The sequence below is a fragment of the Pantherophis guttatus genome, chromosome 5, assembly GCF_059756535.1.
Source record: "Pantherophis guttatus breed Tessera chromosome 5, ASM5975653v1, whole genome shotgun sequence".
Classification (NCBI taxonomy): Eukaryota; Metazoa; Chordata; class Lepidosauria; order Squamata; family Colubridae; genus Pantherophis; species Pantherophis guttatus.
The window spans coordinates 4442178-4512463 of record NC_142067.1 but is presented as its reverse complement, the minus strand read 5'-3'; the positions used below and the strand labels follow the sequence as shown (position 1 = coordinate 4512463).

The 70286-nt window shown below is 45.5% G+C and overlaps 1 protein-coding gene across 5 annotated transcripts; it reads right to left on the bottom strand.

The window, feature by feature from the left end:
- Positions 1-14849: 14849 nt before the first annotated feature.
- On the bottom strand, positions 14850-68195 carry WNT11 (Wnt family member 11). 5 transcript variants are annotated; one of them, XM_087895754.1, is made up of 7 exons: positions 67020-68055; positions 55431-55634; positions 40876-41111; positions 39523-39636; positions 39359-39438; positions 35822-36114; positions 14850-17100 (listed from the first exon to the last, which is right to left on the bottom strand). In XM_087895754.1, the coding sequence occupies exons 2-7, from the start codon at positions 55508-55510 to the stop codon at positions 16926-16928; spliced, it is 978 nt and encodes a 325-aa protein (XP_087751880.1). In that variant the 5' UTR covers positions 55511-55634; positions 67020-68055; the 3' UTR covers positions 14850-16925. The 5 variants fall into 5 exon arrangements, with proteins under 5 accessions (XP_087751880.1, XP_087751881.1, XP_087751877.1 ...); XM_087895755.1 differs by lacking the exon at positions 67020-68055 and adding an exon at positions 65502-65637; XM_087895751.1 differs by having other exon boundaries at positions 39359-39636; positions 67020-68195.
- Between the last annotated feature and the right edge of the window lie 2091 nt (positions 68196-70286).

Sequence of the window (70286 nt, the reverse complement as noted above, 5' to 3'; positions counted from 1 at the left end):
TTCCTTCCTTCCTTCCTAGAATAGAATAGAATAGAATAGAATAGAATAGAATAGAATAGAATAGAATAGAATAGAATAACAGGAGTTGGAAGGGACCTTGGAGGTCTTCTAGTCCAACCCCCTGCTTAGGCAGGAAGCCCTACATCACTTCAGACAAATGGGTGTCCAACATCATCTTAAAAACTTCCAGTGTTGGAGCATTCACAACTTCTGGAGGCAAGTCGTTCCACTGATTAATTGTTCTCACTGTCAGGAAATTTCTCCTTAGTTCCAGGTTGCTTCTCTCCTTGATTAGTTTCCATCCATTGCTTCTTGTCCTGCCCTCAGGTGCTTTGGAGAATAGCTTGACTCCCTCCTTCTTTGGAGCAGCCCCCAAGATATTGGAACAGTGCTATCCTGTCACCTCTAGTCCTTAATCTCCTCTTACAAACCTCCAATGTTGGAGTACCTACAACTTCTGGAGGCAAGTCGTTCCACTGATGAATTGGTTTAACTGTCGGGAAATTTCTCCTTAGTTAAGTTTCATGTTTCTATTTACATTCATTGGAGAGAAAGGGATTACAAGAGAATAAGTGGGAAAACCACCATCAGAAACACTCAAAAGAAAAAGTGCAAAATTGGAAGGTGTAGAGAGACCTGACCCATAGACTCTCCAAGAATTTGACTCAACTGAATGGGTAACATCATCTTCATCAGGCAGAACACAATGGGGAATATACATCAAAAGGAATGTACTTCCTTTCCTTTGGCAAACAAAAGCCAAAGATGTGAAACTGATTAAACTCTTGTCAGTTACAGGCAGCAGCAGCAGCAACAGGGACTTGGCTAATTATAGATAGACCTTGGCTTGCCACCAGTTGTTTAGCAATAGGTTGTTGTTACAATGAAGGCCTTGGGGCTGCTTACTGTTGTTGCAATTAGCTTTGGGGGCTACTTACAAATTGGTTCCAAGGGTCTGATGGTCAGCTGCCCTGTAATCATGGGACTGAATTTTGGGTGCTCAGTGACATGACACATTTACAGCCATTTGCAATGGCCCATGGCCATGTTAACAATTCCTTCCTTCCTCCCTCCCCCATTTCCTTCCTTCCTTCCTTCCCTTCCTCCCCATTTTCTTCCTTCCCCCTCCCTCTCCTTCTATCCACCTTCCCTCCTCTCCCCTTCCTTCTCTCTCCCCATTTCCTTCCTTCCTTCTCCTTCTATCCCCCTTCCCTTCCCTTTTTCTCCTTCCTCCTTCCTTCCTCCCCATTTCCTTCCTTCCCCTTCCTTCTCCTTCTATCCTCCTCCTTCCCTTCCCTTTTTCTCCTTCCTCCTTCCTTCCTCCCCACTTTCTTCCTTCCCCTTCCTTCCTCCTTCTATTCACCTTCCCTCCTCTCCCCTTCCTTCCTTCTCTCTCCTCATTTCCTTCCTCCCTTCTCCTTCTATCCTCCTTCCCTTCCCTTTTTCTCCTTCCTCCTTCCTTCCTCCCCACTTTCTTCCTTCCCCTTCCTTCCTCCTTCTATTCACCTTCCCTCCTCTCCCCTTCCTTCCTTCTCTCTCCCCATTTCCTTCCTTCCTTCCTTCTCCTTCTATTCCCCTTCCCTTCTCTTTTTCTCCTTCCTCCTTCCTTCCTCCCCATTTCCTTCCTTCCCCTTCCTTCCTCCTTCTATCCACCTTCCCTCCTCTCCCCTTCCTTCCTTCTCTCTCCCCATTTCCTTCCTTCCTTCCTTCTCCTTCTATCCTCCTCCTTCCCTTCCCTTTTTCTCCTTCCTCCTTCCTTCCTCCCCACTTTCTTCCTTCCCCCTCCCTCTCCTTCTATCCACCTTCCCTCCTCTCCCCTTCCTTCCTTCTCTCTCCCCATTTCCTTCCTTCCTTCCTTCTCCTTCTATCCCCCTTCTCTTCCCTTTTTCTCCTTCCTCCTTCCTTCCTCCACATTTCCTTCCTTCCTCTTCCTTCCTCCTTCGTTCCCTCTCCCCATTTCCTTCTTTCCTTTGTTCCCTCCCTCCTTTTCCTTCTATTCCCTTCCCTTTCTCTCCTTCCTTCCTTCCCTCCCTCCCTCCCATTTTGTGCCAGGCATCCTAAAACCATTTGCAAAGTTACTTCCTGTCCTGAAGCCTCTTTCTAAACGTTCCCACATGGTTTATATCATCGGAGGCTGCCGGAGTAATAGCACATCATTAGGGACCTCAGAGGGAAGGCATAGATGCGAAATGGAATTACAGCCCTCCTAAAGCTATTCTTTGCCTGGATTGCAGCTGGGCTGGGAATGGTGGACTCATTGCTACAAGAGATCTTGTAGCAAAGGAGGAGAAGCCGAAGAAGGAGAAGTCAGTTGCGATTAGTAATGTTCCTTGGCTGCCTAAGGAAAGTCCTCCCTTTTGTACGCCAAAGCCTCAGTTTGCATTTCGATTCCGGTAACCCTGAAACTTGCCTGACCAGTTTTAGGTTACTGCGGGGTCCATGGGAAAAGTCAGAATAATGGAGAGCAACAGCAAATATCAAACAAATGGTGAGGAGAAACAAAACAGGTCAAGGGCTTGGACTTTTAAAAAAGTATTTGTTTGCTGCCTTTATTTAACAAAAAAAATAATAAAAAAGAAAGAAAAGGGAAGAAAGAAAGAAAGAAAGAAAGAAAGAAAGAAAGAAAGAAAGAAAGAAAGAGAAAGAAAAGGGAAGAAAGAAAGAAAGAAAGGGAAGGAAAGAAAGAAAGAAAGAAAGAAGGAAAGGAAGGAAGGAAGGAAGGAAGGAAGGAAGGAAGGAAGGAAGGAAGGAAGGAAGGAAACGAAATGGGGTTGGACTAGAAGACCTCCAAACTACCTTCCAACTCTGTTATTCTATTCTATTCTAAAGAAAGAAGGAAGGGAAAGAGAAAAAGGAAAAGGAAAAAAAGGAGAAAAAGAAAAAAGAACAGAAGGACGTAAAGGAGAGAAGGAAAGGAAAGGAGAAAGGAAGGAAGGAAGGAAAGAAAGAAACAAAGAAAGAAAGAAAGAAAGAGTGAGAGGAAGGAAGGAAGGAAGGGGTAGAGAGTAAAAAAAGAAAGAAAAGGGGAAAGAAAAGGAAAGCAGGAAAGCGCAAAAAAGGAAGGAAGGAAGGAAGAAAAAAGAAAGGACGGAAGGGTGGGAGGAAGGAAGGAAGGAAAGGGCAGAGAGTTAAAAAAAGAAAGAAAAGGGGAAAGAAAAGGAAAGCAGGAAAGCGTAAGGAAGGAAGGAAGAAAAAAGGAAGGAAGGAAGAAAAAAGAAAGGACGGAAGGGTGGGAGGAAGGAAGGAAGGAAAGGGCAGAGAGTAAAAAAAGAAAGAAAAGAGGAAAAAAAAGGAAAGCAGGAAAGAGAAAGGAAGGAAGAGAAAGAAAGAAAGAAAGAGAGAGAGAGAGAAAGAAAGAAAGAAAGAAAGAAAGAAAGAAAGAAAGAAAGAAAGAAAGAAAGAAAGAAAGACAATAATTTAAAAATTAGATGGGCTTCTATGAGAACCTTGTGGGCCTGGATCAGGAAAAGTCCCAGGTTCTCGTCCTGCTTCAGCCATCGAGGCTCTACCTGTAGGTCGAGGACTACCTGTAACCTGTTAGAAAAGAATTTCTCTGCAGAGCCAGAAAATTGTCAGTGTATATAAACTGGCAATTTTAAGCGGATGAAAAACAGCTAAGCACGGGAACCCACCCTTTCGGGGGTGTGGGGGGGGGGACACAGGAATCTCGACTTAAATGGCCTCCATTCCCACCGTCGTCAGCCAAAACCTGAAACACTTTTCGTGCCTTTCCGTGGCCTCGTGACACCACCTTGACGGATATTAATTATTTTAATAACCGGTGACCCCGGATGGGGTAGTTTAAGCGCTTTCCAAACTTTTAACATGTCTCAGAACGCGGGGGGGGGGGGACCTTTTGATCTCAGATCCGCGCGCTGGCAGTCTTCCTGACAAGCTAAATATTAACAGATTTTCTTCGATGGGCGAGGAGGAGCCGCACCGAAGGATCCGTCATAAGTCCGTTGCCTTTGCACCCTTTGTCTGGGAAAGGGAAATGGTTTTAGAGATGATTTACAGCCCGTTTTAGTGGGACATCGGTTCCCACTGTGGTCCTATTCTGTCTCAGCTTTGGGGGTTTCCACACACCCCCTCTCTCTCTCTCGCTAAAATATAAGAAAAGAGTGGGGACATTTTGATATATAGAAGAAAAAACAACCCTTAAAGGTTTCAGGAAGAGAACAGAAGACCACTAATGCTGCCGATAAAAGAGAATATTTGTGAGGTCCTTGGTGCTCTCTGAACTTGGGTTTTTTTTTCTTGAAGACGTTTCATGATCCAACTAGGGAATATAATCAGTGCTGGAAGGGAGTGGGGAGTTGTGGAAAGAAGGAGGAGGAGGGAGACAGACAGACTGTGGGGGTCCTTAGTGCTCTCTGAGCTTGGTTGGTGTCTTACAGACCTTTCATTACCCAACTAGGTAACATTATCAGTGCTAGAAGGAGTGGGGAGTTGTGGAAAGGAGGAGGAGGAGGAGGAGGAGGAGGAGGAGGAGGAAGAGGGAGACTGTGGGGGTCTTTAGTGCTCTCTGAGCTTGGTTGTTGTCTTACAGACCTTTCATTACCCAACTAGGTAACATTATCAGTGCTAGAAGGAGTGGGGAGTTGTGGAAAGGAGGAGGAGGAGGAGGAGGAGGAGGAGGAGGAGGAGTGGGGGGGGAGAGACTTAGGAGGTCCTTAGTGCTCTCTGAGCTTGGCTGTTTTCTTACAGACCTTTCATTACCCAACTAGGTAACATCATCAGTGCTAGAAGAGAGTGAGGTTTGCTCTCTGTTTAGGTACACGTTGCTTTGCCCTGTCAGTGTTGGTGGTTGTGGACTTTGTGGTTCCTTGATTGTGTTGCTTTACTGTTTGCTTGCTTGTCTGGGCTGATAGTTTCTTCACTGGACAGTTGTTTAACTCTTGATTGTTGGTCTGGTGTTAATTTTTGACAGAGGCTTTTTTTTTTTTTACTTTTAAAAGCTGGGATCGTCAGAGGCTTTTAAAAACATTTTTTCAGCCGAAGAGGTTGTAGAAAAAATACTTTTAAAAGTAAAAAAAAAAGTCTCTGATGATTGCGCGGCTCAGCTGGGCATGGGGGGAGGGCGCAGGGATTTTTGCTACCGGTACTCCGAACCAACCGCTGCCATCGCTACCGGATCGGGCGATCTGGTCTGAACCGGGAGCATTTCACCCCTGCGATGGCCCCTTTATAACTTCTGGACTTCAACTCCCAGAATTCCGGCTCGAGGAATTCTGGGAGTTGAAGTCCACAAGTCATAAAGGGGCCATCGTGTTCCCCATCACTGACCTAGACCAAGCCGTGATCTCGGAGGCTGCAAGCATCCTACATGGTTACAATCCCACTCCCATTAAAAAGGAGAAAATTGGGACCCCCTTCTGAAGAGAAAGGATTCTGAAGGAATAACCTGCACCCCAAATGTTTTATTCCTCCTCAGAGTAAATATTATATATCCCTAATGGCTGTTTAAAAAAGAGAATTATACATATATAACCATATGTATAATTGTATAACCGTAGACTAGCTCAGAAACACGAGTTTGTAATTTATCCAATCGGAGAAATTAGACTGTTGGGTTTAATATGAATGCAGGAGGGAAAGAAATGTCAAGTCCTATTTCCTTAATTGTTGGTTGCTATTATCCTTTGGACTGATCAGATGCAAAAACCACGATTTGTAAATAGAAAAAAATATCCACACGGAAATTTAGAACTGGACTGTTTTTTTTTCCCCTCAGAAAGGTAATCCTCGACTTACAACCGTTCATTGAAGGGCCGACGTTATAACAGGACTGGAAAGAAATAGCTTACAACTGGTAGTTGTGGTCCAGGAGTTGCTACTCACTGTAGTATTTCATGGCAAGGTTGCAACGCCAGAGGAAAATAGATTTTTTTTTTCCACAAGAGAGAAAAAGCAAGAACAAATTTATTTGTTTTTATTTAGATTTCTTTTTGACCAGGAATTGATTATATCATCATTCAAACCATGATTTGAAACTTTGAAATATTTAATAAAAAGATGCTAGGCAACAAACAGATATGATGAGAGCCAATTCGGTCTAGTGGTTAAGGCAACTGATTAGAAAGCGGGAGATCGGGAATTCTAGTCCTGTTTTAGGCATGAAAACCAGCTGGGTGACTTTCTACTAATCTCTTTCTACTAAGGCGTGAAAGCCAGTTGGGTGACTCTGGGCCAATCACCAGGAGACAGGGAGTTCTAGTCCCGCCTTAGGTTTGAAAAGTCGGCTGGGTAACATTGGGCCAATCACCAGGAGACGGTGAGTTCTAGTTCCGCTTTAGGCATGAAAGCCAGTTGGGTGACTTTGGGTCAATCACCAGGAGACAGGGAGTTCTAGTCCCGCCTTAGGTTTGAAAAGTCGGCTGGGTAACGTTGGGCCAATCACCAGGAGACGGTGAGTTCTAGTTCCACCTTAGGCATGAAAGCCAGTTGGGTGACTTTGGGCCAATCACCAGGAGTCAGGGAGTTCTAGTCCCGCCTTAGGTTTGAAAAGTCGGCCAGGTGACTTTGGGCCAATCACTAGGAGACTGGGAGTTCTAGTCCCGCCTTAGTGTTCTGCCCCAACACAAAGTCCGTTCAAACCATAGTTTACTAAATAAACCAGTTTTTTACAACAACAGCTATTAATTAACTTTCTTAACAGCCTACAAGAATTCAAAGAATAATACTGAAAGCTTACTGTGGTTGGCAGAATGCCCAGAAGCAATTTGCAGGAAGCTGATAAGATAAGCAAGACAAGACACGAAGGTATGTGAACTAAGTTGTTCTCTGCAAATTGCTTCAGTCGGCGTTCCTCCTTAAATAGGCTAAGGGAGTGGACAATTAGCCCCAAGCCTTACTCTTGAGGAGACCTCCTCCTGAGGAGCCACTCCTGCCTTTTGGAACTCTGCGCGCCCGTGCATCGAGAAGAGGCTCCTCCTCTTCTTCCTCTTCACTTAAGGGAGCTTCTGGAGGTTCTGAAGGCCCTGGCTGAATCCCCGCCTCTGGCACCACATCTTCTCCAGCCTCCTCACTGTCCAACTCGAGTGCGAGCTGCACAGGCTGATGGCGCAGCACCACACCAGCCTCCTCGCTGTCTGAATCAGCCACCAGCCACACAGGCTGTGTACAGGCCACAACACTTAGCAATGAAAGCTAGCTGGATGATTCTGGGCTAATCATCAGGAGACGGTGAATTCTAGTCCCACTTTAGACATGAAACCGGCTCAATGGGCTCATCTCTCTCAGTCCCCATCTTACAAGGTTGTTGTTGTGGAGAAAACAGAAGGAAGGAAGGAGGATTAAATCCGTTCAACAACTCCCCCCCCCTTAAATTATTTATACAAATAATAAAGGTAAAGAGCTTGGTGGCGCAGCAGACTAATAGCCTATTATTATCATTCAGCTGCCTGCAATTACTGCGAGTTCGAATCCCGCCAGGCTCAAGGTTGACTCAGCCTTCCATCCTTTCTAAGGTAGGTAAATTGAGGACCCAGTTTGTAGGGGCAATAAGCTGACTTTGTATAAATATACAAAAGGATGAAGGCTATTGCTTAACGCATTGTAAGCCGCCCTGAGTCTCCGGAAAAGGGTGGCATATAAATCAAAATTTAAAAATAAATAAATAAAGGGATAAAAATAATCTAAATACAACGAAACTGACTTCCAAAGTTGAGTTGGAGCTGAGCGCAGAGCGAACAAAAGCATCGGTGAGAGCAATATTCCTTTTTCGCCCACGAAGAGGTCGAAAATTTCTCAGCGATCTTGACATGCCAGAACGTAAAGTTACGTTAAGCAGAAACAGCCCATTAAGCCGAAAGGACTTCAGTATGTACTTATGCCTGTCAGGGCAAATCCTAGCTGAAAACCACAGAAATAGGTTTGAGGAGAGGTGGGCTCTCTTTAGCTGGTCTTACTCTAATCTCTTGTGCTGTCAATCACGGTGATGCCAGGGTGACAGATGTCTCTAGAGATTCTCAGTCATCCAAGTCATGGTTGTCCCAAAGGTGCCTTTTTTCAAGAGACTTTCTGGTTTTTCTCTGAAGACGTTTCGCTTCTCATCCCAGAAGCTTCTTCAGCTCTGGCTGGATGGTGAAGGATGGAAGGATTGATACTCCTTGCAGACAGCTGGTCGTTTGCATCCTTTTTTAGAGGGTGGTTGAGGCCACTTGGAGGTTTGTCTGTGTCCTCAGGGTCACCTGAGTTTAGAATTTATAATTTAGAAGAACAGAGTTGGAAGGGGCCTTGGAGGTCTTCTAGTCCAACCCCCTGCTTAGGCAGGAAACCCTACACCACTTCAGACAAAGGGTTATCCAGCCTCTTCTTCAAAACTTCCAGTGTTGGAGCATTCACAACTTCTGGTGGCAAGTCGTTCCACTGATGAATTGTTCTGTTGTCAGGAAATTTCTCCTTAGTTCTAGGTTGCTTCTCTCCTTGATGAGTTTCCATCCATTGCTTCAGAGACTAGGGTTACAATATAGAATAGAATAGCCTTCCGAAGGGACCTAAGAGGCCTTCTAGTCCAACCTCCTGCTTAGGCAGGAAACCCTACACCGTTTCAGACAAGTGGTTGTCCAGTCTCTTCTTAAAAGCCTCCAGTGATGGAGCATCCACAACTTCTGGTGGCAAGGAGTTCCGCTGGTTAATTGTCCTCACTGTCAGGAAGTTTCTCCTGGGTTGCTTCTCTCCTGGATTAGTTTCCATCCATTGTTTCTTATCTTGCTTTCTGGTTCTTTGGAAAATAAGTTGATCCCTGCATTACCATTCTGTCTTTTACTGCGGTGGTCTTTGGAGCTGGCAGCAGAGTCAGATAATGAGGAGGTTGGGGAGGAACGTGGGCCAGTCCTGGAGTCTGGGGAAGGCTCGGATGAGGGCTCTGCGTCGGAGGCAGAGAGGGGGCCAGGGCCATCTGGGAGTTATGTGCGGACTCCGGAGCCTCCAGAGGCTGACATCAGCGAGGCAGAGGAACAGGAGGAGCCTGTTCCCAGTGCCCGCATGCAGAGAGCTGCCATAAGGCAAGAACAGTTAAGACAAAAGGGGCCACTCAGGAGTAAGGCTAATTGTCAAAAGGAGGAGACAAAAAGGAGGAGCAAAGGGATGTGAGCCTTTGCAGGAAGCAACTTTGTTCGTTCTGGCCGGTTTAAATTCTGTAGCTCCGTTTTTGACTCTGCGCTCCGCGTGGCCTTGCAAAGCCAATTGCCAATTAGGTCTTTGGCAGCGTGTCAAGGGAGATAAAGGTGGGTGCTTATCCGCCTTATCCCGAAGGGTAAGAAGACTTCTGTCGGACTCTTTACAACCTATTTGTGACTCATTAACGGGCTGGAAATGAACAGAATTCACAGCCATCGAAATAAAAAGAGGGTTTTTGAGACTAATCATATGCTTTTTATTGTCTCAGGAAGACTTGGTCAGAACATTACTGCAATGCTCTCTACATGGGGCTCCCCTTGGGGTGCACCCAGAGGCGGCAGTTGGTCCAGAATGCGGCCGCGCGGGAGATTATGGGAGCGACGGGGCGCTCCCATGTGTCACCTCTCCTGCGCGAGCTGCACTGGCTTCCTGTGGTCTTCCGGGTGCGCTTCAAGGTGTTGGTGATCACCTTTAAAGCGCTCCATGGCTTAGGGCCGGGGTATTTGCGAGACCGCCTTCTGCCGCCAATAGCCTCCCACCGGCCGGTTCGCTCGCACAGAGAGGGCCTCCTCAGGGTGCCGTCCGCCAGACAGTGCCGGCTGGCGATCCCCAGGGGGAGAGCCTTCTCTGTGGCGGCACCTGCCCTCTGGAACGACCTACCCCCTGAGTTACGCACGATATCAGACCCCTGGACTTTTCGTCAGGCCCTAAAAACACACTTATTCCATCTAGCTGGGCTGGCTTGATCCCGTCCTCTCAGTTTTAATTGATTCGGTTTTAATTTGGGTTGTTTTAAATTATTTGGGCCAAAATTATTTAACTGTTTTTAAATTGTTTTTAAATTGTGTATACAATGTTTTATTTTGGCTGTGCACCGCCCTGAGTCCTGCAGGAGAAGGGCGGTATAGAAATAAAATAAATAAATAAATAAATAAATAAATAAATTAATAATAATAATAATAATAATAATAACAACAACAACAACAACAACAACAACAACAACAACAACAACATTTACATCCTGCATGCAGGAAAAGGGTGGGATATGAAGAAACATATTGAGATGGCAAAAGAGAGAGAAGGGGAAAAAACTCATTTTCCCAAAGATACGTGAGTGTTTTTTTTCTCCCGCAGCTCTGTTTTCTAACAGGAAACAGGGCTGTTTCCTCTGGGAACCCTTGATCACTTCGGCTAATGAAACCACAGTTAATTGCAGTCAGGCTGCCAAGTCCTCCTCCCACCCGCCACTGACCCCCCCTCCTCACCTGAGTACCCCCCAACTCCCCCTCCCCAACTTCATCTACAATAGCTTCAGGTTAAAAAACAAAACAAAACACGAGTTCTGCTTTGGCCCAAACCAGCACAAAGTCAAGGCAGTTTTGGATGTACAGATACAGATTAATAGAGTTGGAAGGGACCTTGGAGGTCATCTAGTCCAACCCCCCCGCCCAAGCAGGAGACCCTACACCCGTGGTGGCACTCGGAGCCATGTCACCTGGCACACCAGCTCAGCTCTCAGCCTCTCCAGGAGTCTCTGGAGGCTGGGGACAGCAAAAAAGTCACTTCCTGTCGAACCAAAACTTGGAAAATGGGCCATTTTGGGCCTCCAGAAGGCCTCCGAGGGGTGGGGAAGGCTGTTTTGGCCCTTCCCAGATGCATAGAGAGGATCTGGAGCCAGGTGAGAAAGAAAAACGGGCCTACTGGGCCATCGTGTGCCAGGAGTGGGGGGAGGGAGGGTCGCATGTGCAGGAGCGGGGCGGGGCGCATAGAATTATGGGTACGTGCATGCGAACCTCCCCCGCCACCCCTTCCTGGCATGCAATGGCAAAAAGGTTAGCCATCACTGCCCTACACCATTTCTGACCATCTCTCCTCGAAAGCCTCCAGGGATGAAGCTCCCACAACCTCCGAAGGCAACTTCTGTTCCTTGGGTTGATTGTTCTCCCTGTCAGAAAATGTCTCCTTATTTCCAGGTTGAATCTCTCCTTGGTCAGTTTCCATCTGTTGTTTCTTTTGTTGACATTGTGAAGGGGTTGAGTTTCTCCAACAGATAGGAGACCTCATGCCTGCAGAGCAGATGTGGGAAAATGTCAGAAGAGGACCTGCAGGATTTATCGGCCAGGGGACCAGAAATGGAAAGTCTGTGAAGCGATTCTCAGTCTCCCAATTTCGTTCCAATTTGACGGGAGCAGCTGGACTTCCTGGTTTTTCTCGGAAGACGTTTCGCTTCTCATCCAAGAAGCTTCTTCAGCGGTGGACTTCCCCACCATCCAGTCGGAGCTGAAGAAGCTTTACAGTTCAACAGAGTTGGAAGGAACCTTGTCGGTCATCCAGTCCAACCCCCCTCCCAAGCAGGAGACCGCTACACCCGTGATGGTGAACCTATGGCACGTGTGACACAGGTGGCATGCGTAGCCATATTGGTGGGCATGCGAGCTCAGCTCCGGTGTGCATGCGTGCACCGATCAGCTGATTTTCGGGCCTTCTGGACCAACGAGAAGTAGGGAAACTACTTCCCCACCACCCTGGAGGCCCTCCGGAGGCCGAAAATGACCCGTTTGCCAACTTCCGATGGGACGTTTCCTGCCTCCGCAGGGCCTCTGGAGGGGGGTGGGGAAGGCCTGTTTTTCTCTCTCCTCAAGCTCCAGAGTCTTTCTAGGAACCTGGGGAGGGAGAAAACGGCCTTCCCCACCCCACTGGGAAACGTCCCATCGGTAGTTGACGAACTGGTCGTTTTCGTCCTCTGGAGGGCCTCTGGGGTGGTGGGGAAGGCTGTTTTTGCCCTCCCCAGGTTCCTAGAAAGGCTCTGGAGCCTGGAAAGAGCAAAAAACAGGTCAGAAGTTCGCAAAAGATGATCACGTGACCCCAGGACACTGCGACCATCATAAATACGAGTCAGCTGCCAAGGGTCTGAATTTTGATCATGTGACCATACATAGGATGCTGCAACGGTCGTAAATGTCTGCAATTACTGCAGGTTCGAATCTCGCCAAGGCTCAAGGTTGACTCAGCCTTCCATCCTTTCTAAGGTATTAAATTGAGGTATTAAATTGAGGACCCAGTTTGTGGGGGCAATAAGCTGACTTTGTATAAATATACAAAAGGATGAAGGCTATTGCTGAGCACATTGTAAGCCGCCCTGAGTCTCCGGAGAAGGGCGGCATTTAAATCAAATTTTTTAAAAAAATGTGAAAAATGGTCATAAGTCACCTTTTTTTTTAGCGCCAGTGTAACTTTGAATGGTCACTAAATGAACTGTTGTAACTCGAGGACCCCCTGTCATATAGGTAGGCCCAGATTGTCGTTATAAACTAGGTTTAATTAGCAGGAAGTAAAGTTGTGGGAGTCAGGTCTTCCTGACAAGGTTTAAGTGTAAGTTTCCTGATACGTAAACCTACAGTAGTGGCCCAAATTGTGGAAACCTTTTGGGAAAAGTGAATTTTCTAAAACTAGCTAATAACACCCCTTTTTTTTTTTATTGGGAGTAGTACCATAAAATTATATATCAATGAAAAGATAATTGAATCAAGAATGTCATGCAATAACTTTGATGAAGGATTTGCTATTAGAATAGCAGTTACAATATAAAGAAGAAAAGGGAAACACGTAGAATAAATGAGATATACAAAAATTATCACCATGGAAAAAAATGAGATATGCAAAAACGATCCCCATGTCAGTTAATACTTCATTGGGTAACCTTTAGCATGAATGATGGCCTTACAACGTCTTCCCATGGAGTGAACCAAGTCTTTGAGTTCTGCAGCTGTGATAATGTGAAACCAAGATTGAATGATGGCTTCTATTAACTGGGTTTTATTGCTGGATTGCTTCTGACTAACCAGTTTCTTTAGTCGGCTCCATAGATTTTCCATTGGGTGAAAGTCTGGGCTATTCCCAGGCCATTCCAGCAGTGGAATAGGATTATCTTGAAATTCTCCCAAAAAAGTGGTGTTATTAGCCATCAAACCTCAAAAATACACTTTTCCCAAAAAGGTTTCCACAATTTTAGCCACTTATCTCTCCCTCTCCCTCTCCCTCTGTGCCAACCCCCTGGTAATCGTGTTCAAACTTTAGATGTCTCCAGATTCTGGTTACTGCATTGCACATCAAAGCCTGAGATTTGATCCTGGATGAGCGAGCCGACCCGATGGATGATCCTGAGATATGAAAGTGGAAGAAGCATCTTCCCTCTCTGAAATGTATTATTGATTTGGCTCTATGGCTTTGAAGCTCGCAATCATCACCTGGAATTGGCCCCAGAAGCAAATCAGGAGGGAGGGAGGGAGGGAGGGAAAGAAAGAAATAGTAGAGGGAAAAAGGAAGGGGAGAAATAGAGGGAGGGAGGAACGAGATATAAAGGGAGGGAGGGAGGGAGGGAGGGAAGGAAGGAAATAGAGGGAGGGGAGAAATGGAGGGAGGAAAGAGATATAAAGGAAGGAAGGAAGAAAGAAGGAAGGAAGGAAGGAAGAAAGAAATAGAGGGAAGGAGGAAGGGGAGAAATAGAGGGAGGGAGGAAAGAGATATAAAGAAGGAAGGAAGGGAGGGAGGGAGGGAGGGAGGGAGGAAGGAAAGAAAGAAAGAAAGAAAGAAAGAAAGAGAAATAGAGGGAGGAAGGAAGGAAGGGGAGAAATAGAGGGAGGGAGGAAAGAGCTATAAAGAAGGGAGGGAGGGAGGGAGGGAGGGAGGAAAGAAAGAAAGAAAGAAAGAAAGAAAGAAAGAAAGAAAGAAAGAAAGAAAAATAGAGGGAGGGAGGAAGGAAGGGGAGAAATAGAGGGAGGGAGGAAAGAGATATAAAGAAGGAAGGGAAGGAAGGAAGGAAAGAAATAGAGGGAAGGAGGAAGGGGAGAAATAGAGGGAGGGAGGAAAGAGATATAAAGAAGGGAGGGAGGGAGGGAGGGAGGGAGGGAGGAAAGAAAGAAAGAAAGAAAGAAAGAGAAATAGAGGGAGGGAGGAAGGAAGGGGAGAAATAGAGGGAGGGAGGAAAGAGATATAAAGAAGGAAGGGAAGGAAGGAAGGAAAGAAATAGAGGGAAGGAGGAAGGGGAGAAATAGAGGGAGGGAGGAAAGAGATATAAAGAAGGGAGGGAGGAAGGAAGGAAAATAGTAGAGGGAAGGAGGGGAGAAATAGAGGGAGGGAGGAAAGAGATATAAAGCAGGAAGGAAAGGAAGGAAGAAAGGAAAAGAAGGGAGAGATATATGGACGGAAGGAAGGAAGGAGAGAAATAAAGGGAGAGAGAGATAAAAGGAAGGAAGGAAGAAGGAAAGAGTGATATACAGTATGGACAGGAAGGGAGGGAGGGATATATGGAAGGAAAGAAGGAAGGAAGGAATATGTGGACAGAAGGAGAGGAAGGAAGGTATAGCTTTTCCGCTACCTGTATCCATGGCTAGATGTAACAAGAGACCAATAAAGGAGAATATTTGAAAGGAGGGGTGCTTAGTGTTCTCTGAGCTTGGCTGTTTTCTTGCAGACATTTCAGTACCGAAGTAGGTAACATCATCAGTGTTAGCATCATCACAACATCACTAGAAACGATGATGTTACCTGCTTTGGGTCACGAAACATTCTGCAAGAAAACCACCTAAGCTCAGAGAGCACCAAGGAGCTTTCCTCGTTCACAGGAAGCATTACCAATGTGATTATCCGTGGATTGTTTTGTTCTGTCCAATTTTTTTTTTATAAAAAAAAGGGATTATTTTTTAATAAATGAAAGGAGCCAAACAGCTGGTCAGCTGCCAAATCAGCAGCCTTTAGCATCATATTTATTTGCTATAAAGCTTTGAAGCCCCTGGAAAAAAGATTTCACCAAAACAGAAAAGAATGTCCTTGATCAGACGGGAAACCGGGCTCGGTCCGTAATATATCAGCCATATTGTGAGTGCGCCCACCACATGCTCTCCAAAATCCAGAGGTTTCTCTGATCCCTTCCGCACCTCCCACAAAAGTAGCCGTACCATCCGTCTCCGCGGCCTCTTTCATGGGCCAAATCACCGGATATAAGGACGCCAAAGGAGGGGAAAAGTTTTCCAGGAAAAAAAAATCAAGAATAAAAATAACAAACAAACAGAACATTTTAAGGGTTTGGGCATTTCCATTGGGTCTTTCCAAGCAAGGCTGTCCGTTTAAGGAAAACAAAAACAAAAAAACAGAAGGAGTAAAATGGAGACGTCGTTTAAGGATGAAGAGAAGCAAAGCTAGAAGATAAGCCATTCCGGGGGTGGGGGGGGGGAAAGTTCGACAAAGCCCCCTTTTTTGGGGGGAACTGTACATCATTCTATAGGTGTTGTGGCCCGCCGGCAGCCAGCAGAGCTGGCAGCTGAGTCGGACAGTGAGGAGGTTGGGGAGGGACAGTCCTGGGGGCTGGGGAAAACTCAGACGACGGCTCTGCGTCGGAGGCAGGGAGGGAGATAAGACAGCAGTGAGGCAGAGGAATAGCTGGAGCCTGTTCCCAGTGTGCACATGCGCAGAGCTGCCAGAACAACTCAGAAAGCAGAGTCGACTCAGGAGTAAAGCCACACCTTGGAGGTGATTGGCCCCTCCCATAGGAAACAAAAGAGGAGCGAACGGGGAAGGGGCTTTTGCAGGAAACAATTCCTTCGTTCCGTGACTCTGAGAGACTCTGTGCCTAGTTTGGCCTTGTACTGCGGTTGGAAACAGGTTACGTGGCAGCTTGCCAAACGAGATAAGGTCTGTGTTGAGAAATATTCTGTTAGGAAATGATAATTACCTAACTTGTTGGGTTGGCAATATATAATATAGCTTTAAGACTGTATTGCTGTATTGCATCATACTGTGTCCTGATTGGTTAGCTCTGTAGCCAATGTCCTTAAGAGGGAGCTAGAAACATGGTTTATTCCTCTTTGCTGACCATTATGTCTCTTTGCTGATCATTATTGCTTTTTGGCTGATCGTTACTGCTCTTTGCTGTGTTTGCTACTGTTTGCAACTGTTTATTGTGTATGACTACGACGACTGGTAAGAAGACCTTGTTACTGTAATATCCCTGGACTATTGTTTAACTATCTACTGCTTTATCTGGACTGTTTATTGGACTGTGCCTTATTACTATTTCCTAAAAGTAAACACAACTCAGTGTACCTGTGTGTTGGCTGTGGTTATTCGCAACTGCTCTCAATCGCTTTCATGTGCACACCCTTGCTACTCAAGGGTTGCTCTGCGAATTCCTTACATATTCCTTTGAAAAACTGTTTGGACAAACGTTGGCTGACTGTGAATGAACGTAATTCACAGTCGTGTAAATAAAAGAGGTTTTGCCGGGGCCAATTCCTGCCTCCTGCTTGTTAGGGGAGCCTAGGTTAAAACAATAGGGTGTCCACTTCATTACGGCAGAAAAGTGAATTGTTCTCCTGCATCGGGTCCATGCATTTTAGGAAAAGATGTTTTCTATTCCCCCAACACCCACGAGACCACTGACAGTCTGAGATCCCAGATGGCGAAGGTGGGTGGCCTTGACCAAACCCAAAATTCTTCGTCTCCGTGAATGAGATTTCTCACAAACGATAGTGCCTTCTTGATTCAGTTCAAAGTCTTTGCTTTCAAAGCGTTGAAGTCGTCGACGACGAGCAATTGTTCGAAAAGATCATCGAAGGATACAATCTCTGTTGGCCAAAGATCAAGGGCTGGTTTCTTTGGATTAAACCCAGATTTCCTTTGCAAGGAAGTTTGTGTCCCCCACCCCCAGCCCCCCATCTTCTTTGAGGGTCCCGTGGGGAAAAGGTGGCACCGCCGATGTCTCCCTTTGGCACACCGGGAAGCAGCGGAGAGGCGTGGACGACGCCTCATTTGCACACGTACTTCTCGACAGTCCGCTCGCACTTCTTGCAGGTAACGTAGCAACACCAGTGATACTTGCAGTGGCATCTCTCCACCACCGTGTCCATGTAGGGGTTGTAACCCCGGCCGCAGCACATCAAGTCACAACTGTCGCTGCCGTTGGAAGTTTTGTTACATTGCCTGGAAAAAAAGAAGAAACGACAGCGAGTGAGGGTAGGCCAAGGCTTTGATAGCAGCCTTCCAGTCTTGGTGGCAGCAGTGAGGGGCTGCCCCAAAGAAAAGGGGGTCAACCAATCCTCCAAAGCAGGGGCTCCCAAGTGAAGCCATCTCTAACCCTACGTAATTTACGCTCCAATTATGACCCTATTTCCCCCTCCCCCCAGGGTGTGTCATTGATCACATTCCCAACGGAGCAATTTCATGGGGTTTTTTTATTTATTTATTTATTTTACTTCAAATTTATATACCGCCCTTCTTCCTGGGAACTCAGGGCGGTGTACAGCCAGATAAAAACACATAATATAAACATTAAGAACAGATTAAAAGGAAATATCTCAATTTGGCCAAGAATTTAAAAAAACATACAAATTTAAAATCATTTAAAAGGCATTGTTAGGCCAGCCCGGCTTGCTGGAAAAAGAAAGTTTTAAGGGCACGGCGGAAGGCACTGAGGTCTTGGATTCTCCTTATCTCTGGGGGCAGCTGATTCCAGAGGGTGGGTGCCCCCACAGAGAAGGCCCTCCCCCCGGGGGTCACCAGCCTGCATTGCTTGGCTGATGGCACCCCGAGGAGGCCCTCTCTGTGGGAGCGCACAGGTCGATGGGAGGTCGTCGGTGGCAGAAGGCGGTCTCAAAGATAGCTAGGCCTGATGCCATGGAGCGCTTTAAAGGTGGTAACCAACACCTTGAAGTGCACCCGGAAGACCACTGGGAGCCAGTGCAGCTCGCGCAGGAGCGGTGTTATGCGGGAGCGCCATGCAGCTCGTAATTACCCGCGTGGCTGCATTCTGGACCAGTTGGAGCCTCCGGGTTGTAGAGGTCACTCCCCTCTCTTGCTGTAGGTAACCCTGGGATACAGCCTTGAGAGGGATAAGTGTGGAATGTGCCTTTGGCTGCTGTGCCACCACCGGTTTCCCATCCCTCCTGGCCTATGGCAACTCGAGAGCAGGCCAGGGATGCTTTGCGAGTTGACAAATATTGCAGTTACTGGGCAAGCCCATGGTACACTACGGGGCTGCTGAAAAACCAGACGTAACTGCGAGTAGTCCTCGACTTACGATCACAATTGAGCCCCACATTTCTGTTGCTGAGACAGTTGCTAAGTGAGTTTTGCACCTTTCTCGCCGCAGTTGTTAAGTGAATCACTGCAGTTAGTCAGTGAGTGACATGGTTGCTAAGTGAATCGGGCTTCCCCATTGACTTGGTTTGTCAGAAGGTCGTTCTTGGTGCTGCCTGAACTGAGTTGTGTTACAGGTGTTATGTCTACTTTATATGCAGCTTTATCATTCCTCTCTAATAAGATTGGCTTCAGTACAGTGATGGCGTATAGTGTGCTTACTTACTCTCACCAACCTTTCGGACCTCAGGGACCACTAAGTTCCTAATTTTAAATCCCCCGGATCACTAATATGATTTGCCTAATGACCGGCTGGGTGGGTGTGGCTGGGTGGTCATGTGACTGGGTGGGCGTGGCCAACTCCTCACCTGCCCGCCTGGGCTCCTTAGGGCTCCAACAAGAAGCAGTTGCTGGATCTAAGCAGCCACCACGAAAAAGAGTCGGCAAAACAGCTCAGTTCACATTGGATCTGGCCGAGAAGGAGGCTCAGCAGAAGCACCTCACTGAGGACTAGGAGCATAGGCTTTCCAAGCAGAGGGAAGACCTGCAGGAATGCAAGGCCAGGTACCGGCGCCTGGAGGCTCAGCGGGGTGAGATGGTCAGCCAGTTCCAGGCCACGATGCAGTCCCACTGAAACGAGGCCCTCCGGCTCTTAGCCACCAGTGGCACTTCCCTCCAGCCTTCGCCCAAAGCCCCACACCGGGAGGCCGAAGCAGACCCCAAGTTGGAATTTCTGCCCCCCTCCGACCCGCACAAAAAGACCCCGAAGGGGGAGACTCTCTGCAGCAACACAAACGTTCATTGCACGTATCCGGCCAAGGGGCCGTAGTTTGAGGACCCCTGATTTAGTGCAATATACAAAATATGCAAATAATTTTTTCTGTGGACCGCCAACATTTTCTCACGGACCACCAGTGGTCCACGGACACCCAGTTGGCGACCGCAGCTCCAAAGCACCAGAAGGCAGGAGAAGAAGCAACGGATGGAAACGAATCAAGGAGAGAAGCAACCTGGAACTAAGGAGAAAGTTCTTAACTTCCTTGTTTTTTTCTTTGAAGACGTTTCGATTCTCATCCAAGAAGCTTCTTCAGCTCTGAGTGGATGGGGGGGAATGGAAGGATTTATATTCCTTGTAGACAGCTGGTCGTTTGCATCCTTTTAGAGCAAGGGTCAGCAACCTGGGGCTCTGGAGCCGCATGTGGCTCTTTCATCCCTCTGCTGCGGCTCCCTGTCACTCAAAATATGCGTCACAACTGCCAATGTGCGACACCCACTGGCACGCAATTTATTGAGCTTTTCAACCCCCTGGTAGGCCAGCCGTGGATAAATCCAAGAAAAGAAAAGTTTCAGAAGAAAACAGAACGTTTAATTCGACTACATAGGCTAGTTTTGTGGCCGCTTAAGAAATAGTCAGGCACAGGAAGGGTTTTGTGGCTCCCGGTGTTTTCTTTTCTGTGGGGAAATGGGTCCAAATTGCTCTTTGAGTGTTTAAGGTTGCAGAGCCCTGTTTTAGAGGGTCGTTGAGGCCACTTGGAGGTTTGTTTGTGTTCTCAGGGTCACCTGAGTGGTGCAAATTTAATTTAACACCAGCTGTCTGCAATTAAAGTAAGATCGAATCTCACCAGGCTCAAGCTTGACTCAGCCTTCCATCTAAATTGAGGACCCAGTTTGTGGGGGCAATAAGCCGACTTTGTATAAAAATACAAAAGTATGAAGGCTATTGCTTAACGCATTGTAAGCCGCCCTGAGTCTCTGGAGAAGGGCGGCATATAAATCAAATAATAATAAAAAAAAATTAAAAAAAAAATGGTTCCTGTAGTTTGCATTTTTTTTTCCAGGAGCACCACTCAGGTGATGTGGGGGACACAGATAAATCTCCAAGTGGCCTCAACGACCCTCTAAAAGGATGCAAATGACCAGCTGTCTGCAAGGAGCATCAATCCTTCCATTCTCCACCATCCAGTCAGAGCTGAAGAAGCTTCTTGGATGAAAAGCAAAACATCTTCAAAGAAAATCTACAGACAGTGAGAACAATTAACTGGTGGAACAACTTGCCAGTTGCCAAGTGGGAAGTTTGCAGCGGTCCTAAAATGTGAAAACCAGTGATGGGTTGCTCCTGGTTCGCACCGGTTCACAAGAACCGGTAGTAAAAATTTGTAGTAGTTCGGAGAACCGGTAATAACATTGGCTGGCCACGCCCCCCCGAACCGGTCCACGGCTCGGTCGTCGCTCGCCCACCTCATCAGAGGCTTTTTTTTTTTTACTTTTAAAAGCATTTTTTTCTACAACCTCTTCGGCCGAAAAAATGCTTTTAAAATAATTTTAAAAAAGCCTCTGATGATCACACGGCTCAGCTGGGATCGTCAGAGGCTTTTAAAAGCATTTTTTCTACAACCTCTTCGGCCAAAGAGGTTGTAGGAAAAAAAATGCCTTTAAAATGCCTGATCGTCAGAGGCTCCTGAAAGCATTTTTTTCTGCAACCTCTTAAGGTTGTAGAAAAAAGGCTTTTAAAAGTAAAAAAAAAAGCCTCTGATGATCACGCAGCTCAGCTGGGATCGTCAGAAGCTTTTAAAAGCAGTTTTTTTCTGCAACCTCTTCAGCCGAAGAGGTTGTAGGAAAAAAAATGCCTTTAAAAGCCTCTGGCGATCCCAGCTGAGTTGCCTGATCGTCAGAGGCTTTTCAAAGCATTTTTTTTCTGCAACCTCTTAAGGTTGTAGAAAAAATGCTTTTAAAAGTTAAAAAAAAAAAGTTGGCCACGCTCACCCAGTCACATTACCCCCACCACCACCAAGCCACGCCCACAAAATAAGCCACGCCCACAGAACTGGCAGTAAAAAAAATTAGAACCCACCCCTGGTGAAAACCGAAGTCATTTGTTTTCAGTGCCGTTGTAACTTCAAATGGTCACTAAACGGAGGGTCGTAACTTGAGGATTAGATGTGATAAGCAGTCACATCAAAGACTGTTAATTTAATTTCTCCTTAAGTCAAGTCACCTTTGGGATAAGCTTGATTCCTGTTGAATTCAGGGCTACGACGTATACTTGAAGCTGCTAAAAATTGCTTTTCCCAATCTAGCCTACAGACAGTGAGGACAATTAACTGGTGGAACAACTTGCCACCAGAAGTTGTGGATGCTCCATCACTGGAGCGTGGATGGGAACCATGGGTTTCTCCAGGGTTCCCATCCAAGCAATATTTTAATCTCACCCTGTTCATTTTCCCAAGTTTAGCCAAGATTAGATAAAGAAGATACAGATTCTTCCCTTCCCTTCCGCCTGCCCTTCCTCCTTTCCTTTCCTTTCCTTTCCTTCCTCCTTTCCTTCCCTTTCCCCTTTTCTTTTCCTTTCCTTCCCTTCCATCTCCTCTCCTCTCCTCTCCTCTCCTTTCCTTTCCTCTCCTTTTTTCTTTTCCTTTTCTTTCCTTCCCTTCCTCCTTCCCCTCCCTCTCCTCTCCTCTCTTTTTTCCTTTCTTTTCCTTCTCTTCCTCTTTCTCCTTCCCTTCCCTTCCCTCTCCTCTCCTCTCTTTTTTCCTTTCCTTTCCTTCTCTTCCTCTTTCTCCTTCCCTTCCCTTCCCTCTCCTCTCCTCTCTTTTTTCCTTTCCTTTCCTTCTCTTCCTCTTTCTCCTTCCCTTCCCTTCCCTCTCCTCCCCTCTCTTTTTTCCTTTCCTTTCCTTTCCTTCTCTTCCTCTTTCTCCTTCCCTTCCCTTTCCTCTCCTCTCCTTTTTTCTCTTCCTTTCCTTTCCTTCTCTTCCTCTTTCTCCTTCCCTTCCCTCTCCTCTCCTCTCCTTTTTTCTCTTCCTTTCCTTTCCTACCCTTCCTCTTTCTCCTTCCCTTTCCTCTTCCCCTCCTCCTTCCTTTCCCTTTCTCCTTCCCCTCCTTTCCCCTTCTCCCCCCAAACCCTCACATCTCTTTTCCCAAATTGTACAGCCAAGGGGGCTGCTTTGCACAAAGCCATCCTTTACGGCCCAATCAAGGCTGGTGAGGAAAACGGGGGGGGGGGGCTGCCTGCTCTCACCGCAGACCCCTCCTCGCGAAGGGGAGGAAAGGAATCCAGCAAGATTTATGGGAACAGACCCCCCCCCCATTCCCGGGGCCATCGCTCTGGGATTGATGAAGTGCTGAGACCTTGTTCCAGGTCTGCCCCGTGTATTATTCCTGATGCCGCTGGGCCCCCATTTGTTATTCCAGATCTCAGCTCTCCAGGTTCAAGTCCCGGCTCTCCCCCACCCCCAGGCCCGTCCCCTCCCTCTCTTAAGCCTTTTTTTGCCCCCCAGAGCAAGTCTGGGAAGATGGGTAAATATTTAGAAGTCCTTGAGAAGCCTGGAGGAGGCCTCCTGAGTCAGTGCCAACGACTTGTGGTCGCAGGTTGTGCGTTTGTGCAGTGATGGACCCAGAGAGTTGTTGTCTGCACATTGTGAGTGTCAAGATGGCACAGCTACCCCCACACTCCCAGATGGGGGAAAAAAGACCCCCTCCTCCGTCACAACCTCTCTTACTGACGATTGGCAAAGACGAGAAGCAAGGACGAAGTCAACGAAAATCTCTATCTCTATCTATCTATCTATCTATCTATCTATCTATCTATCTATCATCTATCTATCTATCTATCTTTTAGAAGCTGCTCATCTCTCTCAAACAGGAACTCTGGGTGGTGTACAAATAAAATATTTGGTTACTTGAGATCATCCATTTCACCCCACGGCATAGTGTAGGCATCCCAAAGGTTGAGAGAAAGAGACAGCGACAGAGGGATGGGGGGAAGGGGAGAGACAGAGAAAATACACACAGAGAGAGATTATAGACGATAGCTACCTAACTAGACATAGATAGATAGATAGATAGATAGATAGATAGATAGATAGATAGATAGATAATAGATAGATGATAGATAGATAGATAATAGATAGATGATAGAGATAGAGATAGAGATAGATATAGTTAGATAGATAGATAGAGAGAGAGAGAGAGAGAGAGAGAGATTATAGATAGATAGATAGATAGATGATAGATAGATAATAGATAGATGATAGATATAGATATAGATAGATGATAGATAGATAGAGATAGATAATAGATAGAAGATAGATAATAGATAGATGATAGAGATATAGATATAGATAGATATAGTTAGATAGATAGAGATAGATAGAGATAGAGATAGATAGAGATAGATAGATAGATAATAGATAGATGATAGATAGATAATAGATAGATGATAGATAATAGATAGATGATAGATAGAGATATAGATATAGATAGATATAGTTAGATAGAAGAGATATAGATAGATGATAGATAGAGATATAGATAGATGATAGATAGATAGAGATAGATAGATAATAGATGATAGATAATAGATGATAGATGATAGAGATAGAGATAGATAGATAGATAGATAGATAGATAGATAGATAGATAATAGATAGATGATAGACAGATAATAGATAGAGATAGAGATAGAGAGATATAGTTAGATAGATAGATAGATAGATAGAGATAGATAGAGATAGATAGATAGATGGAGATAGATAGAGAGAGAGAGATGATAGAGAGAGAGAGAGAGAGAAAGAACAGAGACAGTGAGAGAAATAACACAGAGAGAGAAAGAAGAGAGAGAGGGGGCGAGGGAGACACAGAGATCAAGACAGAGAGACAGAGCTTATTGTCAGTCCTTTGCTGGAAGAAACCCAATGAAGAAAAATTCACCTCCTCATTGGATAATTGGCTCGAATCACTTGTTTATATCTCATTTAAAGATTAAAAACCCTAAGAAACCTCAGTGGGATTTGATAGAATCCATCAACCGAACCTGTCTCTCCCTTGGCCTCCTGGGCAATCTCAATCCAGCCATGGGACCAGAAAGATAAGATAAGAAAGATAAGATTCCTTATCTCACTAAATAAGCAGAAATTTTGGGGCCTCCTTTTCCAAAAATTGTATTGTTTTGAAGCTTTCATATTTCATATTTTATTTTATTATTTTTTATTGTTTTATTTTGTTTTGTTTTATCTTTATTTATCTTTATTATTTTATTTATTTTACATTTTTATTTTATTTTATTATTTACTATTTGAAGCTTTTATCATTTAATTTATTTTATGCAATGGTACATAGCTATAGAAGGAAGGTACAATTGGCAGAGCCAGGAAAATAAATGATTTTGGGCGTCCCTTAAGATGGAAATCAAACCAACTTTCTCCTGGAGTGAACCCACTCTGATTATTGACAACCATACATCTAAACTTTCACCACCCAATTTAATTTAATTTAATTTAATTTAATTCAATTTATATGCCGCCCCTCTCCGAAGACTCAGGGCGGCTCACAATACATTTTAAAAAATCATTATAAAAACATTTAAAAATTAAAAACATTCAAAACATTCAAAACTCATTCACGCCATTCATGGCCGGATCTCGCCATTTTCATTTTTTTTTCATTTCATTTTTCATTTTATTTGATTTGTATACCGCCCTACTCCCGAAGGACTCAGGGCGGTGAACAGGCAGAAGATAAAACACATAGAATGCAAAAATTTAAAAGCAGAAGTAAAATCGAATTTAAATCAATTTAGCCCAAGACAAATTTAAAACCCCAGGTTAAGAACAAATTAAAATTTACATTAAAAAAAGAATGGGAGAGGTTAGGCCAGACCAGCCTGGTGAAATAAAAAGGTCTAGAGCGGAAGGTGTGTAGATCCGGGATCCTCCGTATCTCCGGGGGGAGCTCGTTCCAGATAGTAGGTGTCAGACTTCGATGCTATCTCAAAATAAATGAATTTCCAAACTGCCAATCTTTAAGGAAATCTTTTCTTTAATTGAGCACAGCCACCGGATCATGACTCGATGCGGACAAGACTGACCTTTTGCCCCCCCAATCCCTCCCTTTCCTTTCCCCAAATCTCTGCTTCTCATTGGCTATCTTCCAAGTCATTCTTCAGACTTCTTTTCTCGTCATTTCCCAGGAATGTCTCCCCCCTTCATTTCCACGACAACTCGACTTCAAAGGGATTTAGCAGGCAAAAGTTCAGAGCTTATCTCTCTGTCTCCTCTACTCTCTATGCCAAACATTGTTTGGCCGACGGCACCCGGAGGAATCCCTCTCTGTGAGAGCGTACCGGCCGGTGGGAGGCCGTTTACGGCAGCAGGTGGTCTCGTAAATCGCCAGATCACAAGAGCGAGATCAACGGCCCCAGGCCTGCCGGAAAAGCGAGGTCTTCACCGCTTTTCGGAAGGCCAATTGTTGCCAAGTTTTATTATTCTTCCCCATGTAGTTTGTCTTTAGGCTTTCTATATATCCAGATGCATAAAACCAGGATGCAGGTCAAAAAAAATCAGCTACTGGTAATCCTTAACTCACAACTATAATAATAATCCCAGAATCCTCTCAATCATCCTTCTAAGAACATAGAATAAAAGAATTGGAAGGGACCTTGGAGGTCATCTAGCCCAACCCCCTGCTCAAGTAAGAGACCTTATACCATTTCAGACAAGTGGCTGTCCAGGCTCTTCTTAAAAACCTCCAGTGATGGAGCACCACGATTTCTGGTGGCAAGCTGTTCCACTGGTTTTTTTAATTTTATTTATTATTTTTTATTATTCATATTTCTATGCCGCCCACTCTCCGAGGACTCTGGGGCGGCTTACACCAAAGACAGTATACTAAATAGCATATTGCCCCCCAACAATCTGGGTCCTCATTTTACCCACCTCGGAAGGATGGAAGGCTGAGTCAACCTTGAGCCGGTGAGATTTGATCCGCTGCAGTAGCTGCAGTAGCTGCAGTACTGCACCCTAACCACTGCGCCACCTCGGCTCATTGGTGAATTGTCCTCACTCTTAGGAAGTTTCTCCTTAATTCCAGGTTGCTTCTCTCTTTGATCAGTAGCAGTTACAGAGTTGGAAGGGACCTTGGAGGTCATCTAGCCCAATCCCCTGCTCACGCAAGAGACCTGTACTAGGTATTCGAACCGCCGAACTGCCAACCTTTCTGATCAACAAGCTCAGCCACTGAGCCACCTAGTTGTTCTGTCCCTGTCCCACACGCACACACACCAACAGACGTTCAAGAGTTAAAGACCAAACCAGCCGGCAAAATCCTTTTCCTTATGATAACGGAACTTGGCAACAACCTAGTGGCTGCCTGCCAAGAGTTTATTACTTACGAAGAGGAGAGATAACTTCTCCCCACTTCTGGTACATCAAAAGAAACAGCTCAATAATTACAGAGTCAATCAAGTCCAGAGATAATCCAACAAAGTCTATAGCAAAAGTCCGGCAATGCGGAATGGCATGGAAGCTTTCAGCTTTGTTCGTCACAAGGTTTGACTGGCCACCACGCTCCCTTTTATATCCTGTGGGGTGTGGTCCAGTGACTCAGCCTAATCTTGGGCACGCCTTTTCTTCTGTTGCACGCGCTTATCTCTGCGACGCTGGCGTGGATCCAGCCAAGACTCATTACCCTCATCACTGTCCACCTGTGGCTGCGTGGACGTGCTTGGCCCCGGCCCTATCTCTTGCCCTTCGGTGGACACCGAAGGCATTGCCAGAGAGGAGGGTCCTGGAGAGGGAGGCCTTGCCAACTCCTCTCCTTCACTCTCGGAGTCCTCTCCTGCCAATGACACAGGCTCAGGTAACGGAGCCACAACACTAGTCCAACCTGTTGCTCAGGCATGAAACCCTATACCAGTGATAGTTAACCTTTTTGGAGCCGTGTGCCAAAAGTGCCACCCCCAAATGCAACGCTAACGCCCCACCCCTTGTGTATGTCCATGAGTCTCCCCGCACTGAAAAAAGTGACTTATGACCGTTTTTCACACTTACGACCGTTGCAGTATCCCTGTGGTCATGTCATCAAAATCCAGTCACTTGGTAACTGACTCATATTTATGACAGTTGCAGTGTCCCGGGCAGTACTGGGTTTCAAATCCCGTCGCTACCAGTTCGTGTCTCCGGCCGCCGCTACGGGTTCGCCAGCAACCCACCACTGATCCCGGGGTCATGTGATCTGTTTTTGCAACCTTCCCGGCAAGCCAAGTTGATTGGGAAGCCGGATTCACTTAACCACTGGGTTCCTAACTTAACAACCGCAATGATTCACTTAACAACTGCGGCAGGAAAGGTCGTAAAATGGGGCAAAGCTTACTTAACAGCTATCTCGCTTAGCAGCAGAAATTTTGGGCTCAATTATGGTCGTAAATCGAGGGCTACCTGTATTTAAGAGTAATGTTCATATAACAAAAAGGGGAATCGAAAGAAAAAAGAAAAAAAGAACAGTGCGAGAAAAGGAAAAGAAAACTGAAGTTAAGAAATGTATAAGTGACTTTGGATTTTCTTTTCAACAGATTTGTATTGCAACTCCTTCCTAAACGTTTTGCAAATCCCTTCAGCCCCTCGCTTAATCTCCATCTTTCTTCATCTTCAAGCCATAAATCTCCAATTTATTTTTTTACTTCTTTCAGCAAAAGTCCATATATGGTTTTCAGTCTTTCAACAACAACAAAAAAAAAAGAATCCTCATAAATATGGTTTTTTTTTCTCTGACAGGTCAGTTTTGCCATTTCTGCAAATTTTGATGTTTTCACAAAAGTCAATTTGGAAACTGGATTCACCGAAACAACCATGTTACTCATTTAACAACTTTAACAAATCTAATAATTTAATCAATTGAACAGCTTTAGCAACAGAAATTTTGGATGCAGTGGCGGTCGTATGTCGAGGACTACCTGCATAACATAAGGAAAAAGGAAAGGAAAACAGAGCCAAATCTTTCCTTCCCTTATCACTGATTTATCACGATTCCTATCTGCTTTTTTTGACCTTTAAATTTCTCAGCAATCTTTTTAAATGCCCTTAAACTTACTTTGAAGGTTCTCCTGATCTGTGTTTTTGTCACTGGTGGGAAATAAAACACAACTGTTTTTGCTTCTTTTGACTAACTGTTCATTTCCCCGCAATCGATCATATTCTAGCTCCGTGATGGGGAACCTATGGCACGCGTGCCACAGATGGCACGTGTAGCCACATCGGTGGGCAGGCGAGCTCAGCTCTGGCACGCATGCGTGCGCCGGCCAGCTGATTTTCGGGCCTTCTGGGCCCACCGGAAGTAGGGAAACAGGCTGTTTCCTGCCTCTGGAGGGCTTGGGGGAGGTGGGGAAGGCCCATTTTTTGTTCTCCCCAGGCTCCAAAGCCTCTCTAGGAGGCTGGGAAGGGTGAAAACACCCCCCCAGAGGTCCTCCAGAGGCCAGAAATGGCCTGTTTGCCAACTTCAGGGCCCAGCGGAAGTTGGCAATCGGGCCATTTCTGGCCTTCGAAGGGCCTCCGGGGGTGGGGTAGGGTGGGGAAGGCCGTTTTTTCCCTCCCCAGCCTCCTAGAGAGGCTCTGGAGCCTGGGGAGAGCAAAAAACTGGGTCTGCCAGGCCCACTATGCCATCATGTGCCAAAAGCGGTGGGAATGCGGGCGGGTTATGTGCACATGGGTGGGGGCAGGGTGCATAGAATTATGGGTGTGGGCACACACTCACATGACACCCCCTCCCGTACTCCTCCCCCCCCCCGCCTTTGGCACGCGATGGCAAAAAGGTTAGCCATCACTGTTCTAGCTATTCGGACACCGCTGTGATTAAATGTAGTTTATTTTTTTTAAATTAGTTTATAACGTAAGCATGCAAAGAAACTACAAAAGTAAATAAAAGGGAAGGGGAAAGGGAGGAGAAAAGCGAGAGAAAGAAAGAGGGGGAAAAGAAGGAAAAGGCATTGACTTCCAACTCTCTTCGGTGCAGTTAGAATAAAGCATTAACATCAAACTAGAGGTGATATTCAGCTGGTTCAGACCAGTTTGGGCGAATCGGTAGCGGAAATCGTGGGTGAGCCCACCCACCCGCCTGCCCCGGCTCTATGCTGTGCTATTTAGGCACATTTTTGAGTCTGGGTGTATGTGCGTAAGGCGAGTGCGCAAGCAAAGTGTTTGTGTGGAAGGCCGGGTGCATGCACGGAGGTGCGCTCACATTTTTGGTGCTGGGCGAACCGGTAGGTAAATTACCTGAATCTCACTTCTGCATTAAACCTCAACATTTTACTTTCACATATTTGTTTAAATTAGCCATTTCTATAACAACCAATCTATCTAATCGGTCAAACCCAAAATCAAAGTTTCATTTTTTTCCCCCCACCCCAAGCATAAAGTCCAGAAGCGGTTTCCAAGTACCGGTAGAAATAAAAGTATTTGATTTTTTTTCTCTCTTTTTAATCAAATTTAATTTAATTTAATTTAATTTAATTTAATTTAATTTAATTTAATTTAATTTAATTTAATTTAATTTAATTTAATTTAATTTAATTTAATTTAATTTAATTTAATTTAATTTAATTTAATTTTTTAATTTAATTTAATTTAATAATTTAATTTAATTTAATTTAATTTTTTAATTTAATTTAATTTAATTTAATTTAATTTAATTTAATTTAATTTAATTTTTTAATTTAATTTAATTTAATTAATTCAATTTATATGCTGCCCCTCTCCGAAGACTCAGGGCAGCTCACAATACATTTTAAAAAATCATTATAAAAAACATTGAAAAATTAAAAACATTAAAACATTAAAAACATTAAAAACTCATTCATACCATTCGTGGCCGGATCTCACCAGATCACAAGAGCGAGATCAACGGTCCCAGGCCTGCTGGAAAAGCCAGTCTTCATCGTTCCCGGAAGGCCAATAGGGTGGAGATGATCCGGATCACAGGAGTTTACTGGTTCCAGAGAGCCGGGGCAGCCACAGAGAAGGCCCTCCCCCGCGGGCCCGCCAGCCGGCATTGTTTAGCTGACGGGACCCGGAGGAGACCAACTCTGTGGGATCTTACCGGTCGCTGGGAGCTATGCGGTAGAAGGCGGTCTCGAAGATAACCTGGCCCTGAGCCATGTAGGGCTTTAAAGGTAATAACCAACACCTTGAATTGTGACTGTCAATTTAACCATCTCCGCTAACTCCCATCAATTTTTACAGCCATTCGTCCATTGTGGGAGTCGAGGTGATTAAAGAAAAGGTCTGGATCAATTTTAATCTCAGTTTGGAAAGAGTTGCAGAAAAAAATAGAGCAAGGGTAGGAGTTGGGATTTCGGGGAGAAACGGAAAGAAATGGAATGTCGGTTATTGGAATGATAGGAGATTATTAAAATGTCACGGACAAATGTTAACTTTAGAGTTAACATTCTTGGTGGCAAAAGACGGTCTCATAGGTACCCAGGTCCTAAGCCATGGAGCGCTTTAAAGGTGATGACTAACACCTTGAATCGCACCCGGAAGACCACCGGGAGCCAGTGCAGGGGTTAGAGCTAAGGGCTATTTCTATTAGATCCTGGGAAATAGCCTAAATCTTGGCCAACCAAGATAGCTTGGAATTGCAACTCCCAGAATTCTTAGCTAGCTTGATGAAGAGCAAATGGATTACACTTCAGAAACCTTGGTGCTTCGTGAGACAGTAAAAATCACACAATGAGTCCCAAAACCCCTTTTTTTTATTTCAACGGCTGTGAATTCTGTTCATTCACAGATGAGTCGCCAATAGTTGTAAAGAGTCCGGGAGGGAGGAGACATAAGGATGGATGGAAGGGATGGATGGAAGGGAGGGAGAGAGGGAGGGAGGAGGAGAGAGGGAGGGAGAAGGAAGGAAGGAAAGAAGGAAGGAAGGGGAGGGAAATGGAAAGGAGGGAGGGAGGGAGAGAGAGAGGAAGGAAGGAAGGAGAGGGAAATAGAAAGGAGGAAGGAAGGAAGGAAGGAAACATAAGGATGGATGGAAGGAAGTGAGAGAGGGATGAAGGGAAGGAGGGAGGAAGGGAGGGAGGGAGGGGGAAGGAAGGAGACATAAGGATGGATGGAAGGAAGAGAGAGAGGAACGAAGGGAAGGAGGGAGGGAGGGAGGGAGGGAGGGGGAAGGAAGGAGACATAAGGATGGATTAGTTCCCAAAGATCAGGGGTCAAGGCTTGCTGGCCGGATCCAACCTTTAGGGGGCTTAAATCCGGCCTGCAGGGCCGGCCTGGAAATATCAAAGGACTAGCCCCCGATGCCTCTGCTGACCACAATGGGCTGTATGTGGGGGCCCGACGGCCCGTTTTTGGCCTCCCCGGCCTCCTGCAGCACTTTACCGGCTGAAATGGACCGTGTGGGAGTCTCCGCGCGGCCCATTTTTGGCTGGCAGAGTACTGCTGGAGGCCGAAAATGGGGCAGAGGGGGTCATGTGCGCCCCCCTGCACCCCATTTTGGCTGACGGGGTGCTGCAGGAGGTGTCCGTCCCGTCTCCCCCCCTGCTCCCCCCCTCTGCCAGCCCGTGGAGGAGAACTACAATGCCGATCCGCCTCTCGAAGAAATCCAGTTTGTTACCCCTGCTATAGATCCTTCCCTATATCTCTTTTGTTGACTATGGAGTCCAGTGCTTATGGGCTTCCAGATGTTAGCCCAAACATCTGGAAGACGAAGATTACCAAGTCCTCCCTCTCTGAAAGACCCTCCCCCAGCCCAACTGCTGTGTACAGGAAGTCCCCGATTTACAACCATTTGTTTATAGTGACTGAAGTTACAACAGCACTGAAAAAAAGCGACCTACGACCATTTTTCACACTTACGACCATTGCAACATCCCCATAGTCACATGATCAAAATTCAGGTGCTTGGCAATTATTATTATTATAATGTATTATTATTATTATTATTATTATTATTATTATTATTATTATTATTATTTTATTTCTATACCGCCCTTCTCCTGCGGGACTCAGGGCGGTGTACAGCCAGGATAAAACATTGCATATAAAATTTAAAAACAGTTTTAAAAAAATTAAATAATTTCGGCCCAAGATATTAAAAATAACCCAATTAAAACCAAATTGACTCATATTTATGACGGTCGCAGTGTCCTGGGGTCAGGGGATCCCCTTTTTGCGACCTTCTGACAAGCAAAACTGATGGGGAAGCCGGATTCATTTAACAACCATGTAGCTCACTTAACAACCGCCGTGATTCACTTCACAACGGTGGCAAGAAACGGTCATAACATGGGGCAAAACTCACTTCGCAACCGTCCCGCCGAGCAACGGAAATTTTAGAGCTCACTTGTGGCCGTAACTCGAGGATTACCTGTATTGGGATTTACTAAAAAAAGGCTTAGCTAACGTTTCTTGGCCTAGCTAGCCTACCTCGAAGGGCTGGTAGGAGATTTTCTTGGTGCAACCTCCAGCTGTGCCAACACATCAGCCTAACTGAGGGAAGCTGAGATCCCAGCCGACAACTCTGCAAAGCTGAAATTTCCCCAGAAGGAAATTTCACCCAGGGACCATATATATTCAAAACAAATAAACGTGCATTGAAAGATCTCGGATAGTCTGAATCCAAAGTGCCTCAGATGTAAACGGTTCTGTTGGACTCTTTCCAGGCCAGCTGGACCCCTGCCTATTCGCCGCGGGGCTGCTCCAATTCTAAGACTTTTTGTTTGGCCAAAGACGAGGAGCGTTTATCTAAAACGAAAAATCTTCCGGGCGAAAAGCAAAACATTAAGACAACTTGCAGGATGGTTGGAGAACCGTATATTAGGACATCATTCTACCTAAGCATCAGCCTCGGGCAGCTGCCCTCCAGATGTTTACAGATTTATCAGAGTTGGAAGGGACCTTGTAGGTCATCTAGTCCAACCCCCTGCCCAACCAAGAGATCCTGCCGACACCGTTTCTGACAGATGTCAGTCCAGTCTCTTCTTGAAAGCTTCCAGGGATGAAGCTCCCACAACTTCTGAAGGCAACTTCTCTTCCATGGGTTGATGGTTCTCACTGTCAGGAAATTCCTCCTTATTTCTAGGTTGAATCTCTCCTTGTTCAGTTTCCATCCATTATTCCTTGTTTGGCCTTCAAGTGATTTGGAAAATAGCTTGACCTCCTTCCTCCTCTTTGTGGCAGCCCCTCAAATATTGGAAGATGCTCTCCTGTCTTCCCTGGTCCTTCTCTTCACTAGACTAGCCATGCCCAGTTCCTGCAACCGTTCATCGTATGTTTGAGCCTCCAGTCTCCTCATCATCCTGGTTGCTCTTCTCTGCACTCTTTCTAGAGTCTCAATATCCTTTTTTATAATGTGGTGACCAAAACTGGATGCAGGACTCTAGGTGTGGCCTTACTAAGGCTTTATAGAGTGGTATTAGTACCTCTCTTGATCTTGATTGTTAATCCCTCTGTTAATGCAATTTAGGATTGCAGTGGCTTTTTATTTTATTTTATTTTATTTTATTTTATTTTATTTTATTTTATTATTTTATTTTATTTTATTTTATTTTATTTTATTTTATTTTATTTTATTATTTTATTTTATTTTATTTTATTTTATTTTATTTTATTTTATTTTATTTTATTTTATTTTATTTTATTTTATTTTATTTTATTAATTTAATTTAATTTAATTTGATTTATATGCTGCCCTTCTCCGGAGACTCAGGGCGGCTTACAATGCGTTAAGCAATAGCCTTCATACTTTTGTATATTTATACAAAGTCAGCTTATTGCCCCCACAATCCGGGTCCTCAATTTACCTACCTTAGAAAGGATGGAAGGCTGAGTCAACCTTGAGCCTGGCGAGATTCGAACTTGCAGTAATTGCAGGCAGCTGAATGTTAATAACAGGCTATTATTCTGCTGCGCCACCAGGCTGCCACCGCACACAGCTGGCTCATATTTAACTGGTTGTGTTGGATAATCAGCTCCCATCAATGCCTTTCAGTGTTGGGGATGATGGAATGGTTCTTGTTGGGAAACATCCAGCCAGGCAGGAAGGAGGAGTTAAGTGGGGAATTAGCCTCGCATCGTTGCGCAGCTGCACAAGTTCCAGGAGTGATCCTTCCTAAGCTTCATGCAATCTTATCTATTTATTTATTTATTTATTTATTTTATAGCACTGAACATCACTTTTCAAAAATGATGTAAAATGAGGCCACTTCTGTGACAACTCGTTTTTGATCAACACAACAGTGATCAACCAGTGGTGAAATTCAAAAATGTTTCCCTACCCTTTCTGTGGGTGTGGTTTGGTGGGCGTGGCTTGGTGGTCATGTGACCGGGTGGGCGTGGCTGCACAACTGACTCACACACAAGGCAAAAGCAGCTGGACTTGACACAAAATGGCCCCTGCAACAAGCAGGAAACCTCACAGAGAGCTCAAAAACAAACTGTCACACTTTACCCAAAAATAACACAAAAGCTGCACAACTGACTCACACACGAGGCAAAAGCAGCTGGACTTTACACAAAATGGCCCCTGCAACAAGCAGGACAATCAGGCACAGCTGATTTTCTCACAGCTGATTGGTAGTAAAAAAAAAATACTAAAAGACAAAAGTAAAAAAAAAGTTCCGACATTTCCCGGCACAGCTGATTGTCACACAGCTGATCTTTGGAACTTTTTTTTTTTACTTTTTAAAGCATTTTTTTACTACAGTTTGGGCAAACAGGTAATAAAAAAATGCTTTAAAAAAGTTTTTAAAAAGTTCCAACGATTGCGTGGCACAGCTGATTGTTGTACTTTTTAAAGCATTTTTTTTACAACCAGCTCGGGCATATGGTAGCAATTATTACTAGTTGCGGCCCTTTCTTGATCGGGATTCCCTGTGCACAGTCACTCATGCCCTCGTCACCTCTCGCCTTGACTACTGCAACGCTCTCTACATGGGGCTCCCCTTGAGGAGCACCCGGAGGCTCCAGCTGGTCCAGAACGCAGCAGCGCGGGTAGTGACGGGAGCAGCATGGCGCTCCCATGTAACACCGCTCCTGCGCGAGCTGCACTGGCTCCCAGTTGTCTTCCGGGTGCGCTTCAAGGTGTTGGTTATCACCTTTAAAGCGCTCCATGGCATAGGGCCTAGCTATCTGCGAGACCGCCTGCTGCTACCGACGACCTCCCAGCGACCCGTGCGCTCCCACAGAGAGGGCCTCCTCGGGGTGCCATCAGCCAAACAATGCAGGCTGGTGACCCCCAGGGGGAGGGCCTTCTCTGTGGGGGCTCCCACCCTCTGGAATCAGCTCCCCCCAGAGATAAGGAGAATCCAAGACCTCAGTGCCTTCCGCCGTGCCCTTAAAACCCATTTATTTAAACAAGCCGGGCTGGCTTAAGATGAAATTTTTAACTGTTTTTAAATGTTTTAAACGTTTTTAATTGGTAAATGAGTTTTAATTGGGCCAAATTTATATATCTTTTAATTGTTTTTAATATTTGTTCTGCATGTTTTTTTAATCTGGCTGTACACCGCCCTGAGTCCTTAGGGAGAAGGGCGGTATAGAAATCCAATATAAAATAAATATAAAATAAAATAAATAAATTACTACCGGTTCAAGCAAACCGGCCCAAACCGGTAGCATTTCACTCCTGGGTACAACTATATAATCCTGGGCTCAATTATGGTCATAACTCAAGAACTACCTGCACCCTTAAACTGGGCTCCAGAGAAAATACATTTTTCCTCAGCTGTCAAAAGCAGCCATCTCCAAAGGGGTCCAAAATTCAGGAGAACCATCCATGCCCACACCTGGACACTCCTTACCTGTCCTGCGTCCCGTAGGAGCCCACTTTCTCGTTCTTCATGCAAAAATCCGGAGAACTTTGCAAGTATACCAGCTCGGATTCCTTCACTGGACGGATATCAAGTTCCTTGGGCACCAGATGCTTGCGAGTGCCCATGGGACGATGGACAACCTTGGTGGCCGAAAGGTATCTGTTTTTTAAATCCAGGGCGATGTCCTTCAAATCTTGAAGGCCCTTCCAACAGGTCTTGATGGAACAAGAGCCGGAAACTCCGTGACACTTGCATTTCATCTCCAAAGAGGCTTTCAGGGACTGTTGGAAAAAACAGCAACACAAAAACGTTGAAGGAACCGTCCCTCTTTCTGCCAACATCCAATTTACTTGGTGACATGCCTGCCCGGGAAGCCTGAATGGTGCATAACTATCTGTCCTCAAGCTGAATAGAAACCTAGAACTGGAAGGGACCTTGGAGGTCTTCTAGTTCAACCCCCCTACTCAAGGCATAGACCAGTGATGGCGAACCTTTTTGGCACCGAGTGCCGAAAAGGAAGTGTGCATGCATGCGTAGTTTACACATACACGTCTGGGCCGCAACCCGGAAGATAGTGGTGGATTTCAAAAAATTGTACTACCGATTCTGGGGGTGTGGTCTGGTGGACGTGGCATGGCTTGGTGGGCGTGGCAGGGGAAGGATACTGTAAAATCTCCATTCCCTCCCCACTCCAGGGGAAGGTTACTGCAAAATCCCCATTTCCTCCCGATCAGCTGGGACTCGGGAGGCAGAGAATAGATGAGGGCGGGGCCAGTCAGAATTTTTACTACCGGTTCTCCGAACGACTCAAAATTTCCGCTACCGGTTCTCCAGAACTGGTCAGAACCTGCTGAAACCCACCTCTGCCAGAAGAGGAGCTGCCTAGGGCGCATGCACGAGCCCAAAAATGAACTTCTGATTTCAGCTACTGAACTTCCGGTTTCAGCCAGTTTCTCTTCCGGGTTTCTGGCTTGCATGCGTATGCAACGATCAGCTGGCCGGCGTACATGCTCACTCAGGAAAATGGACGACTAGTTTCTAGTTTCCGGCACTACCGCATGCAAAAAGGCCAGCTGATCGTTGCGCGCATATGCGCGCCAGAAACCCGGAAAAGGAACGGGCGACGCTGTGCGTGACATGGCTCCACGTGCCAATTCGGTCACGCGTGCCATAGGTTCGCCATCATGGGCATAGACCATAGAGCCTTAGAGCAACCCAGTCAAATGTTATTCAATCCGTGGAACAACTTGCCTGCAGAAGTTGTGAATTCTCCAACACTGGAAGTTTTTAAGAAGAGATTGGACAACCATTTGTCTGAAATGGTGTAGGGTTTCTTGCCTGAGCAGAGGGCTGGACTAGAAGACCTCCAAGGTTCCTTCCAACTCTCTTATTCATTCTGTTTCTCAGTGATGGAGCACTCACAACTTCTGGTGGCAAGTCGTTCCACTGATTAATTGTTCTGGCTGTCAGGGAATTCCTCCTTAGTTCTAGGTTGCTTCTCTCCTTGCTTAGTTTCCATCCATTATTTCTTGTCCTGCCTTCTAGTGCTTTGGAGAATAGCTCGACCCCCCTCTTCTTTGGGGCAGCCCCTCAAATATTGGAATGCAGCTATCATGTCACCCCTAGTCCTTCTTTTCGTTAAACTTCCCGACAAATGGCTATTCAACTTCATGAAGACTTCCAGTGATGGTGCACCTGAGGTAAGCCATTCTATTGACTAACTTTTCTCACTGTCAGGAACTTTCTCCTTAGTTCTAGGTTGCTTCTCTTGATTCGTTTCCACCCATTACTCCCTGCCCTGCCTTCAGGTGCTTTGGAGAATAGGTTGACCCCCTCTTCTCTGTGAAAGTCCTTCAGATAGTGGAAGACTGTTATCATGTCCTCTTGATCCTTCTCTTCAAAGGCTAGCCATATCTACCCTTAGCTCCCTCAGATATCTGCCGCATGATTTATCCTCCAGAATCTTTGTCATCTTTCTTGCTCTTCTCTACATACATTGTAGGATCTCAGGGTTTGGTCCAAAAGTCAGGTGTGATCTGATCTAGCATGGTGTGATCTGCCTGTTTTTATACACACTGCCCGCATGCAAGATTTGATCACACCACTGATGATCTCTTGGACCAAACCCTGCGGCCACCTCTGTGTTAGAGACTTGCAAACAAGGCCTCTGGAGCAAGCAAGGAAATTTACACAAGCGATGGATTCAATTTCTTCCCCAGAGATAAGTTTGTCCTGTTACCTGTGGATCTCCATTTACGACCGTTTAGTGACCGCCAAAAGTTAGAATGGCACTGAAAGAAGTGCCCTTCAGTCTCTTTCTAAGTGACTCTAAGGCAGGGGCGTCAAACTTGATTTCACTGAGGGCCGCATCACGGTTGTGTTTGACCTGGGGAGGGTGTGGCCAGGGTGGGCGTGTCCAGTGTTGTGGTCCGCCAGCAGCCTGCGAAGCTGGCAGCGGAGTCGGACAGTGAGGCTAGTCCTGGAGGCTGGGGAAGGCTTGGACGAGGGCTCTGCATCGGAGGCAGAGATAGGGCCATCTGGGAGTGATGCACGGACTCCGGAGCCTCCAGAGTTGGACATCAGAGAGGTAGAGGAACAGGAGGAGCCTGTTCCTAGTGCACGCATGCGCAGAGCTGCCAAAAGGCAAGAACAGTTAAAACAAAAGGGACGACTCGGGAGTAAGGCCTGGAGATGATTGTCCCCTCCCATAAGGCTTAAAAGAGGAGCAAAGGCACGTGGGCCCATTGCAGGAAAGCAACATTGTTAATTCTGTCCCCAGTCAGCATCTCTGTTTGATTCTGGACTCCGTGGGGCTTTGCCAAGTAGATTTTTGGCAGCGTGTCAAGGGAGATAAAGATTGGTGATTATCCTGAAGGACTTCTCCCAAAGGACTTTTTGCAACTAATTGGGACTCAGCTGTGAATGAATGTAATTCACAGCTGTTGCAATAAAAGAGGATTTTGGGACTACTCGTCTGTTTGAAGGACTCAGGAAGCCTACGTCACAACAGCCAGCTCAACATCACTCATGTCAGGGGGCACCTGTGGTAGCCCGGGCGGGGCTGGGGGAATCCTCCTGCAGCTCTCTGCCAATGAAAACGGAGCAGTACGCGGCCCTCCTGAGCTCCGTTTTGGTTGGTAGAGGCACCATGGGCCAGTCTTTGCTATTTCCAAGGTGGCCCCGTGGGCAAAATCTAAGCACCCTGAGTGCCGGATTTGGCCCGCAGGCCTTGAGTTTCACACCCCTGCTCTAAGGCACCAAAAAAAACCGAGCAACCAAAATGAGTCCTCCCACTTACAACCCTTACAGCAAACAACCCCCCCCCCGAGTCACCTGATAAAAATTCGCGGGCTTGGCAACTGGCATGTACTTATGACGGTTGCAGCGTCCCCAGGGTTGCGCGATTGCTATATGTAAACCTTCCCAGCTGGTTTCTAAACCGGCAGCTTAAACGCTACACGAAATTATTCATGGGTCCAACCCCCAATTTGATGATTGCACAATGACAATAACCCTCTTGGTTACCTGTCTCCCTACTTCACTGTTGTGTAGATGCATCAGCTTATTGGCTTGTGATCCTGATTTTTTCATCTTCATGGGAGCATCTGAAAATTTGGACCCCATGACAAGACCATAGATGAGGTTGTCAGCACATCCTCCCCAGCGATACCCAGGTCCAGGTGTCTCACCTGGGATGGGACCACAGGAGCAGCCAGGGAGGTCCCCGGTAGTGCAGGCTCGGGCAATGGTGTGGCTGATGGCTGCAGCAGAGAGAGCGTATACAAAAGCAGACTCCCTGGTACCTGGAAAAGAGACCGACAGCGTCACACATCGTTCTGTAGAACAGCGGTCCCCAAACGTTACAACTTGACAACTGGGCCTGGCCCGGCATTGGTGTGTGTGTGGTGTGAGAGAGAGTGAGTGAGTGGCAGGCACTGGCACCCACGTGCATCTCCATTCGTGCAAGTGGCAGGCATACGGGCCCTCCACTCCAGAGGTGGGTTTCAGCAGGTTCTAACCAGTTCTGGAGAACCGGTAGCGGAAATTTTGAGTAGTTCGGAGAACCGGTAAATACCACCTCTGACTGGCCCCGCCCACATCTATTCTCTGCCTTCTGAGTCCCAGCTGATCGGGAGGAAATGGGGATTTTGCAGTAACCTTCCCCTGGAGTGGGGAGGGAATGGAGATTTTGCAGTATCCTTCCCCTGGAGTGGGATGGGAATGGGGATTTTGCAGTATCCTTCCCCTGGAGTGGGGAGGGAATGGGGATTTTGCAGTATCCTTCCCCTGGAGTGGGGAGGGAATGGGGATTTTGCAGTATCCTTCCCCCGGAGTGGGGTGGGAATGGGGATTTTGCAGTATCCTTCCCCCGGAGTGGGGTGGGAATGGAGATTTTGCAGTATCCTTCCCCTGGAGTGGGGAGGGAATGGAGATTTTACAGTATCCTTCCCCTGCCACGCCCACCAAGCCACATCCACAGAACCGGTAGTAAAAAATTTTGAAACCCACCACTGCTCCACTCGCACGAATGGAGCTTTGCGTGCGTGCCGAGGGTGCTTGCACTTGTGCTCGCGCATGAAGCTCCGTTCGCCCGAATGGAACTTCCCGTGCTTGGCATTTCATGTGTGAGTGCATGCAAGCGCCCTCCACTCACGCAAGTGGGGCTTCGCGCATGCACACGCTTGCCCATCTGTCCCCACAGCCCGGTTTCAAACAGGTCGCGCATCCTAGGGGTTGGGGACCCATGCTGTTGACCTAAATTTTTTTACTACCGGTTCTGTGGGTGTGGCTTATTTTGTGGGTGTGGCTTGATGGTCACGTGACAATTCTTTAGGATTTAGCAGAGGTACTGGTCTACCAGGCTTTTAACTGCTTGTAGAGCTGTACCGATCTACCCATTTATTTTTGCAGGCACCGGTCTACCACCACACTGCCTTTTACTACCTGTAAAGAGTCAGGGGTGAGCGGTACTTAATCGAGGAAGTCTGGAAAAATTTTAGGAAGACATCCCCCCCACCCCACCCCTTCCTTTTTCCCTTTACCTCTCTCCAAATCCAGCAAGTAATTCGGAGCTCGCTCAATGGACGAGCAATTCCACCGCATGTCGGAAAAGGCTTTCCGGCACGTCTTGATGACCTCACGAGCAGCCTGGATAATCGTCTGCATCAGCTCCAGGTTACTACGACAAAGTTGTACTTGTGAAACGACCAGGCCTTCCAGCTGCTTGCAGTGCTGGCTCTGGTTCAAGGCCAAAGCCGAAGGAGTCTTGAACAAAGCTCTAAAAAGAAAAGGAAAGGAGACCACCCGGTGAGCCAAGCCAGCTGCAAGAACAACCTCCAGAAGGAAAACTCTGTTATTGCTAGTTAATAAAATAGTTACTACTATTGAGCGAGGTAGCACATACACTGTACCTGTGCATTTGGCTCTTCTTGCCTAAATGTAGAACCTTACTTTTATCACCACTGAATTTCATTTTGTTAGATAGCGCCTATATATATATATATATATATATATATATATATATATATATATATATATATATATATATATTAGATATCTACCTAATAGATTTATATTGCAGTTACCGTATTGTTTAGTAACCTCTGGGAAGTTTTTCCTTCTTGTTTGCCAATTAAAAAAAAAAGTTGGAAAGCTTTAGGAGGGAGACTTGTGACTAAGGCTTACTGAGTAATTACAATACACAATTAGTCCCCAAAACACCTATTTTATTGTAACAGCTGAGAATTACGTTCATTCCCAGCTGAGTCCCAATTAGTTGCGAAACAAGTCCTTCGGAAGAAGTCCTTCGGGATAATCACCAACCTTTATCTTCTTTGACACCCTGCCAAAGGCCTTACTTGGCAAAGCCCCACAGAGTTCAGAAACAAACAAGAGATGCTGACTGGAAACAGAGTTAGCAACGTTGCTTTCCTGCAAAAGGCCCCAAGTGTTTCTCTTTTAAACCTTATGGGAGGAGCCAATCATCTCCGAGCCTTACTCCCGAGTCATCCCTTTTGCTTTAGCTGCTCTTGCCTTCTGGAAGCTCTGCACATGCGTGCACTAGGAACAGGCTCCTCCTGTTCCTCTGCCTCTCTGCTGTCCAACTTTGGGGGCTCCGGAGTCCATGCATCACTCTCAGATGGCCCTGGCCCCGTCTCTGCCTCCAACGCAGAGCCCTCATCCAGGCCTCCCCAGACTCCAGGACTGGCCCATGTTCCTCCCCAGCCTCTTCACTGTCCAGCCAGCCAACTCCGCAGGCTGCTGGCGGATTACAACAGAGAGGATGGTGGGTCACACAGAAAGTTGGAAGGCTGCTTGGGTTCCGAATTCCAAATCCTCCGAGAAGAAAGTGCAAAAGGTTTCCTAAATTGATAAAAAGCCCTCGGATCGAAACCTCCTCTAATCCGGGACTTTAACCGAGGCTATTAAAACCCACTTTACTTCTGCCATAAACTCCATCCATTAAGGACCTCCGTCGACCTCCAAGCCGGCCAAATGGAACTGAGCCCACGGATGTGATGGGAAGAACATGTGTCAGTTCCACATGGCTAAGATAGAGGCTCTACTACAAGCTCGACCGGGTTGATTTGAGGGTCCTTTTACGACTGGGAATAATCCTGAAGTTACTTCGGATGAGGCAAACTTGGAACGGTTGACCTCTCTGTGAAATGCAACCATTAGGCAGTCGTCTCCCGTCTCCGAGTGGACGGAGGAAATCTGAACGTTTCTCTAACATGCTCCCAGAGGGCCAGAGTTGCTCTCAGTTCTTGCCAATTTTTCCATTTTCTTTTCCAACTGTATTACAGAGAGGGCTTCCCTTCTCTGGGGAGGACAAATGGCTGATTGGCAGCCTGCGAAGATGACTCTCCTCTGACTAGGAGGAGATTATTTTTCCACCCCCAGTCCTGCTTCTGACAAGATGAAATTCCTGCCTTTCTAACTATCCTGATCCCTATCTAACAAAATGAAATTTAACGATGTAAAAATATGTTCTCTCTCTCTCTCTCTGCTTCTTTCTCTGTCTCTTTCTTTCTCTCTCTCTATGTATAAAATTTATATCTCTGTCTCTGTTTATCCTATCTATCTATCTATCTATCTATCTATCTATCTATCTATCTATCTATCTATCTATATCTATTCAATCTATTTATCTGTCTGTCTGTCTGTCTATCTCTCATCATCTATCTATCTATCTATCTATCTATCTATCTATCTATCTATCTATCTATCTATCCCCCCCTCTCTCTCATTTATCTCTAAATCTCTGTCTATCTATCTATCTATATTTATCTATCTATTCGATCTATTTATCTGTCTGTCTGTCTGTCTATCTCTCATCATCTATCTATCTATCCATCCATCCCTCTCTCTCTCTCATTTATCTCTAAATCTCTGTCTATCTATCTATCTATATTTATCTATCTATTCAATCTATTTGTCTGTCTGTCTCTCTATCTGTCTCTCTATCTATCTATCCATCCATCTCTCTCTTATATTTATCTATCTATTTGATCTATTTATCTGTCTGTCTATCTCTCATCATCTATCTATCTATCTATCTATCCATCCCTCTCGCTCTCTCATTTATCTCTAAATCTCTATCTATCTATCTATATTTATCTATCTATTCGATCTATTTGTCTGTCTGTCTCTCTATCTGTCTCTCTATCTATCCATCCCTCTCTTATATTTATCTATATATCTCTGTCTCTCTATATATCATCAATTTATCTCTCTCTCTCTCTCTCTCTCTCTCTCTCTCTCTCTCTCTAATCATCCATCCATCCATCTTCTCTATCTCTATCTCTATCTCTATCTCTATCTCTATCTCTATCTCTATCTCTATCTCTATCTCTATCTCTATCAATCATCAAAACTTTTTTATTTCATCAAGCCGGGCTGGCCTAACTCTCCAATGGTGTAATTTTAATTTGAATTTTAAATGGGGGATTTTAACTGTTGGGCCAAATTGTTTAATATATTTTTTAATTGTTTTTAAATTTTGTATTCTATCTTTTTTTACCTATGGCTGTTCACCGCCCTGAGTCCTTCGGGAGAAGGGCGGTATATAAATTTAAATATTAAATTAAATTAAATTAAAATCTCTATCTATCTAATGGAATGGAAGGATTGATACTCCTTGCAGACAGCTGATCATTTGCATCCTTTTAGATTTAGAGGGTCTTTGAAGCACTTGGAGGTTTATCTGTGTCCTCAGGGTCACCTGAGTGGTGCAAATGCAGTGGTGGGTTTCAAATTTGTTTTTACTACCGGTTCTCTGGGTGTTGCTTGGTGGGCATGGCAGGGGAAGGATACTGCAAAATCCCCATTTCCTCCTGATCAGCTGGGTCTCGGGAGGCATAGACTAGATGGGGATGGGCCCAGTCAGAGGGGGTATTTACCGGTTCTCCGAACTACTCAAAATTTCCGCTACCGGTTCTCCGAACTATTCAAAATTTCCACTACCGGTTCTCCAAACTACTCAAAATTTCTGCTACCGGTTCTCCGAACTACTCAAAATTTCCGCTACCGGTTCTCCAAACTACTCAAAATTTCCGCTACCGGTTCTCTGAATTATTCAAAATTTCTGCTACCGGTTCTCCGAACTGCTCAAAATTTCCGCTACCGGTTCTCCAAACTACTCAAAATTTCCACTACCGGTTCTCCGAACTGCTCAAAATTTCCGCTACCGGTTCTCCAAACTACTCAAAATTTCCACTACCGGTTCTCCGAACTGCTCAAAATTTCCGCTACCGGTTCTCCGAACTACTCAAAATTTCCACTACCGGTTCTCCGAATTATTCAAAATTTCTGCTACCGGTTCTCCGAACTATTCAAAATTTCCACTACCGGTTCTCCAAACTACTCAAAATTTCTGCTACCGGTTCTCCAAACTGCTCAAAATTTCCGCCTCCGGTTCTCCAAACTATTCAAAATTTCCACTACCGGTTCTCCAAACTACTCAAAATTTCCGCTACCGGTTCTCCGAATTATTCAAAATTTCTGCTACCGGTTCTCCGAACTACTCAAAATTTCCGCTACCGGTTCTCCGAACTATTCAAAATTTCCGCTACCGGTTCTCCGAACTGCTCAAAATTTCCGCTACCGGTTCTCCGAATTATTCAAAATTTCCACTACCGGTTCTCCGAATTATTCAAAATTTCCGCTACCGGTTCTCCAAACTACTCAAAATTTCCACTACCGGTTCTCCGAATTATTCAAAATTTCTGCTACCGGTTCTCCGAACTATTCAAAATTTCCACTACCGGTTCTCCAAACTACTCAAAATTTCCGCTACCGGTTCTCCAAACTGCTCAAAATTTCCGCTACCGGTTCTCCGAACTATTCAAAATTTCCACTACCGGTTCTCCAAACTACTCAAAATTTCCGCTACCGGTTCTCCGAATTATTCAAAATTTCTGCTACCGGTTCTCCGAACTGCTCAAAATTTCCGCTACCGGTTCTCCAAACTACTCAAAATTTCCGCTACCGGTTCTCCGAACTACTCAAAATTTCCGCTACCAGTTCTCCGAACTACTCAAAGTTTCCGCTACCAGTTCTCCAAACTACTCAAAATTTCCGCTACCGGTTCTCCGAACTACTCAAAATTTCCGCTACCGGTTCTCCGAACTACTCAAAATTTCCACTACCATTTCTCCGAACTACTCAAAATTTCCGCAACCGGTTCACCAGAACTGGTCAGAATTTGCTGGAACCCACCTCTGTGCCAATGGTTCCTGTAGCCTGCAATTTTTCCTCTGGAAATCCATTTCCTACTCCCACATCATTCAAGAGTCTTCATCCCAAATTGTATAGCTAACCGTCTGTAGAGATTCTCCATCATCCAGGTCACGGTTTTCCCAAAGGTGTTTTTTTTCAGGAGGCAACTGGACTTTCTGTTTTTTTTTTTTTTTGAAAACCAAAAGTCAGAGCTGAAGAACCTTCGGGGATGAGAAGCGAAATGTCTTCAAAGAAAAGAAAAAAACCAGAAAGTCCAGTTGCCTCCTGAAAAAAAGCACCTTTGGGAAAACTGTGACCCGGATGACGGAGAATCTCTACAGACATCTAAAAGATTACATTTTTCCCTGCATTAATATTCCTCAATTTAAGCATCGAACAGTGAAGATTTAGGCAGCAAGAAGTTTGAAAGTGCAGCAGTGAATTTATTTATGCTGCATCATTGTTTATTGTCTGCCCACATTTTTCAGAGTTTGGGAATCTGCTTCATGCCTAATTTTTATTCCATCTATCCCACTATTGGTCCTGCAGCAAAAACGCCTGTAGTTTATTTTTTTCCCTCTGCCAAGTTTTGTTCAGCCTGATGAAAAAGAATTTCCTTCTGGCATTTCCTTCCAAGGAGACGAGAACTTGGGTGAAATTCTCTTGGATTTCTTGGAGAGGTGGGTTCCCATATTTCTTGGGTGATGTGGCATAAGAGCTGCTCAGAGTCCCCTTGAACTGCGAGAGAGGAGGGGGGAGGAGGAGGAGGAGGAGGAGGAGGAGGAGGAGGAGGAGGAGGAGGTCAATGACTGTGGGGTCCTTTAAGCTCTCTGAGCCTGGTTGTTTTCTAGAAGGAGAAGGATGAGAAGGAGAAGGAGAAGACGAAGACAACCTAACCATAGAATTCAGGGGTTTTTTGTTCTTTCCTTTCCTTCCCTTCCCTTCCCTTCCCTTCCTTTCTTCCTTTCCCTTCCTTTCCCTTCCCTTCCTCCTTCCCTTCCCTTCCCTTCATCCTTCCCTTCATCCTTCCCTTCCTTTCCTTTCGTTTCCTTCCCTTTCTTCCTTTCCATTTCTTTCCCTTCCTTTCCCTTCCCTTCCTCCTTCCCTTCCTTCCCTTCCCTTCCTACTTCCCTTCCCTTCCACCTTTCCTTTCCTTCCCTTTCCTTCTTTCCTTTCCTTTCCTTTCCTTTCCTTTCCTTCTTTCCTTTCCTTTCCTTTCCTTTCCTTTCCTTCCCTTCCCTTCCCTTCCCTTCCCTTCCTCCTTTCCTTCCCTTCCCTTCCCTTCCTCCTTTCCTTTCCCTTTCCTTCCTACTTCCCTTCCCTTCCACCTTTCCTTTCTTTCTCTTTCCTTCTTTCCTTTCCTTCCCTTCCCTTCCCTTCCTCCTTTCCTTTCCTTCCCTTCCCTTTCCTCCTTTCCTTTCCTTTCCTTTCCTCCTTTCCTTTCCTTCCCTTCCCTTCCCTTCCCTTCCCTTCCTTTCCTCCTTTCCTTTCCTTTCCTTCCCTTTCTTTTTGAATTATGCCTAGTCCCATCTGGGGTTCTATTGAACAAGGAAGGGTTACAGCTTTCTTTGAACCAGCAAACATTATCTGCTTACCCATCTAAATTGCTACCATTCCCCTTGTCCCTCCTCCTTGCCCAAAACCTGATATATATATTTTGTGTGCTTGTCTTTAAGAGCAAAAGAAGTTATTACTGTTCTTCAGTCTTTCCGCTGGTAATATAAACAAGTGTCAAATTAAATTTCAACAATAGCGACAGGGTTTTCAAATAACATTAGGGAGACTGTCAAGAAAGTGTATCGTTCGTGGCAAAGGACGGATCTCGTAAGAGCTTAATTGCTTTGGGCAAGTAGAATAAATTCACTTAGAATCAGAACGACGCCACGGAGGCAGAGAAAGCTTTGGAAATGGTTTTCCCTCAGCCTGGGAAAGTAAAATGAGGAGATGGACCACATTGAGAACTGCATGGAGAACTCCGGCGCATTCAGAAGTACCCAGCCCTTCAGAACGATGTGTTCAAAACTACCCACGGGGAATCCTCAAATTATAACCACAATTGTGCCCACAGTTTCTGTGGCTAAGCAGTTAAGCTCAGACGTGAAATCCAGCAGGTTCTGACAGGTTCGGGCGAACCGGTAGCGGAAATTTTGAGCAGTTCGGAGGAACCGGCAAATACCGCCTGTGGCTGGCCCCAGAGTTTAGTTTAGTTTAGTTTAGTTTTATTAAATTTGTATACCGCCCTACTCCCGAAGGACTCAGGGCGGTGAACAGGCACAAGATAAAATACAGAAATACAGAAGTTAAAAACAATTTAAAACCAAATTAAATAATATTAAATAATATTTATTTGTTTATTTATTTATTTATTTAATCAAATTTCTATACCGCCCTACTGCCGAAGGACTCAGGGCGGTGAACAGCCAAGATAAAATACAAATAATACAAATATTAAAAAAATCCCTTAAAATTATTAAATATTTTGGCCGAAACACAGATTAAAACACCCAATTTATAAAATCACGAATTAAAAAATTTAAAAGAGGGGAGTTAGGCCAGGCCAGCTTGCTGAAATAGAAAAGTTTTGAGAGCACGGCGAAATATTGGCCCACGACAATTAAAATCCCAATAAATTTAAAACAAATTAAAATTTCAATTTAAAATTTAAAAGAAAGGGGAGAAGAAGAGTGAGGAAGGAATGGAGATTTTGCAATATCCTTTCCCCAAAAGTGGGGAGGGAATGAAGATTTTGCAGTATCCTTCCCTTGGAGTGGGGTGGAAATGGGGATTTTGCAGTATCCTTCCTCTGCCATGCCCACCAAGCCACACCATGCCCACCAAGCCACGTCCACAGAACCGGTAGTAAAAAAATTTGGATTTCACCACTGGTTAAGATGAGTGGCGCCTTAGTTTTTGACCTTTTCACCACAGTTGTTAAGTGAACCTTAGCCTTCAAGTAGGAGACCCTAGACGATGTCAGACAAACAGTGGCCCAATCTCTTCTTGAAAACCTCCACTGTTGGAGCACCCACAACTTCTGGTGGCAAGTCGTTCCATTGGCTAATTGTTCCCACTGTGAGGAAATTTCTCCTTAGTTCCAGGTTGCTTCTCTCCTTGATTCGTTTCCATCCGTCGCTTCTTGTCCTGCTTTATTCAGGTGCTTTGGAGAATAGGTTGGGCGGCATTTGTTGAGGAAGCTACGCTATCGGTGCTAGAAAGGAGTGGGGTCTGCAAGGAGGAGGAGGAGGAGGAGGAGGAGGAGGAGGAGGAGGAAAAGAACTGTGAGGTCCTTGGTGCTCTCTGAGCTTGGTTGTTTTGCTGCAGACATTTAATTACCCAACTAGGTAACATCATCAGTGCTAGAAGGATGTGGGGTTTGCAGGGAGGAGGAGGAGGAGGAGGAGGAGGAGGAGGAGGAGGAGGAGGAGGAGGAGGAGGAGGAGGAGGAGGAGGAGAATTGTGGGGTCCTTGGTGTTCTCTGAGCTTGGTTATTTTCTTTTTTTTTTTTTGAAAAAAGTTTTTTATTTTTATTTCTTATGCACATATTGTAAATGTACATTCTCTTATCCATAATTGATCATATATATACATATCTTTTCTAACAAAAGCATAAAAATAAAACATTTTATTTACATTCGGGGCTGCTCTTCTATACTCTCCTTTCCCTCTTTTCACAACAAACCTTCTTCTCCTCCTTCTTTCTTTCCCCTCCCTCCCTCCCTTCTTCCTCTCCTCTTCTATTTTCTTCCTCCTCCTCTCCTCTTCTCCCCTACTTCCCCTTCCTCTCCCCCACTCCTCCCCTGTTTCCCTCCTTTCTCACCTTCTCTCCTGCTCTTGTCCCCTATCCTTTCTTCCTCTCCTTCCCCTTTCTTCCATTCCTCTCTCTCCCTCTCCTCCTCTCTCCTTTCTTTCTCCTTTGTTGTGCAATATTTCCCTTATTTGGTATCCGAGCAACTCCAATTTTCTAATAAGCTTGGTTGTTTTCCTGCAGATGTTTTATTACCCAACTAGGTAACATCATCAGTGCTAGAAGGGAGCGGGTGTTTCCTCTCTGCAAGCAAGCCACTAGTACATCAACACAGGGCAAATCTCACTCCCTTCTGGCACTGATGGTGTTACCTAATGGGGTAACGAAACGTCCACAAGAAAAAAAAACAGCTCAGAGAGACCGTGGACCTCCTCAGTTGAAGAAACGTGATTCTACCGCCTTCGTTGGCGGCACCAATGAGAGATATAGATATATATAGATGCCCTACCAACCTAAAGCTGCCCCCCATGATTCATATTCTTTCTTTAGTTTGTTGTCTGTTTCTTCTTCCGATCTTGGGAAGGATACAGAATAACAGAGTTGGAAGGGACCTTGGAGGTCTTCTAGTCCAACCCCCTGCTCACACAGGAAATTCTATACCATTCCAGACAAATGGTTATCCAACATCTTCTTAAAACCTTCCAGTGGTGGAGCATTCACAACTTCTGGTGGCAAGGAGTTCCACTGGTTAATTGTTCTAACTGTCAGGAAATTTCTCCTTAGTTCTAAGTTGCTTCTCTCCTTGATTAGTTTCCATCCCTTTTTTGTCTTGTCTTCTGGTGCTTTGGAGAATAGCTTAACTCCCTCTTCTTTGGGGCAGCCCCTGAGATATTGGAAGACTGCTATCATGTCTCCCCCAGTCCTTCTCTTCATTAAACTAGACATACCCAGTTCCTGCAACCGTTCTTCATATTCCTCAACTTACGACCACAACCGAGCCCAAAATTTCCAGCAAGACAGCTATTAGATAAGTGAGTTTTGTCTCATGTTAATGCTCTAAGCCAGTGATGGCTAACCTTTTTGGCGTCGCGCGCCAAAAGTGGGGGGGAGCATGGGGGGGTCACGCACACGCATGCCCACATCCATAATTTAATGCCCCCCTATGCATGTGTGCCTGAAACACACACACCCGTGCTCTCCTCACTTTTGTCACACAATGACAAAAAGGTTACTGGTAGGCCTGGTAGCAGTGGTGGGTTCCTCCCGGTTCAGTCCGGTTCGGGCGAGCCGGAAGCGGTGACAATATGATGTCACTGAACCGGTTTCCCCCCCCCCGCTCTCCCCTCCTCACCCACGTTATTCTTACCTTTTATTTGGTCCCACCCCCAATCTATTGCTGCCTCCTGAGTCCCAGCTGATGACTAGAGGGAAAAAAAACTGTTTAAACTCTTGCCGCGGGGCTTCAAAGGGCCGCCCTACAGCTGATCAGTGTTAAAAGAAAACAAATGAGCTGGGTCGTAAGTGCGAGGACTGGTCGTAAGTGCGAGGACCTTCCAGAAATGACTCTGACCAGCTAGCCATGCCTACCTAGTCACATGACCTCCAAGCCACACCCACAAAATAAGCCACGCCCACAGAACCGGTCGTAAAAAAATTTAGAACCCACCCCTGCCCGGTAGGCCTGTTTTTTGCCCTTGCCACGCTCCAGAGGCTTTCTTAGAGTCTGGGGAGGGCTAAAACAGCCTCCCCCACCCCACAAACGCCCTCCAGAGGCCGGAAATGGCCCATTTCCCGACTTCCGGTGGGCCCAGAAGGCCCAAAAATGAGCTGGCCGACACACGCATGCACACTGGAGCTGAGCTAGGGCAACGCTCACGTACCCACAGATATGGCTCCGCGTGCCACCTGTGGCACGTGTGCCATAGGTTCGCCATCGCGGCTCTAAGCGAATCGCTGCCGTTGTTAAGTTAGCCACATGGTTGTTAAGCGAATCCAGCTTCCCCATTGACTTTGCTTGTCAGAAAGTCACAAAAGGGGATCACATGACACACACACATACCTCCGGGACACTGCGACGGTCATAAATATGAAACCGTTGCCAAGCGTCTGAATTTTGATCATGTGACCATGGGGGGGGATGTTAAGTGTGAAAAACCGGTCGTAATTTCCTTCTTTTTTCAGAGCCGTTGTAACTTTGAACGGCCACGAAACGAATGGTTTAGGACAGCAGTCGGCAACCTGCGACTCTGGAGCCGCATGTGGCTCTTTCACCCCTTTGCTGCTGCTCCGTCACGCAAAATATGCGTCACAGCCACTAATGTGCGACACCCGCTGGCATGTGATTTATTGAGCTTTTCAACCCCCAGTAGGCCAACCATGAATAAATCCAAGGAAAGAAAAGTTTCAGAAGAAAACAGAACGTTTAATTCAACTACAGATGCCGCTCAAGAAATAGTCAGGCACGGGAAGGGTTTTGTGGCTCCCGGTGTTTTCTTTTCTGTGGGGAAATGGGTCCAAATGGCTCTTTGAGTGTTTAAGGTTGCAGAGGCCTGGTTTAGGACTACCTGAGAGCAGCAGCGCTCCCATAGAGCAGAATTAAAAAGTCCCGGCCTTAAGACAAATTGAGGCCTACATCAGGACTACTGAGTTTATTTCTAAACGGGCGGGCTCGGCTTATAGAAGGAACAGAAGTGGGACAGGTAGATGCGCGTCTGTGCACTTTTTCATGCATTTCTGTATTTATTCAATGCATTGCAAGGTATTCCTTGTTATACGGGACTGATCTTATTGTTTTCTTTCTTCTGATTCCTTCTTTCCTTACTTACCTACCTCCAGCTTTCTCATTCCCTCTTTCTTTCTTTCTTTCTTTCTTTCTTTCTTTCTTTCTTTCTCTCCCTTTCTTTCTTTCTGTTTCTCCCTCCCACTCTCCCTTCCTTCCTTCCTTTCTCTCTCCCTTCCTCCGTCTTTCTTTCTCCTCCTTTCTTTCTTTCTTTCTCCCTCCCTCCCTCTTTCTTTCTTTCTCTCCTTTCCTCCCTCCTTCCCGCTTTCTTTCTCTCTCTCCCTCCCTCCTGCCCTCCCTCTTTCTTTCTCTCTCTCCTTTCCTCCCTCCTTCCCGCTTTCTTTCTCTCTCTCTCTCCCTCCCTCCCACCCTCCCTCTTTCTTTCTTTCTCTCCTTTCCTCCCTCCTTCCCGCTTTCTTTCTCTCTCTTTCTCTCCCTCCCTCCCGCCCTCCCTCTTTCTTTCTTTCTTTCTCTCCCTCCCTCCCTCCCCCTCTCTCTTTCTTTCTTTTTCCCTCCCTCCCTTTTTCTTTCTTTCTTTCTTTCTCTCTCTCCCTTCCTCCCTCTTTCTTTCTCCTTTCTTTCTATCTTTCTTTCTCCCTCCCTCCTTCTTTCTTTCTTTCTCTCCTTTCTTCCCTCCTTCCTTCTTTCTTTCTTTCTCTCTCTCCCTCCCTCCCACCCTCCCTCCCTCTTTCTTTCTCTCCCTCTCTCCCCCTCCCTCTTTCTTTCTTTCTTTTTCCCTAACTCCCTCTTTCTTTCTTTCTCTCACTCCCTTCCTCTCTCTTTCTTTCTCCTTTCTTTCTATCTTTCTTTCTTTCTCCCTCCCTCCTTCTTTCTTTCTTCCCTCCTTCCCTCTTTCTTTCTTTCTCTCTCCCTCCCGCCCGCCCGCCCTCCCTCTTTCTTTCTCTCTCTCTCTCTCCCTCCCTCCCCCTCCCTCCCTCTTTTTTTCTTTCTTTTTCTTTCTTTCTTTCCCTCCCTCCCTCTTTCTTTCTTTCTTTCTTTCTTTCTTTCTTTCTTTCTTTCTTTCTTTCTTTCTTTCTTTCTCTTTCTTTCTTTCTTTCTTTCTTTCTTTCTTTCTTTCTTTCTTTCTTTCTTTCTTTCTCCCCACCCACCTACTTCTCTACATGGAATTTTTGTTGAAAACTGGAAAAAGTGCCATTTTCCAGCGAAAATGTAAATCACAGTGAAATTACTTGCAGGATGCTGCAAGTCATAAATGAAAGTTGATTGTTTTAGTGCCCAAAATGTAGTCAGGCAATCACGGGGACTCAGTTTGTGGCCCTCGCAACTTTGGAACTGGATCGTAAGCCCCTTGTGTGTGTGATAGAGGGTGGGGTGTATGGAATCTGTTGTAATTTCGAACCGTCACAAATTCGAGGACTGCCTGTAATGAGCTAACATGAGGACAACCAGAACATTTCCTTATAGCAACGCAAAGTAGCGCAGGATTATTATTATTTTTTTTAATCAAATAGTAAAAGGATAGATTGCTAACCTACACGAAATATTTCCTCAACATTTTTGCAGCTAAGCTCCCCCAGAAGAGAAAGATTTTTCACGATATGATAAATTACCCCAAAGCACGCAGGGGAGAAATCTGATCCACCTGTAATCACACACAGGGGTGGGATGGACAAATCTGCCAGATCTAATTTTGCTCAGGTTTTGTTTCCCCCTCGCCTCAAATTTACATCGTTGTATAAGAAGAAGAAGAAGTGCACCTAACTTTAGAGTTCAGTCTTTTCTTTTCTTTTTTCTTTCTCTTTCTTTCTTTTTTCTTTCTTTCTTCCTCCTTCCCTCCCTCCCTTCCTTCTTTCTCTCTCTCTTTCCTTCCTTCATTCCTTCCTTCCTTCCCTCCCTCCCGCTTTTTTTCTCCTTTCTCTTTCTTTCTCTTCCTTCCTTTCTTCCTCCCTCCCTCCCTCCCTTCCTTCTTTTTCTCTCTCTTTCCTTCCTTCCTTCCCTCCCTCCCTCCCACTTTTTTCTCCTTTCTCTTTCTTTCTCTTCCTTCCTTTCTTCCTCCCTCCCATCTTTCTCTCTCTTTCCTTCCTTCATTCCTTCCTTCCTTCCCTCCCTCCCTCCCACTTTTTTCTCCTTTCTCTTTCTTTCTCTTCCTTCCTTTCTTTCTTCCTCCCTCCCTCCCTTCCTTCTTTCTCTCTCTCTTTCCTTCCTTCATTCCTTCCTTCCTTCCCTCCCACTTTTTTCTCCTTTTTCTTTCTCTTCCTTCCTTTCTTTCTTCCTCCCTCCCTCCCTTTTCTCTCTCTCTTTCCTTCCTTCATTCCTTCCTTCCTTCCCTCCCACATTTTTTCTCCTTTCCCTTTCTTTCTCTTCCTTCCTTTCTTCCTCCCTCCCTCCCTCCCTCCCTTCTTTCTCTCTCTCTTTCCTTCCTTCATTCCTTCCTTCCCTCCCTCCCTCCCTCCCACTTTTTTTCTCCTTTCTTTTTCTTTCTCTTCCTTCCTTCCTTTCTTCCTCCCTCCCTCCTTCCCTTCTTTCTCTCTCTTTCCTTCCTTCATTCCTTCCTTCATTCGTTCCCTCCTTCCCACTTTTTTTCTTTCTCACTTCCTTCCTTCCTTCCTCTCTCCCTTCTTTCCTTACCCTTCCCTTCCCTTCCCTTTCCTTTCTTTCTCTATCAAAAATGAATTCAGTTTTGTGCCCCGAATTTGAGTGTTTTCCCAAAGATAATGCTTTCTCACATAATTTTACCCAAACGTTCATTTTTATATGTTTTCCACATTAATGCATTTTTATTCAGGTTTCCCCACCCCCACCCACCCCCCATTCAGGTTTTGCATTACAAAATCGAGAAAAGACCGTAACCAGTGACAGCTAGTCCTCGGCTTACGACCAGAATCGAGCCTAAAATTTCCATTGCTAAGCAAGACAGTTCTTAAGTGAGCTTTGCCCCATTTTATGACCTCCCTTGTTACCGTTGTTAAGTGAACCGCTGCAGTTGTTAAGTTAGTCACAAGGTTGTGAAGCTTCCCCATTGACTTGGCTTGTCAGAAGGTCGCAGAAGGGAATCACATGACCCCCCCCTCTCCCCAGGACATCGCAACTGTCATAAATACGAGTCAGTTGCCAATGGTCCGGATTTTGGCCATGCAAACATAGGGATGCTGCGACGGTCATAAGTGTGAAAAAAATGGTCCTAAGTCCCCTTTTTTTCACAGATGTTGTGACTTTGAACAGTCACTAAACGAAGGGTTGTAAGCCGAGGACTGACTGTAATTGGGTTTGTCTTCCGCTATAAAGCGATTCCTGCACATCTGACTAGATCTTGGCGCTTTTTTTGTTTTTTTGTAATGTGGCTGTTATTCGAAAGAGGAGATGGAGGGAAAAAAACACAAAAGTAAACTTACAACCATTTGATTCCGTTGCACGTCCCGTTTTGCAAGACAAAAGCCAGGAAAAAGGTGATTAAAAATTGTCTCTTCGGCATCGTTGTTCTTGGAGCCTGGAGTCCCGCCAATTTCTCACAGGGGAGAAAATAAATGCTCTTGTCTCTACGCCGGCCAGGAGATTCCTGTTCTTATCCTGAGGTGTGGATTCCTCCAGGCATCCACCTAAAATGGAAGAGGAGAAACAGAGAAGAGGGTCAGGCAGGCACCTCACGATCAACTCTTTCCCCTCAAAAAGGTCTGGTTTGAAGGAGGGCAGCCCCCCCCACTCCCTCATGCTTTCGGCTGAAATTGCATATAATGAAAACTCATTCGTACTTCTTCCTGCTCCTTCCTTCCTTCCTTCCTTCCCTCCCTCCCTCCCACTCTTTCTCTTTCTTTTCTCTTTCATCCTTTCTCTCTCTCGTTCCTTCTTTCCATCTTCCCTTTCTTTCTTTCTCTTTCTTTTCTCTTTTATCCTTTCTCTCTCTCTTTCCTTCTTTCCATCTTCCCTTTCTTTCTTCTTTCCTTCTTTCCTTCTTTCTTTCTTTCTTTCTTTCTTCCTTCCTTCCTTCTTTTATTTCTCTTTCTTCTTTCCATCTTCTCCTACACTTTCTTTCTCTTTCTTTTGTTTTTTCCTTCCTTCCATCTTCTTTTTCTAACTTCCCTCTCTCTCCTTCCTTGTCCTTCCCTCTCTTTTTTCTCTGTTTTCCTTCCTTCCTTCCTTCCATTCATTCTTTCTTTCCTTCTTTCTCTTTCTCCTTCCTTTCCTCCTTCCTTTCTGTTCATTCTTTCCTTCTTTTTCTTTCTCTCTCCTTCCTTCCTTCCTTTATTGTTCCTGATTGCTTATTTGTACCTTATGATTATCATTAAGTGTTGTAGCTTATGATTCTTGATTAACGTATCTTTTATTTTATTTACACCAAGAACATATGCACCAAAGACAAATTCCTTGCGTGTCCAATTACACTTGGCCAATAAAAAATTCTATTCTATTCTATTCTATTCTATTCTATTCTATTCTATTCTATTCTATTCTATTCTATTCTATTCTATTCTATATTCTTTAATCTTCCTTTTCTAACTTTCTTTCCTTTCTTTCTCTTTCTTTCTCTCTCTCTCTTTTTCTCTTTCTTTCTCCTTCCTTCTTTCTCCCTCCCTCTCTTTTTTCTCTGTTTTCCTTCCTTCCTTCCATTCATTCATTCTTTCCTTCTTTCTCTTTCTCCTTCCTTCCTTCTTTTCTGTTCATTCTTCCTTTCTCTTTCTCTCTCTCCTTCCTTCCTTCCTTCCTTCCTTCCTTTAATCTTCCTTTTCTAACTTCTTTTTTTCCTTCCTTTCTCTTTCTCTTTCTATCTCTCTTTCTCCTTCCTTGTTTCTCCCTCCCTCTCTTTCTTTCTCTGTTTTCCTCCCTCCCTTCCATTCTCTTTCTTGCTTCACATATTTGCTCGAGAAAAGGGAAGGAGAGAGCCTGCATGTCAAAACTCCAAGCCTTCCTGGAGGCTTTTGAACTCTTTGCCTTCAAATTTTCAAATCTATGAAAAGCTAAAGGCTGGGGAAAAAGTTTGGGCATGAAAACGTCTGCAAGAAAACAACCCAGCTCTGAGAGCACCAAACATCCCACAGTCATTATCCTTCCCCCCGCCTTCTCCTCCTCTTACTCTCCTCCATTCCACAACCCTCTTCCCTTCTAGCATTGATGACATTAGCTAGTTGGGTCATGAGATGTCTGCAACAAAACCACCACGCTCGGAGAGCATCAAAAACCCCACAGTTCAACCCCTGAGCTACAAATATTCCCTTCTATTGGTACAAATTACAGTTTGGCCAAAGAATCCAACCTTTAAAAATGCCATTCCAGGAAAAGAGCAATATGATAATGGAGAGGATCTGCTTTTGCAATCTCCCTCCCACTCCCCACTGCCTTGCCCCCTTTCTCCAGAAAGCCAATCTAAGCAGAGATAAGTCCTGCCTAAGTAGCAAAGCTTTCATCCGTTTTTTTTTTTTTATCCTGCCTCCTGTCTGTTCCAGCAGCTGATGTATCTCAAGGACTTTTATCTCGGCCTTAAATAAGCCCACTTCAAAACTTCATGCCTTAATCCTGCAATGTTCGTGGCTTGGAACGAGATGGGCTGTTTCAGAAGCCACTTGTTATCTCTCGGCTAATTTGGGCTTCTGAACAGCAGGGGCTACCGTTGAAGAAGAAGAAGATGGGGGAAGAGGAGAAGGAGAAGAGACGAAGGAGGAGGAGAATAAGAAGGAGACGGAGAAGGAGGAGAAGGAGGAGAAGGAGAAGGGGGAGAAGGAGGAGGAGGAGGAGAGAAGGGAGAGGAGGAGGAGGAGGAGGAGAGGAGGAAAAAGAAGAAGATGGGCAGGAGGAGGAGGAGAAGGAGGAGGAGGAGAAGGAGAAAGGGGAGAAGGAGAAGGAGGAGAAGAGAAGGAGGAGGGGAGGGGAGGGGAGAAGGGAGAGGAGGAGGAGGAGAGGAGGAAAAAGAAGAAGATGGGCAGGAGGAGGAGGAGAAGGAGAAGGAGGAGAAGGAGGAGAAGAGAAGGAGGAGGGGGAGGGGAGAAGGGAGAGGGGGAGGAGGAGAGGGGGAGGGGAGAAGGGAGAGGGGGAGGAGGAAAAGGAGAAGGAGGAGAAGGAGAAGGGTGAGAAGGAGAAGGAGGAGAAGAGAAGGAGGAGGGGAAGGGGAGAAGGGAGAGGAGGAGGAGGAGAGGAGGAAAAAGAAGAAGATGGGCAGGGGGAGGAGGAGAAGAAGGAGGAGAAGGAGGAGAAGAGAAGGAGGAGGGGGGGAGGAAGAGGGGGACGGGGAGGGGGAGGAGGAAAAGGAGAAGGAGGAGAAGGAGGAGGGGGAGGGGAGAGGGGGAGGAGGAGAGGAGGAGGAAGAAGAAGAGGGGGAGGGGAGAAGGGAGAGGGGGAGGAGGAAAAGGAGAAGGAGGAGAAGAGGAGGAGGGGAAGGGGCGGAGAGGGGGAGGAGAAGGAGAAGAAAAGAAGAGAAGGAGAAGGAGGAGAAGGAGAAGGAGGAGAAGGAGAAGGAGGAGAAGAGAAGGGGGACGGGAATGGGAGAAGGGGGAGGGGAGAGGAGGAGGAGGAGGAGAAAAGGAGGAGGAGGAGGAGGGTGGAGACTGAGCAAATAAAATAGGAGGGAGAAGAGAGCAAGAAAGAGGAAAAAAGAAGGAAGAAGAGGCAGAGGAGGAGTCCGGTAGAAGGAACAAGTATTTTCTGTTAAAAACAGCAATTTTTTAAATATGTTCCTATCTATTTTTTTAAGGCCTGGACTATGGGTGTTTAACCCAGCAGAAGCAATATTTTCTAGCCACTATAACCCAGTAGCTAATGTGCTCTCTACACACTACCCATGCTGGTTGAGATTTATGGATGTTGAAGTCCAATTCTCGGAAGCTACCAGAAGATAGATTGAACTCCAATTCTTGGAAGCAACGCAGGAATCAAGACTATAGTTACTTATAATAAAGGCAGGATAAAAAGAAATCTAATAAATAAATAATAATCCTGTAAGAAGGACTCTGTTTTCCAAGCTGCAAACCTCCACCTGACCACTAGAGGGCAACATAGAGTAGAAAAAAAATCCTTGCTCTGTGCTGCCATCTTTAGGTCCTATTCAGTTTTACAGTCCAAATATCATATTATACTCCAACCCTACTCTCATTTCAATCCACAACCTCAACTGATAGCACAGCCTGAATTTAACCTCATATAACCAGACAGACAAGGACCCCGTTCACACATCCTGCTAAACCAGAGCGGGTTGCCTATTGATCTCAACGAAATCACGCCGTTCTTGTTCTGTGTATGCGGTACCTTAGATGATGGTTTAGCCCCGTGTGTGAACCTGGTTTGGTAAGATCTCTGCTGCCGAGGTTTCCAACAAAGTAGGTTATTAATAGAAAATCTTATTGTGACTTGGTGCTTCCCTGTTACATTATCCAGAGCCTTGGTGGTGCAGCAGACTAAAGTTAAGTAGCACCAGCTGCCTGCAATTACTGCAAGTTTGAATCTCACCAGGCTCAAGGTTGACTCAGCCTTTCCATCCTTCCGAGGTAGGTAAAATGAGGAGCCGGATTGTGGGGGCAATAAGCAGACTTTGTATAAAAAAGAACACCGTTTGGGGGGGGGGGCGAAAGCCCCACTAAGCAGGTATATACAAAAGTATGAAGGCTATTGCTTAAAAGCATTGTAAGGTGCCCTGAGTCTCCGGAGAAGGCCGGCATATAAATTGAACCAATAAATAAATAAATAAATAAATAAATAAATAAATAAATAAATAAATAAATAAATAAATAAATAAATAAATAAATAAATAAACAAACAAACAAACAAACAAATAAATGTGAAAAATGGTCATACGTTCCCTTTTTTCAGTGCCAGTGTCACTTTGACTGGGTGCTAAACAAAATAGTTGTTAAGTTGAGGACTATCTGTATATAATTTGCCTTCCGGATGCCAAATAATGCCTAGTGAACGACCGTTTAAGTAGCAGCCAGCCGTGTGCAGCAGCTGCCAAAAAAGCCAACACAGTTCTAGGCTGCATCAACAGAGGGATAGAATCAAGGTCACTTGAAGTGATAATACCACTTTATAAGGCCTTGGTAAGGCCACGCTTGGAATCCTGCATCCAATTTTGGACGCCATTTTGTAAAAAAGATGTGGAGACTCTAGAAAGAGTGCAGAGAAGAGCAACAAAGAGGATGAGGGGACTGGAGGTTAAAACATATGAAGAACGGTTGCAGGAACTGGGTATGTCTAGTTTGATGAAGAGAAGGACTAGGGGAGATATGATAGCAGTCTTCCAGTATCTCAGGGGTTGCCCCAAAGAAGAGGGAGTCAAGCTATTCTCCAAAGCACTAGAAGATAAAGACAAAAATGGGTGGAAACTAATCAAGGAGAGAAGCAACGTAGAACTAAGGAGAAATTTCCTGACAGTTGGAACAATTAATCAGTGGAACGACTTGCCTCCAGAAGTTGTGAATGCTCCAACATTGGAAGTTTTAAAGAAGAGATTGGATAACCCTTTGTCTGAAGTGGTGTCGGGTTTCCTGCCTGGGCAGGGGGTTGGACTAGAAGACCTCAAAGGTCCCTTCCAACTCTGTTATTTTCTATTCTATTCATAATTAGACCAAATCTGCACGTATATATATATATATAAATTTGATTTATATGCCGCCCTTCTCCAGAGACTCAGGGTGGCTTACAATGCGTTAAGCAATAGCCTTCATATTTTTGTATATTTTATACAAAGTCAGCTTATTGCCCCCCACAAACTGGGTCCTCAATTTACCTACCTTAGAAAGGATGGAAGGCTGAGTCAACCTTGGGCCTGGCGAGATTCGAACTTACTTTAATTGCAGACAGCTGGTGTTAAATTACAGTGCCTTGTCCGCAGTGCTATCCAGGCTCTTATATTAATCTTCCTATAACAACAATATATTCATATACAGGCATTCCTCAACGTACGGCCACCATTGGAATAAAAAACTCGGTCGTTAAGTGAGCGGCCTCTGATTTTATGACTTTTTTTTTTTTTTTTAATAGCCGAGGTAGCAAACCTTAAAATTTTCCATAGGTTCAATTTTGGAGCCCAGGATAATAAGCCCTGTCGAATTTTTTTAGCGGTTTAGCGGCTGAGCCAAAATTTGGGTAAGAAAAGGAAGATTTTCACATCGTCTTTTACAACAAAGAGAAAATCCAAGTCAATGCACCTCCCCAGCCTCAAAGTGTGAACTCTTTGCGTCTCCTTTACACAATGTTTACGGAGCCCTCTTGTGAAGATAAGGGAAATTCTAGGGAGATCAAAGGGGTTTGTTCTCTGCCTTTAATCCAGCTTCCGCCCCCCCCAAGGGTCAGACCAGATGTTTAAAACCCCTGATTTAAATAACCAGAGTTAAGCTTTCTTGCCCTCTGCCCCCCCCCCCCCCTTTAATGCAAACTTGTGATGGTTCCCAAGAATGGGTGTTATACAGATACAAATCAACCTTCAGATGTCTGGATTGAAAAGCTTGTCAGAGTCGCCTGGAAAAACCTGTTTTCGTTCACCCCGTCTCAAAAAACAACAGTTGGCCTTCCCAGAAATGGAAAAGGCACATCTGTCTTCTTCTGCATTTATAACAGTTAGTCACTGGCGATGAAATGCGTAAATGGGCCCTTCCATGTAAAATGTATTTTTTTGTCTCTCTCGATTCCCTGCTTCTTGCAGAAATATTGCGCTCTCTCTCTCTCTCTCTCTCTCTGTATATATATATATATATATATATATATATATATATATATATATATATATATATATATTTTCTGAGGTTTTCGCGGGTGTTTGTATGTAGGTCTTTGGTTATTCGGGTCTTCCCCAGTAAAATTGGAAGTGTCTTGGCGACGTTTCGACGAAGTCTCATTCGTCATCTTCAGGCTGGTGTTCTCGGCTTCGTGCTTCCAGGAGCAAGCTGCATCATTAGCCACTTTTAGTTTATTTTAATTATTTAATTTAATTTATTAATGTGAAGAAGGAAAAGGAGAAGGAGAAGAAGAAGAGGAGGAGGAAGAAGAAGAGGAAGAGGAATAGGAAGAAGGAGAAGGAGAAGGAGAAGGAGAAGAAGAAGGAGAAGGAGAAGGAGAAGGAGAAGGAGAGGAAGAGGAGGAGGAGGAAGAAGAAGGAGGAGGAGGAGGAGGAGGAGGAGGAGGAGGAGGAGGAGGAGTGGAAGAGGAAGAGGAAGAGGAAGAGGAAGAAGGAGAAGGAGAAGGAGAAGGAGAAGGAGAGGAAGAGGAGGAGGAGGAAGAAGGAGGAGGAGGAGGAGGAGGAGGAGGAGGAGGAGGAGGAGTGGAAGAGGAAACAAGGAGGAGGAGGACTGGGGTCCTTAGTGCTCTCTGAGCCTGGTGGTTTTGTTGCAAACGTTTCATGACCCAACTAGGTAACATCATCAGTGCTAGAAGGAGAAAGGAGGGAGGAAGAGGAGGAGGACTTGGTCCTTGGTGCTCTCTGAGCCTGGTGGTTTTCTTGCAGACGTTTCATGATCAAACAAGGTAACATCATCAGTGTAAGAAGGAGGAGGAAGAGGAAGAGGAGGTCGTCAACAACTGTGGGGCCATTTGTGCTCTCTGAGCCTGGTTGTTTTCTTGCAGATATTTTGTGACCAAATTAGGTCACATCATCAGTTCTAGAAGAGAGTAGGGTTTGCTCTCTGTACAGCAGGGAGAGCCATCCCATTCCCTCCTAGCACTGATGATGTGACCTAGTTTGGTCATGAAATGTCTTTGGGCAAGAAAACCACCAAAGCCCAGAGAGCACCAAGGAGCCCAAAGAAAACCAGCAGGCAGGTGGGATGGACGTAGTTGCAGCGGTGATGAGTAGACCATTAGAAGGCCAGAAGGAATTAGATGGGCACAGATCATCCTGGAGAAACTTTGTCTATGTTCTCACTAATAGTCAACACTGATTTGATGCCACTCAATCGATCAACCCTTCAATCGATCAATACAGGTAGTCCTCGACTTACAACTTGCAAATGAACCCACCCAAAATTTCTGCTGCTAAGCAGGACGAATGTTAAGTGAATTTTCCCCATTTTACGACCTTTCTTGCCACCGTTGTTAAGCGAATCCCTGCCGTTGTTAACTTAGACACACCATTGTTAAATGGTGCTGCAACGGTCGTTAAGTGTGAAAAGCGGTCCTAAGTCGCTTTTTTCAGGGCCATTGTAACTTCGAACGCTCATCTATTCTAAGTCTACCCAAATACATATACAACAGATATACACACGCTATATATTAAGCAAACGGTTGTAGGTAGAGGACTACCTGTAGTCCTCGACTTACAACCGTTCGTTTAAAGAATGTTGAAAGTTACGACAGTGCTGGGGAAAAAAAGAGACTTTACAACTTGTCCTCACACAACCATCGCAGCAACCTACATGGGCATAAGCTCAGAATTTACAGTAGTGTCCAAAATTGTGGAAACCTTTTGGAAAAAAGTGTATTTTCTAAAACTAGCTAATAACACCACTTTTTTGGGGGAGTAGTACCAAATACATTATATACCAATGGAAAGATAATTTAATCAAGAATGTCATGCAATAGCTTTTATGAAGGATTTGCTATTAGAATAGCAGTTACAGTATAAAGAAGAAAAGGTAAGCACATAGAAAAAAAATGAGATCTACAAAAATTACCATAGAAAAAAAGGAGATATACAAAAATGATCCCCATGTCAGTTAATGCTTAGTTGGGTGACCTTTAGCATGAATGACGGCCTTACAACATCTTCCCATGGAGTGAACCAAGTCTTTGAGTTCTGCAGCTGTTCTAATGTGAAACCAAGATGGAATGATGGCTTCTATTAACTGGGTTTTATTGCTGAGTCGCTTCTGACTGTCAAGTTTCTTTAGTCGTCTCCATAGATTTTCCATTGGGTGAAGGTCTGGGCTATTCCCAGGCCATTCCAGCAGTGGAATAGAATTATCTTGAAACTCCCAAAAAAAGTGGTGCTATTAACCATCAAACCTCAAAAATAGACTTTTCCCAAAAGGTTTCCACAATTTTGACCACTACTGTAAGCTAATTTTGGAAGATGGGCTTGTTCGAACTGCCAGGGTTAATTGGTTCCCTTAAACGTAAAGGTAAAGGTTCCCCTTGCACATATGTGCTAGTTGTTCCCGACTCTAGGGGGCGGTGCTCATCTCTATTTCAAAGCCGAAGAGCCAGCACTGTCCGAAGACATCTCCGTGGTCATGTGGCCGGCATGACTCAACGCCAAAGGCGCTTAAGATGGCTTAATTCAGGATCGCCCAGAGTCACCTTGTAAGGCAGACGGGCAGCATAACAATTTAATAAATAAATAAATTCAGATTACGAAGCCGGTGGTAGGAGCACAGCCAAAGAATGATTCTTCTTTGCCTCCTTAAAAAACATTTTTAAAAAATAACTTAAAAAACATTTTTTTAAAAAAATTCTGAAATGTTTTAACTAGTCTGAAACGTTTCCCTTTTTCTTATATACCGTTTTAGAGTTTGATGTTTCATTGTGCGCCGCCTAGGGTCCCTCGAGGTTCGAAAATGTGAAAGAAAGAAAGAAAGAAAGAAAGAAAGAAAGAAAGAAAGAAAGAAAGAAAGAAAGAAAGAAAGAAAGAAAGATGGAAGGAAGGAAGGAAAGGAAGGAAAGAAGGAAGAAAGGAAGGAAAAAAGAAAGAAAGAAAGAAAGAAAGAAAGATGGAAGGAAGGAAAGGAAGGAAAGAAGGAAGAAAGGAAGGAAAAAAGAAAGAAAGAAAGAAAGAAAAAAGAAAGAAAGAAAGAAAGAAGGATGGAAGAAGGAAAGGAAGGAAGGAAAGAAGAAAGAAAGAAAGATGGAGGGAAACAAAGAAGGAAGGAAGGAAGGAAGGAAGAAAGAAAGAAAGAAAGATGGAAGGAAGGAAGGGAAGGAAGGAAGGAAAGAAGGAAGAAAGGAAGGAAAGAAGGAAGAAAGGAAGGAAAGAAGGAAGAAAGGAAGGAAAGAAGAAAGAAAGAAAGAAAGAAAGAAAGAAAGAAAGAAAGATGGAACGAAGGAAAGGAAGGAAGGAAGAAAAGAAGAAAGAAAGAAAGAAGGAGGGAAGGAAGGAAGAAAGAAAGAAAAAAAGAAAGAAAGAAAGAAAGAAAGAAAGAAAGAAAGAAAGGAAGGAAGGAAGATTGGCAGCATCTCTGTTCCCCCCTGTTCTCCCCCCCCCCGAAGAACTTTTTTGAGCCTTAAAGTTATGGATTTTGGAAAATTTCCCAAATAATAGGATGGGTGAATTTCATTTCACAAAGGCAGGGATCCCTAAGCGATGGGGATTTTTCAATAGCACCCTATTACCATTTTTCCCCCTTCAATATATGCCATTTTTCAACATGTACATGCACGCATATTTATTATTTATTCCACATTTTTTCTGCCCCCCCACCTCCCCTATAAAAGGGCCACCGGTTGGCTCACAGGGGACGAAAAGACAAGCCAAAAAGAAAAGGGGGGGGAAAAAAAAGAATTGAAATATTTAAAAAATATGCAAAGCAAAATTTTAGATTTAGATGTATACCTACAGAAGTGGAGCTTTCTCGCTAGCTGTCAAAGGCCTTCTTGGCACAAAACCCAGGGTGGCTTCCCACGTTTTTCTGGGACCCCGGAGAACCGGCTCTCGGGGTCTCCCCTGCACTTGCTGGCTTTCCCACGGACGCCTCTGGCCAGCCCCTCTCACATCTCTTCCCCCACCCTCCCCGGCTTGCCTTCAGAAATCGTGCCCCCCCCCACCCCCCATCACTGGAGGTTTTTAAGAAGAGACTGGACAGTCGCTTGTCTAAGAATGTCTAGGTTGAACAGGGGGGTGGACTAGAAGACCTCCCAGGTCCCTTCCAGCTCTGTCCTTTTCCTTTTCCTGTCATTTTCTCTTCTCTTTTCTCTTCTCTTCTCTTTTCCTTTTCCTTTCCCCCTTTCCTTTTCTTTCTTTTCCTCCCTTCGATCCCCGTTCCCCTGCCCTCTTTCCTTCCTTCCTCCCTCCGTCCCTCATCCGTTCCTTTCCTTCTTTCCCTTTTCCTCCCTCCGTCCCTCCCTCATGCTTTCCTTTCCCTCTTCTTCCTTCCTTCCTTCCTCCTTTCCTTTCCCTCTTTTTCCTTCTTTCCTTCCTTCCTCCTTTCCTTTCCCTCTTCTTCCTTCCTTCCTCCTTTCCTTTCCCTCTTCTTCCTTCCTTTCTTCCTTCCTCCTTTCCTTTCCCTCTTCTTCCTTCCTTCTTTCCTTCCTCCTTTCCTTTCCCTCTTCTTCCTTCCTTCCTCCTTTCCTTTCCCTCTTCTTCCTTCCTTCCTTCCTTCTTTCCTCCTTTCTTTTCTCTCTTCTTCCTTCCTTCTTTCCTTCCTCCTTTCCCTCTTCTTCCTTCCTTCTTTCCTTCCTCCTTTCCTTTCCCTCTTCTTCCTTCCTTCCTTCCTCCTTCCCTTCCCTTTCCCTCTTCTTCCTTCCTTTCCTTTCCTTTCCTTCTTTCCTTTCCTTCCCTTCCCTTCCCTTCCCTTCCCTTCCCTTCCCTTCCCTTCCCTTTCCTTTCCTTCCCTTTCCTTCTTTCCTTACTCTACACTACTCTACTCTTTATATTGAATCTATTGAGCAGGGGGCTGGACTAGACGACCTCCCAGGTCCCTTTCCACCTCTATTCTATTCTATTCTAATTCCAAAGGGTCCCGCTGCCGCCTTGTCCTGGTTATCCCCCCCCCGACCTTCTCCTGCCCCAGAGACCCCCCAGAAACTTATCTCCGAGCTGCGTTTGTACAAAAAGAAAGAAAACGGACTTTTTCCAGGCGGTCCCCCCGCTTCGCTGCAAACTCGGAGCGAGCCCGATCGCTTCTTTCTCTCGTCCGGATTCTGCAGCGTTTGAGCGCTCCTCTCACCCGTGGGAAACCCCTGTTTTTTGGGGTTTTTTGGTTTTAAAGAAAAATTTAAAAAAACAAAACACTTTGGGGAGGGGGCGCTGGATTGATAGATTTCAGCCTCGCCCTGTCCCCCGCGATCCTCGGTCCCCCAAATGTTAATCGTTTACCAAAAGACAAACTCGGGAAAGTTAACGGGTCTCCGCTTACCTTTTTGGTAGCTTTTCTTTTCTCTTCTTTTCTTTTGTCCTCTTTTCTTTTCTCTTCTCTTCTTTTCTTCCTTTTTCCTTCCTACCTTCCTCTCTTCCCTCCTGTCTTTTCCTTCCTTCCTCTCCTCCCTCCTGTCACTTCCTTCTTTCCTCCTTCTCTTCCTTCTTTATCCTTCCTTCCTTCTGTCTCTCCCTTCTACCTTCTTCCTTCTCCTTCCTTCCTTCCTTCTTTCCTTCTTTCTAACTTCCTTCTTTCTTCTTCCTTCTCCTTCCTTCCTTCCTTCCTTCCTTCCTTCCTTCCTTCCTTCCTTCCTTCCGTCTCTCCCTTCTACCTTCTTCCTTCTCCTTCCTTCCTTCCTTCCACCTTCTTCCTTCTCCTTCCTTCCTTCCTTCCTTCCTTCTGTCTCTCCCTTCCTTCTACCTTCTTCCTTCCTTCCTTCCTTCCTTCCTTCCTTCCTTCCTTCCTTCCTTCCTTCCGTCTCTCCCTTCCTTCTACCTTCTTTCTTCTCCTTCCTTCCTTCCTTCCTTCCTTCCTGAAAGAAGAAGAAACTTTCTCTCCCACCGCCTTTCTCCTTCTTCTCCTCCTCCTCCTTCTCCTGGTCCACTTTCTCCCTCTCCAGCCGGCACCTTCGGAGTGGGCCGGTGGGCGCGGGTGGGGGGCTCGCTTGGCAGAAGATCCGACGGCGGCAAAGGCTCTGGAAGGGGCAAAACTGCAGCTGGGGAAGGGGCTGGAGAGGGGAAGGCGGCTGGTGGGTGGGTGGGGAGGAGATCCAGGCAAAGCCTCCCCCCAAAGTCGAAGAAGAAGAAGAAGAAGGAGCGAGGTGGACCGAGACGAGGCTCCCGGGGACGGTCCGGGAGGGCAGCGGGCGAAACCGGGCTCTCTAGTCTTTCCCCCTCGGGCTCTGGGAGCCTGTTTTATACGCCGCCTTCTCGGGCTTGGAAAGCGGAGCGGTGATGTCAGTCCGGATTAACATAAGAAAAAAGGCGCCGGGTTTTAGTGCTCCCGAACTGAACGGCTCGCCTGGTGGACCGGTTCTGGAGGAGAAGGGAGAAAAGGAAGAAGGGGAGAGGAGAGGAGGAGGGAGAGGAGGAGGAGCGGGAGGAAAGAGGGAGGAGGAGGAGGAGGAGGAGGAGGAGGAGGAGGAGGAGGAGGAGGAGGAGGAGGAGGAGGAAAAAAAAAGAAGAGGAAGATGAGGTGGAGGTGGAGGAAAGAAAAGAGGAGGAGGAGGAGAGGAAAAGAAGGAGAGGAGGAGGAGAGAGAGAGAAAGAAAGAAAGAGAAAAGAAAGATCTAAAGAATGGAGAAGAAGGAGGGAGAAGAGGAGGAGGAGGAGGAGAAGAAGAAGACAGGAGGTGGAGGAAAGAAAAGAGGAGGAGGAGGAGGAGAGGAAAAGAAGGGGAGGAGGAGAGAAAGAAAGAAAGAGAAAAGAAAGATCTAGAGAATGGAGAAGAAGGAGGGAGAAGAGGAGGAGAAGGATCCAAAGAAAGGGAAGGGAAAGAGGATGGAGAAGAAGGATGGAGAGGAGGAGGAGGAGGAGGAAAAGAAGAAGATGACAAGGAGGTGGAGGAAAGAAAAGAGGAGGAGGAGGAGGAGAGGAAAAGAAGGGGAGGAGGAGGAGAGAGAGAGAGAGAGAGAGAAAGAAAGAAAGAAGTAAGATCGAGAGAATGGAGAAGAAGGAGGGAGAAGAGGAGGAGAAGGATCCAAAGAAAGGGAAGGGAAAGAGGATGGAGAAGAAGGATGGAGAGGAGGAAGAGGAGGAGGAAAAGAAGAAGATGACAAGGAGGTGGAGGAAAGAAAAGAGGAGGAGGAGGAGAGGAAAAGAAGGGGAGAAGGAGGAGAGAGAAAGAAAGAAAGAAGGAAAGAAAGAAGAAAGATCTAGAGAATGGAGAAGGAGGGAGAAGAGGAGGAGGAGGAAAGAGAAGGAAAAGAAGAAGATGACAAGGAGGTGGAGGAAAGAAGGGGGGAGGAGGAGGAGGGGAAAAGAAGGGGAGGAGGGGGAGGAGAGAGAGAGAGAGAAAGAAAGAAAGAAAGAAAGAAAGAAAGAAGATCTAGAGAATGGAGAAGAAGGAGGGAGAAGAGGAGGAGAAGGATCCAAAGAAAGGGAAGGGAAACAGGATGGAGAAGAAGGATGGAGAGGAGGAAGAGGAGGAGGAAAAGAAGAAGATGACAAGGAGGTGGAGGAAAGAAAAGAGGAGAAGGAGGAGAGGAAAAGAAGGGGAGAAGGAGGAGAGAGAAAGAAAGAAAGAAGGAAAGAAAGAAAGAAGAAAGATCTAGAGAATGGAGAAGGAGGGAGAAGAGGAGGAGGAGGAAAGAGGAGGAAAAGAAGAAGATGACAAGGAGGTGGAGGAAAGAAGGGGGGAGGAGGAGGAGGGGAAAAGAAGGGGAGGAGGGGGAGGAGAGAGAGAGAGAGAAAGAAAGAGAAAAGAAAGATCTAGAGAATGGAGAAGAAGGAGGGAGAGGAGGAGGAGGAAAAGAAAAAGATGACGAGGTGGAGGAAAGAAACAGGAGGAGGAAGAGAAAGAGGGAAGAGGAAAAGCGGGCTCCAGAGAAAGGGACGGAGAAGGGAATGGAGAAGAGAGGAGAGGAGCAGGAGGAGAGGAAAAGGAGCAGGAGAAAAGGAACAAGAATGAGGGAGGAGGAGGAGGAGGACAAAAAAAGAAGAGGAAGATGAGAAGGAATAAAAGGAAAGAAAACAGGAGGAGGAGGAGAAAGAAAGAGAGAAGAGGAGGAGGAGAAGGATACAAAGAAAGGGAAGGAGAAGAGAATGGAGAAGAAGGAGAGGGAAGAGAAGAGGAAAAAGAGGAGAAGGAAGGGAAGGATGATATAGGAGGAGTGGGGGTGGAAAGGAAGGGGAAGAAAGAAGGAGAAGGAAGAAGAGGTGGAAGGAGGAGGAGGAGGAGGACTGTGGGGGTCCTTGGAGCTTTCTGAGTTTGGTAGTTTTCTTGTATACTTTTCATAATCAAGCTAGGTAATATCATCAATGCTAGAAGGAGAAAGGGAGGTGTGTTCCGGGGGCCATGTGATCACCTTTTGCGACTGACTGACAAGCAAAATCGGTGGGAAAGGCAAATTCACTTAACAACCATATCACTAACTCAGCAACTGCCACTATCCTGAATATGAATCAGTTGCGCCAACGTTGATCACATGGGAATGCTGAAACGGTCATAAGTATGAAAAACAGTCAGAAGTCGCTTTTCCAGTGCTGTCGTAACTTTGAACGGTCACTAAATGAAGCTCGAATGTAACTTGGGGACTACCTGTGTTAG

Bases quoted from the DNA above. Each gene is read 5' to 3' on its own strand.
- WNT11 (XM_087895751.1), bottom strand. From the start codon at position 55,510: ATGCCGAAGAGACAATTTTTAATCACCTTTTTCCTGGCTTTTGTCTTG. The intron at 36,115-39,358 runs GTAACCAAGAGG...TTTTTCCAACAG, and splicing joins ACAGTGAAGTAGGGAGACAG to TCCCTGAAAGCCTCTTTGGA. The intron at 17,101-35,821 runs GTAAGGAGTGTC...CTTTTTTTCCAG, and splicing joins TCCTACGGGACGCAGGACAG to GCAATGTAACAAAACTTCCA.